Below are 72,089 nucleotides of genomic sequence, written 5' to 3'. Positions count from 1 at the left end.
ATGATCCACCCATACTAGACGTAGGAAATATTATTTCTGTGCGTGTATGTCACGCTGATTCATGCTCTGACTTTGACTTTGTGAAGCTCGCCCTTGCCCTTTTGCCTCACGGTGCAGTGAAAACCTCAGGCAAACAGCTGGTGTGACGCGAAAGTGCAACTGTCACATCGACGCTGCACCTGCACTATTTGAAGGCTCCAATTATGCACAACAGTAATTAAACTGTTGGTACAAATTACTAATTACCAATGCAGAATTATTGGCATGATGGCTTTTTAAAACAAAATGTATGAACCCACGATGCCTGTTTGACTGAAAGTGAACTTCCTGTCATCTTTGCATGAGGAATTTATTTCAAACTGTAGAGCACAACTTTTAGATATAAAAGTTTTTGACATTCAAATCACTGTCAAAGCTCCACATAACTTTCTCAGTATAGTCGTGTTTAGATTTTAGCGTTGCAGTTCTGACCTGTGATGCAGCTGTATACTCACTGGTCTGATAAAAATTGATTGGCAGAGCGCATTTTCAGATGAAGTCGACAGCATACAAATAATGTCACAATCATTTCTGCCCATGAAATTACTTTACTTCCAGTCCGTTCAGCTCAGGTTGAACGGTGAATCAAAGTACGAGAGTCAAGGCTGCTGGAGATGGTTTGGTCAAGTGCAGAGGAGAGCGATAGTGGACAAAGGATGTTGGAGATGGAGCTGATGGGCAGGGGTAAAAAAAGGAGGAAGACCAAAGAGAAGGTTCAGGAATGTTTTGAAGGGGGAGGCGAGGACAGTTGGTGAAGAGGAAGCAGGCAGATGCGCTCTGTTCATGACCAAACAAGGGCAGAATAACAACAAAAATCTGCAGAAATTACACACCATAGCATGGAGGGAAAAGAAATCAACACTTGATCAGGACATTTTTACGCAATTTGCCTGTAATACAATCACTGTGGCCAGTGTTAAGTCCACACTAATCAATCACCGCTTTCAACAATCTGACTAGCTGTGTATGGAAGTGCTTTGTAGAGTGTGTGGCCTTAAGCTGACTTCAACAATCAGCAGTCTTGCCGTTGCTGTGAATTCACATATTACACAATTGAATTGCCACGGAAGGGGTCACACACAGAGGAGTCTCTCTCTAATCGTCTATACTTGAAGAGTTCACGAGCGGACCACATGCCAATCTAGGGCTTTTGTTAGTGCGTCACAAAACCTCTCAATGACTGAGTTGTGTGGCATGAATTAGGCTTTAACTCTGCCTCAATTAAAAACCCGATGACTCACTTAGATCGCCATGAAAGCGAGGTGTACAAGCACGAGAGGAAAAAGTGGAAAAGCTGTAACCTGTGAAACCTCATCAGACTTTTCAGTCATCCTCACTTGCAACCTTGATCAAGCCAATTACTGCGAAGAACAAATGAATTGCCAGTTTAAATGAGTTTGAACTTGACTTTGTGAGAGAGAGGGAGATTTAATCCAGCTCAAACAAAACCCTTTTCTTTGATGTGTTAGTTGACAAATCCACGTGTAATGAGGAAATTATTCTCTAAACTAGTGCCGCAGCAAACGCCTCTGTGACTGATCTGAAACCCCACATCAGTAGAGTTAGTTTATTTGACAGTGACTTATAAAACTACTAGTGGAAAAAATAAAACCACTTTCTCTTATGACAATAATTAAGATTAAGTTTTGCAAAAGGCTTGCGTAACCCACAAGAGTCAACTTTGATAGTGAACCAAGCAGGCTTATGGCATAAAGAAAAAAAATAATAAGTGCCACTGACTCCTGCCTCTCTCTTGGTATCAATATTGCAAGCTTGCGAGCGGGCGTATGCATGTCACCATCAGTGGTGCCTGGCAACAATGCCTTCAGGATCTCCTGCATTATTCAGAGGGCCCAACAAACACTAGGGCTCTGCCATTATCTATTTAAATCTGAGCAAAGCCATGTCCCACTGAAAACGTGTACTCGCACCACTACCTTCCTCGCTTACATGAGAGAGAGAGCTGTGGGGAGGAGGAGGAGGAGAGGGAGGAGGTACGGGACCGCTCGATGTAAAAGAGATGGGAAAACATGCAGAGGGAGAGTGATGGGGAGGCTGAGACGCTGCTGTTGGGTGTGGGTGAAGAAGGTCGCAAAGAGATGAGCGCAGAGGAGCGATGGAATGAGGCATGACAGCTATTACGGGGCAAAGCAGGAGAGTTAAACAAATGTAGTGAAATAAAGAATGGGAGACAATGTCCACAAAATGGAGGCAGTTTAATAAGAGGGCATTAGGGGAAATAGATGTGGAGAGTGTGAGGTAATGAGAGGAGAGGGGAGGATGAGGAAGGAAGGAGGAAACCGTGAAAGGGGAGGAATGAAAAGTAAGATTCGAAAGAGATGGGGAGGCAGGAAGGGAAGCAGAAAGGAAGAAGAGGATAACTGAAACTGTGTGGGGAGGCGTGAGGAAAAAGAAAAGAAATAGTGCACCTTCAGCCACCAGACTATGTAGCATTAACAACTACTCCTCTCTATCATTTTATACGTCCCTCCATCCCACCCTCTATTATCCATTCATCACAGGACTGCTATCCCTTCACCCCGAGTCATCGATACAATCACTCATCCACTCCATTAGGCCATCATATCACTGTCATTTATTCCTTCTCTCTCTCTCTCTCTCGCTCTCCCTCCCGCTCGTCAGTCTCTTGATTATCACGAGGTAGAACGCGTCTCTCGCGTGGGAGGAAAGCGCGACTTAAATCACGGAAAACATCCATTTGAAAGAAAATTCATTTCACTTGCATGACATCTTCTGATGTCGTTCCTCTTTACTTTCCACTGGTAAGAGATCATTAACGGACAACAATGTGCTTCCGTCGGTGATGTCGTCTGATTCGGTTGTGTGTGTTATCGCTGTCAAGTATGAGGTGCGCTGTGTTGCCCCCCCTCATTGTTTGCAGCAGCATTCAGTTTAAAAGCGCGGAGAGGTGAGCAGACTATACCAGAGGGTCAGTTTGAAGCTTTCAGGATGTGTGCTGGTGGCTGCTTTATTGAGCTGTGTGTGTGTGTGTGTGTGTGTGTGTGTGTGTGTGTGTGTGTGTGTGTGTGTGTGTGTGTGTGTGTGTGTGTGTACCAGAGTCAGTGCTTTACTCCATTCCCCGACTACCTTTCAGGGATTTTCCAATTAGCTTTTTTTGGCCACTGATCCCAATCAAAATCATTATGCTGTTGAGTATTTGCTGACGCCGAGTTCTAATCTGATGCTCGTATTTGCTTAGATAAGAGCAGCACAGTGCCACATCTTTAAATGGACGCTGTGAGTGAAATAAATAATATTCCTGACTGGAGTTGAAAGGGAAAGAAGAACAGAACAGACCCCTGCTGTGAGGCTGCAGGTAGAGAAGGAGGGCGAGAGAGAGAAAGAGGGGCTGGAGCTAATCTGTAGCTGTGCACAATCTTTAAAATGTGACAAAATGGTGACTTGATGCGATGTATGTTTGTTAAACAGGAGTGTTTTTCACTGCAAACCCGAGTTGCAGCGACACTGACCGCACCCAAGCGGATGAAAATGAGAATTCATACTGCAATAATATGTCCAATTACATCAAACACGTGTAGTATGAAATAAATGTCACTGAGTCTGCCCCAAATACAGCTGAGCTACATGAAGAACATGGTCACTGTTAATAATGTGTGGTGACTGAGGTGATTGCAGAGCTCCAGTCATTTCAATAAAAGCTCAGATTTTGCTCAGATTGGATACTTAGATACAAAACTCTACCAATAACTTATGAAATGAAAAAATGGAAATCTACTTACTGGAAAGAGAAATCTTTTTGTGTCACAAATTACAGTTCTCCCCGTCAGAGGTGAAACATCTGATGTGTGGGAGTCTGCACTATAGCTGCATATGACATTAAAAGGCTTTGGCTTCTAGCATGATACCATGCAAGTATAAAATAAAGAGGCGCTCCTTCACTAGCGATCACATGTCAATGCATGTGAAGTGCGTTCACATCTGTGCTGCTCAAAATCGGCTCGTCTTAGAGGCTGGTGTTGCTGCCAGGTATGAACAGAAGTTGACAGTCATTATGCTATGAACTTATGAATATGCAAAGACGCATTAAAGTCACATTATCAAGAAACTTTATGAGCACAACTTGGCAACACTGAAGAGATACAGTACGTCCATGAGCGTTTACTCATACATGTCTGTAATGTCATCGCGGCAAGAGGGAGCCAAATGCAGCAGATAACGTTCACGAAAATAAAGTTTGGTTCAAACTTCTTTCTGCTGCTATCCTCAGGTAGCATGCACATCATTCATGCAAGTTTCCGTTCTGTGTAAAAATCAAAGCCATAAAAGTTCCAAAGATTATATATTTTGTTGAGTGTTGCGATAGACGGAATCATTACATAATATGACATGCATGCATGACCTCTTCAGGCTGATATTCCTACTACAATATTATTCTACAATAAAACAAGTTTATAATGTGGTTTTATCAACACGGTCATGCAGAAAAATATACATCTTTTCACAGTCGGGTGCCCACTGCTTATATTATTTCTAGAGCACTCTATTGCCATGGGAACTGTGCAGAATGTGAGCATTTCTCTCGACAATTCCTATAGAATATATGGTGAGGATATGCAGTGCAAACAAACATCTCCCTGACAGCGTTATTTTTTAGAGCATATATAACATAACGCAGTAGGAACGGTGGCTGTTGGATTTATGCTATTGTGGTTTTTCATTGTGCAAGGCCTTATACGGGGAAAAAAAACCACACAGAAACACATTCACACGCATGAATGGAGTCGTAATTTTCATTTTATACGACGCTCTGAACTCGAATCATGCGACGGCTGGCCCCCAAATCACGGTCATCAATCATAAAATCCATCAATTCATCATTGATATCTGAATGAACGTATATGCTAATGCGTTCCCTTTCCAGAGGCACTTGAGCCTCAGTCATCAAATCCTCCTCTTTCGTATTTTTCTTTCTTTCCGTCTCGTTGATATTCCCGTGAAATACTCAGCGATGGTTCTGCCGCAGTTCCCCTCGCAGCCCCACGATCAACGCGGAAGCTCGCTCGCTTATTTTTTGTCAGTCGCGGAGAACTGGAGAGAGGGTCAGCTGAGACGCAACATCCGCCCAATCCTCCCCAATTCCATCACAAACACATCAACAAACAGGCAAACACGAGAGCGGCCAAAGGCAAACGGAAAACACAACAACAACAACAAAAAAACAACACGTGCAGAAAGGCCAACTCGTCTGGCAAAGGCCGGCCATCGGACTTAGGCTTGGGGCTTGCTAGGGTGGAAAGGGTTACAATTTCATGCCTAAGCGCATCAGAGGAAAAGTACACTGGGAACACGAGCAAACGTTTTTTTCCACACAGATAGGCCACAGCAATTATCCTCGCCTCTTTAACCTTGACGTTTGCCTGCGAGCTCTGTTGCAGGTCCTAACCACGAGACGATACAGACGCAAAGTTTGTATTGGAGGGCGCAGAGGGGGTTGACGGTGTATCTTTCTCTCCATTACATCACTCGGAACATGAGGAGGAGACTCTGGATCTATACTGTGAGTGTGCGCTGCAACAAAAAACAGGACATTGGGTTGACAATATACCAAAGGCAAGACGGTGTGGATTAAACAATCAGGTATGCTGAGTAATACATGTCGAGACATGGCATCGGCACTCCATGGTTCCATCATGGCAACATGTAGGTTTGAGCATGAATATGGATATGTGAGGGGGTGTGCTGAGGATTAAAATGCAAAATACATGTGGGGGGTGGGGGGGGGGGGGGGGGGGGGGGTAAAGTGTTTGTCTTGTCATCAACACTTACTTAAAAGGAGAGGAGAGTAAAGAAAGAGCCGTAGGGGAGCGGAACGGAGAGATGCAACTAATGATTATTTTCATAATCGTTTTGGAGAGTCCAGGACAAGTGTTTTTTTCAAACCTGGAAATTATGAAATGTATTGTTTTGTCCACAAACCAAAAACATCTTAATGATTTCTTTGTTAAATGGAGCACATTTAACAAATAATGAAAAAACAAAAACTCAAACCGAATAACCATCAGAACACAGAGCATTTAGGCTGTTTCCCCCCCCCCCCCATATATTTGTATTTTTTTTAATTTTCACTCAACATTCTTTTAAATTTTGAATTGAAATTTGTAAATATGTCACAGTTCAAAGTTCTCTTGGCTCGTTTTTATGAACGAAAATAAAAGAAAAACAGTCTCTTTTGTGTTATTATGGCTGCCCCCGTTCGTAAAATGATGAATAAAAATGCATTTTGTAAAGCCTGAAGACGTGACCTATAAACCCCAGGATGTCCATATAAGGAGTTGTGTATTATTCCCACAGCAATTTACCAAGAGTTCACCTGCAGCATTGATCTGTGCCACGTGAGCACTGAGGGTTAACCAATTAATAATCATTCAATCGAGTAATTGTTTCAGCGCTCATGTAATGACTTGAAACATAACACATTAAGTCATTAAGAAAACATGTCAAATGCACCCACAGCACTGTTTACATTCTAAGAGGTAAACAAAAAAAAGGTCTTAAACGTCTTCAATTTGCAGAAACCGTGGCAGTAATTTCTCCACATTTCGTCAAATTGCCCTTGAAATAATCAAAAACGCCCCCAAAACATATTTCACATGGACATGAAAAAAACAAATTAATTTCCTACCCTGGTGCACAAGATAACCTCAATGACATCACAGGAACACATCTTTAGGGCGATTTCTCTCAGACTCTCAGTGTAAGCTCCCCTCCACAGTTTTTACAGCCTGGTTAGCACCATGTTTATTTATGACTGTATTGACTTTCAAGTGTAAAATCTATGGCGTGACCTTTTAACTCTTCCCATACAGTGCATCATATGCAAATAAATTAATATCTTAGCATGCATTTGATTTGCTTGTCATAGTGGGAGAAAATTTATTACTCACTAAACGCAATTTTCTTTAATCTCGCATAATGACGTGACTCATGCGACTTGTATTACTGGGATAAGTATATGCGCACTGTGGGCATGACAAACGCTTGCCTACAACAAGCTCCACGACTGCAGGTTTGCCATTTACTGCAACATTTGAGCCAATACTGACTCTCAATCTGTTAGAAGAACCACAAACGTCTAATCATCGCATCTCTGTGTGTATTGTTAATTACTGCTGGGATATTAACATGGATCATTCATAGTATCCCCATCAGAAAGTGAGCTGAATATTTAAGGAGAATAAATTCTGCATCCTGATTGTTTAACTCTCCGCGCTCCACTTTGAACTCACTTCCTTTCTGTCACTGTTATGCTGTGATTTATCCGACTGTTTGCATTACCATAAACGGTTTAATGATGTGGCTGCAACGGAACTGCTCCCTTATACACATAAAGTCGAGTGGTTGATGTCTTCGCCGAGCAGACGGCAACTTTTAAACTAAACTGCAATCAGACAAACAGACGACGAAACACGGGCGTGCTTATATTGCGCTTGCTCGGCCACCACCGGATCTGCTGCTCGTGTCTGTGAGCGCCCAATAAACCCCCCAGCGCTAGAGTGGAATTCTCTTTATTGATGTGCAATATGTAAAATGGCTTCTTTATGGCTTAACACTCGGTGTCGTAAAAGTCATCGCTGAAAGGGGGGGGGACACGAGCTGAGAACGTGGAGACAGAGAAACAGAGGGAGATAGATGTCTGTGTGCCTAAGCAACCGTGTGCGAGTGTGTGTGCGCGCTCACTTATTCCTTATATTATTCTGAAATGCAGCACCCATTCATCTAGATTCAAAAACAAAAGCACTTTGTCACCACTTCTAAATAACAATGTCTCCTCCGCTCTGCGTCTTCATGCTGTGGTCTGCTTTCAACTTAAACTGCGACAACAACATGTTTAATATTTTAAAGGCGCTCCGCAAATTGCATTTCTCAGGCTACGCTCGCTGTGTTTTGTTGGGGGGGGGGGGAATCCAAAAAAAACGACCTTGTTTTTAGTCCAATTTGTTTACCCTTGAAGTGTGGAATTATCTAATGGGGTAAGAACGGTTGTTAAAAGTCATTTTCTGCCAACACTTTGGGGTTAGAAAGAGTCACCACTGTTTACTTTCTAGCTGAAAATACGGTTCCTGGAACAGTAATGATGGTCTCTTTGTCAGGTGGTCAACCGTTTTGAAACAGCTAACGTCTAAAAACGTACGAAAATGCCTGGAAGAAGACAAAAGGAGAACTTGAGGTTTTTTGTCTCTGTCACGTTCGAAAGAGGAAAAAAAAAACGTTTCCACACCTTCATCTGAACGATGGAGTTGAAAGTTCATTTCAGACGGAACAAAGGTCATTTTTTTGACCTTCTTTTTTTTCTGTATCAAAAGCCAACGCTGAACGAACTCGCTGCAGGTCAACGAGATGAGATGTTTTCACCTGAGGTGCCACGAGGACGTGCACAGAAAAGTGAACGGATGCTTGTCGCCAAAGCGTTGCCAAGACACCGTGTATGAACGATGCAAGTCTCTATTCCAATGTGATCAAATGTGTTTTCAGAATAAAACAAACAAACGGGGGAAGTCGACTCTCCAGCCTCTGCAGCTACCTTCCTGCTCACTCACACAATCTCTGTCACCCCTTTAAATGTCAATCAAACATTTTTGATACTTACAATTCAAAATCAGGGTGACTCAGATCCAGTCAGTGCCTTAAAGATTGCGTCTATGAACCCCCGTCATGCGTCAGGATTAATTAGCCAGATAATCTGTTCAGATTGGCCCCCACTCAGAACAGATAATCTGCCAGAGCCGTTTAATAAACCAGCTTTATTGGTTCTGTTAATTCCGTTGATCACATTTTCGACTAATACCTTTCCAGTGTTTGTCGTGTTTTCCCGTGTCTATTGCGAGCCGCCAAGGTGCTGCATCGTACATGGCGGGCAGGAACCTTAAACAGAGAGACCGAAGCGAACGCTTTTGTTTCATGCACGGCGGAAGATTGAGCATCATTACCGAGGCCTCTTATGTGGCGGTGAAAAGAAATAATGGGATTTATGCAAAGCATGTTGATGCACCAGAAGGAGCCTTGGCAAAGTCAACCCGTACACACACACACACTGCAAAAAAAAAAACGTCCATAAAAAGAATAATGAATGAATCATTTTTCTGTTGTTGAAACAGTTTTCAGGTTGAAATGAGACGGGTACCTGGCTTGGTTTTGGAAAAGGAGAGAGTTTGATTTGACGGACAACCAGAAATATTACATTCCTGCACAACTCTATCCTGGAATAACACGGAGCGACTTACAAATTACTTTTTGACGAATCGCAGTAGTGAGCGCAAGCATTTAAGGTGACATTATTTACCCCGGAGGTGGAAGGGTTGGCAGTGGCGCGTGACAAATCTTATTAATTTCAAAGTTTATGTCTGTAATGGGAGCGAAAATTGTTTGGGTTTGACTATTTTACACGGTTTTTAGGTTCATTAAAAATTGATTTAAAATATTGCAACATCTTCCCGCATAATGTATTGCGATGGAGAATATCAGTCGACCAACAAAGGGTGGAAATAAAAAAAAAACACTTTGTTCTACTCCACAGATTTCATTTTCACGTGTTGCAGTCGTCTTTTCAGTTTTATTCACACAACGGTTGTATGACAGAAGCTGCTGTTTCATCACACGTTCTCCCTTCACATTTGACAGACTCCAGACAGGAGAGTGCAATCGATTGAGAGAGAGTTTCCAATGGAAACCAGCTCTTACAACTCAGGCAACAGTGGGTGAGTGAGCAGGGCAGACTTGACATAAAAAAAACTAAGAGGGGTGGAGGGAGGGGGTTGATTATGACACATTTACTCACGCTGAAGTACAAATATCATCTTGTAGGTTGAATCGTTCCAGGGGAAGAAGTGTGTGTCTGTCTGTTTGGAGCCACTGTGCTATTTGCAAAGCTGTGCTTGCTGACGATTAGTGGTCAGCCGGTCGACACTCCACTGTAATGGCCAGTCATATTTGGTATGGTCGCTTTTAGAGACACATACGGTGCTTAGCTTATGTACACATCACAGCCACGGTATGTGATGCTGTGAAGTTGTTTTAACAAACATAATCAGCTCAGATATGAGCTATGATTTTACAACCTAGACACTGGCTTCACAGCCATGGTTACTACATGGCTTGAAGCACATGTTGCACAAATTAAGAAACAATGGCTATATTTGCACATTTCACGGCCACCAGGGCTCAGGGCTACATTTCACTGTGGGTTATAATATGAGTGTAACGATTCCTGTGACAAATAAAACTCTTGAACTCTTGAACTCAGTGTATGAGGGGATTTTTTTATAAACAGAGCCAATTCTCCGCGCCAAGAGAAGGAACTGTGAGTGTGTTACGCTCAAGTGCCGACACACAGACCACTGACCTGCTTCTTAGGTAAAACCAAACAGTAATGGCATTTTTTATATAAGACGTTAAGTGTATGTAGATAAAACTTTAACATCTTTGAACACAATCAACAATAAAGGAATTATTTACCATTTGTGACTAATCTCGTCTTACTCTCCTCCACCTTGAAATGTCAAAGGTTATCAAATGTTCTCACTGTAAATCACGACGTGAAGGGACGTTCATGTGCATTTTGCATGTCCAACTCGTATTTTACATCATTCCGATGAAGCACGTGAAGGCATCATAACACAAGGTGCACAACATGTTATGAGGTGCATTCAATGACCCCATTGGAAATTTGGACTAACCAAATGCCTGCTGATGATGCATTCAAGGAAACTCAGACTTCATGACTTCTGCAAACACACAGGCAGTCCACCAAACAAATGCTACCACCTGGTGGAAATAGATTCACTTCTAATTAGGTCATCATCCAATCCCCATCAACACAGTCACTCTCTTTTGTGTCTTTTTAATGTTGCCATGACTTTTGTTCTTGCAAATGCTGATTTCCTTTGGGAGAACGGGATCTAAGGGGGAAGCTCATGAATCCCCCATCATGTGTTTCATGCTTCAAACTACCATTACTCTACCAGTCGACTTCTACATTTAAAGCCACATTAAAAAAAAAAACACACACACAATCACTTGTACATCTATTTTCACATCACACATCACACAGGTGATTATCCAGTCACACCGGCCTAAAGTGGATGCGAACTAAACAAAAGAAGCATCTGCTTGTAGGGCCCCTGTGGCCACTACATAGCCCCAAAGAGCCCTCTAGTGGTCTTGTTCTTTTCTGTACTGAAACACAACAGTATGTTTAAAGGCTGGCTGCTAGGTTCTGCTGCCTCAGTCAGAGCAACACAGCAAAAATAATAAACCCGGATGACGGCTGTGTTAGATTTATGATCAAGCACTGGCAATGTCAACAGCATTTGGTGGTGCAGAGCAGAGTGGAGAGTGCCCCCACCCCCCGTCCCCCCTTCTATATGAAATTCTACTTGGGACCCCATAAAAGCTCGGGACGGACCTGAACTAATATATAAGGAGGTGATGTTGCAGCAGCGCAGCCGTGGGATACAGAGGGAGAAGACAGCGACGATTTATCATATAAAACTAGATATTAAAGGAGAATGGTCACCATCTTTCAACGCACGACGTTCACTCTGTGGTGCGTGCGTGCGTGCGTGTGCGCACACAGGTTTGGATTATGAATGTGCAGCATCCTGGGTCGGGGACGGTGGTCCACTCACTGGCATTCATCTCCTCGCTGCCCCCAAAGGGGCCACTCTCTCGTGTGATTAATTAAACTGTTGTGCACCTCTGCTTTGCAGTGTAAACGCAATTCTCCCGCAGCCGCCGCGAATTCCTCTCCGGGACACACACACACACACACACGCACACACATTCTAATACACAGCACAATCCCTGCACAAGCGCGCGTTCAGCGAACATTTACGCACGAATGGAACTCGATGATATCAAACATCTCCCAGTGGTTTCCATGTGTGTTTTGGATTGCCAACAAAATTCGGTGTGTGTGTGTGTGTGTGTGTGTGTGTGTGTGTGTGTGTGTGTGTGTGTGTGTGTGTGTGTGTGTGTGTGTGTGTGTGTGCTTATGTGTGTGTGTTGTGGGGAGGAGGGGGTTCGGGGTAGTCCTGCGTTCACCAATGGCGCAACTTCTCTTTTTTTTTCCTCCATCCTGCCAAGTTGACACAGCTGGGAGCCACGCAAACTGTAAAACCAGACCAGTCCCTGGTCTTCAATGGAAGACTGCACCAATAACACAGACCGGCATCTGTACAGTCGTGTCATCTTCACCACACACACACACACAGTCACAAGAGAAGAGCCACACGGGGACAACACGCAACACCTGCGCGCACACACACACACACACGAGTGTTCTTACCTTGTTGTGCAGGTTTTTTTTTTCTTCTTTCTCCGCGATGTTTTAACTGAACGTGATGTTGAGCTGGTGTAGTAACAGCAGCAGCAACAGCAGAAGCAGCAGCAGCAGCGGCAAACACGCCTATTCCGCAGCTCCCTGGTCTCTGTGTGTGAGGAGAACAGAGGATGGAGAAACAGCAGTGGATGGAAGCAAAGGGATGCAGCACTCACTCTCTCTCTCTCTCTCTCTGGTTCACAGGCAGGGCTCCCCCCCTCATTGAAACATTACCAGGAACCGATTGGTCCACGGGCTCCTCAAGGAGGGGCCAATACAAAAATCTCTTGGCTCCATATTTATCTACATTGAAATTCCAGCATACTGTAAGGTACATTACTATTGTTGGTCACTGGTGTTCTCTGCAGCAGTGCACCGCGAAATCACAAACGTCATTAATACATGCACCTCCAGGGTACATGCAGTATTAATGATGTGCCATGAAAGTTTGTCACATGTCAAATGACATCACACGTTTGCTCAAAATAACTTATTTATCCTATCCTTTATCCTTGTAAATGTGTTGTTTCTGTACATGTGACACATACTTGCACACGTGTCTCTTAGAAATAAGGGTTCCAAAAGGGTCCTTCTACAAGGGCCGAGGTTTTACCTGGAACCATATGCTTCTGAAAAACTCTCCCGAAGAAAGGGTTTTTCAAGGGTTCTTGGTAACACTAATGGTTCCAGTAAGAACCATTTCGATCCAGAGAACCCTTTAAAACCCCTTTCCTGAATAAAGGGTTTTAAAAGGGTTCTTGGTGGAACCCTTTTGGAACCTTCCAGCTGGAGCCAAAAAGGGTTCTCCGATGAGGACAAGCCGAAGAATCCTATATGGTTCTACTTAGCACTTTTATTTCTAAGAGTGTAGGAGAGGGATCCTCTTCTGTGGTTCTCCCAGAAGTTTCTCCCATGTCCCCCCTTTTTTGTGGAGTTTTTCCTCACTGGATGTGAGGGTCTAAGGACAGAGGATGTCACTTGCTGTACAGACTGTAAAGCCCTTTGTGGTAAATTATGTTTGTGATGTTGGGCTCTATAAATAGAATTTACTAGACTTGACTTTTCCTAAAATTCATGTTTAAAGCTGCTTAGTGCATACTTAGAAAATGTAGATGACTGCCATTGTCAAATGAGTTCATACCATGGCTGATTCAGGCGCTCGGCTCCACATGACTTTCTCGGTATCGTTGTGTATCGTTGAGGCCAAGTGGAAGCACAATAGCAGCAATAAAGCACTTGTGAAACAAGATGACTGCAAATGGATGGAGTTTGGCAAAAAACAACGGCAACAACAACAACAACAACAAGAGCCAAACAGACATTGATTCTACTGCTAAAAAACACACACCTGGATGTTGAGCTGGGTGAATTTGGCTGGTGGAGGAGTGCGGGGTGGTACAAGATCACCTGCTACCACAGAAGCACCACTGTGTTTTTGTAGTGACTCAGAATTTTTCATGGAAGCAGCAGAAGTAACAGTATGGAGATTTTAAGATAGTACATGATACATGATAGTAGGATAATGAAACTTCAAATAAATGCATTTTGCTGTGATACACAACACATTCAAGCCTGAGTAAGGACCACCCTTTAGCACATAGCATCACTTATGTGAGGCTACTTCTGCATCCGCCATCATATCAAGCACTTAACTTAGACCGAGCTACTGTAAAATGGGTCAGAGCAGAGAGAGAGAGAGAGCGAGTGAGAGAGAGAGAGAGCAAAACAGTGGCAGTTGTTTTCAATAGGCCTTTAGGCCATTTCATGATTGAAAGAGTGTTTTATTGCATGATTGAAAACTAGATTGGTCTATATGACCTAGATTTTCCCATTCCCTTGCTAGAGAGATTCATACAGTGAACACTGTACAGCATCGGTCAACTGCAACAGGACGTGAAGTGTATAATCACATCTCGATTCCCCTCAAAACAGCCGTATCAGCAGGTGATGTAAAGGACAGATGCATTTTTCTTATCCCAACAAGAACAAGACAAACAGCAACCCTCACAAGTCAGTGCATCAGTCCCCACACTATGACATTGTTTAACTTAGTATTTTTTGACAGCAACAGTTATAACTCTTATTGACACAAGAAGAAGGGGGAGCCACAGTTATTTGTTTCTCAGTTGTCAGTTGGGGTTTTGGCTGCAGTGCAGGGTTTATACTTTTAAAAAAACCTCAAATGCACTGCTGCTTCCTTCATATGAAACATAGACACTGCCCGCCCTTTTAGTACCAATAAATATGCATAGCTTGTTGTTTTTTTACCTACCGGCAAATTGCGAGTTTATTTCAATTATCAGCAGTTTTTATGTTTGTTTATTTGTAGCAGTGACAAATGTGGACCACTGAAAGCTTGGCTACATCGTGAGGTTTTAGTTTCAGCACCATGGCCAGAGACTCGGACATCAGCAACAGTATTGTGAAATCTCATCTGACTATTAGGATGGAAGTGGCTGTGTTATGTTTTTTATACATGCCTGCACACCTAAAACGATAAAAGAACATTTTAAGTTTTGACAAACAGGACGTTACTGACTCTCTCTTACAAGCAAAGCTCTGTCCCCCTTTTTCCTCAGCTGAGAGTATGGAAAAGCAGGCACTTTTAGGCATCGGGACTGACAAATGGGTGGCAGGCGATGGATTAATTTTGTTTCCAACTTTTACCTTAAGAATTATTAAATAAAACATGCATAAAATTCAGATGGGATATGAAGTATCTCTTGAAAATGACTAGTTAATTTGACATTTGGTGTTACAGAACAGAAATCACGCGTCCTCAGAGGTCAATTAAGGCTCTACGCAGACAAACAGAAGCACGCCTCCAGTTTGAGACCCTACACGTTGTCCAGTCCAGTTGGTGGCACGTTATTCTTTTCGTCAAAAGAGAGAACAAAGAAGAGGTAACCATGGAAACTTGCTTACAAGCAGTTATATGAGGAAGTCTGCTGGTACCGCCATGATGTAAAACTCTGTGCTCAAAGAATACAAGGGAATACAATAGGTCGGCAAACTACTGGTGAGAAATCATTGATACTGAAATGGAAAGTGAGATTGACTATTCATGCATGGGAAGCTGGACTGACATGGAGCCTTATTTCAGTATTTCAGTGTTAATGGAACTACAAGCCTGTACCTACGTGCAAAAAATGTGGCTCTCTGCAGACACGGAATGTGGCAGGTATGAACACAAAATTCCACTCACTGACTGCAACACCGGCTCTCATTGTCCCAAAATAAAGAATGAAACTGCAGAATGAGGCCATGTTGATTAAACATGCCAACCCGTGACATTTAAGTGCATCAACATGCAACACAGGGCCTCAAGCTTTGCTACGGGGCCTTTGCTATTTCACTCTTTTAGGGCGAGTTAATGCTCATGAGTAAAATAGGAAAACATCAGGCTTCAGTATATTAGCCTCATTATCTTGTTGCCACCCTCTTCGCTTCTCTGCTGCACTCCAGCTCAGCTACGGCGAACCATATTCTTACATAACAGCACCGCTGAGGTGCCTCTGCAGTCTCTCTCACGCATGATGGAGGGCAGCCTGATGAATATTTATGGGTTCACTGTGTCAAGGTGTAATATCCGCATTTTCAACATGACACAACATGCGCCCTCACCCCCTCATGTATGAGGCAGGGCATTCATCACCGGGGTGCAATCGTTTACAGCTGGCACATGGCCACCTGCTTCACATCCTGCCAGTAGATCTGTTTGTATCTTCATTAGTACTTGCCCAAGCTGCTCTGAGGCCAGACGTCAAGAAGGCTCTGACCCCAGCTCACCTCGGATCAAGGCAGCAACGCACCGGTCATAATTTGTTGTTGTTCTGGAGAAAATTACATTCATGCCCCGTGCAAATTTTCTACCTATACTACCTATCTTGAGACAGAAATCCACAAAGGCTGTGGTCAGAATATAAACTGGAGGTGCTATTTTCTGCCTCAAATAGATCAATGGATTTTTATATGGAAACCACCTCGTATGTAGCGCTAACAATGCATGTACTGTATTTCCAACAAGATGCATTCATGACAAACAAAAATCTGCGGCGAAAAAACAAATAATCTTACTCACTCCCAGGCTCTTTCAGATGCCTTCCTACACGATCCATCAAACAGCAAACCCACTCATGCATCACTGTGGACACAAAAAGCTGGTTCAAATAAGCAAAGTGATTTCACATTCAATAAAAAATGTTTGGGGTTTTTTCCCCACTACGTGATAAAGGCCACATTTAATCCATAAAGATCATAAGTCACTTAAAATCCTGCTATTTACAATATCACCTGAATCCTTACTGTAGATCCACACTGGACAAAACAAATTTAAAAAAAAACACCACTAAATTGAACACTCAAACAATAATGTGATGAGCTCTATCCACAGTTCACCCCCTTTGGGCGTTTTGTTGTGGGGAAACTTGCTGATCTGCCATGCCCTTCTTTTCCAATAAAGCTGTCATCAGCTGCCAATGAACACTTTTGTGGCATCGCTCCAAGCTGGCTGCGATCGATGGTGCCTGTCAGGGAGCGTTCCCTCGGCGTAATAAGGCTAAGGCGCATGGTAAGTAGACCAAAAGAGGGGACAAGCAACATTCTGATTGGATATGGACACTGATTTCAACAGGGGGACATGACACTTTATTTACACATGGGATGGGGGGGGGAGAGAATTGTTTTTTGAGATAGTCAAAAGGGAAACAAGGGAAAATGTGATATAGAGAATTTTTTTAAATGGTTATACAGTTGTTATATAGCTGTATATACACACACATACCCAAAATATCCCCATAGAGATAGATTTTTACATTCTCATAAAGATAAATACAAGTACACACACACACACACACACACAAACACACACACACACACACACACACACACACACAAACACACAGTATATGATCACAGTGGATCTGGAGCCTCTGCCAGTTTCATGCATATTGCATCAAAAAAGCATGCAATGCAAAGCTGTGAATTCCATATCTCATGTCTCTTTGACATCTTCACAAACCAGGCAACAACGATGAGACGACACTCTCTGTTTTGGAAATCTACTGTTAAAGTGCCCCAAAAAAAAATGTGATTGACGGGCAATTCTTTGCTGACCCAGTGCTACAAAATCCAGACACCAAGACCTGTATCACCTAATGTTACAACCAGGAGAGGATGAATATTTTTTTTTTTTTTTAACTCCTACACACATTCATTTTTAATGAAATGATATGTCACTAGAACGTTGCTGTTCCTCCTCAGAGACTCTCTGTGCAGACTCTCTGCAGCACAGTGATGTTCAGTGATGCTTCGGCACAGCCCATGTCTGATCCTTCATTTTCACATTAAAACGCAGTTCTCCCACGAAACGACGCCTAAAACGACCTTATTCCTCGTGGACACGATGAAGGCTGCTAATCACTGAGGCAAGCTTTAGTTTAGAAACTTTAATTACCTATTATTAAGACGCCACGCCATGCCATGCAGCCACGGAGTGACAGGCTAATGTCTGCTTGCATCCTCACAGTAACAATGTTAGCATCTCAAACAATGTTGACTATGTTTGTCCCTGAGCACCTGAGGCATATTGGAATTCTACTTGGTTCGTTGGTACTTTATTGCAGAATAACTGACATTTTGACCTATGATGGTTGAAGTTAAGTACAGGTATCAGTAAAGTTAGTGCAGTTTTGTTTCCTGATGTGTTTCCATATATATTAATATGGTAACTGAGATGGAAAGAGACAAAATGACTTCACTTGGAGGACATAATGTAGTGAAAGTGTAGGGAATAGAGCACCAAAGTTGTGACAAAACAGAGGAAATTTGACTTGTAGGTGGCACAAGAGAGGAGTTAAGGGAGTAAACAGATTCAGGGGGATTGATCCTCCGGGGGATATCATGAAGATCTGTGCAAATTTTTGGTGGCAATCCATCGAAAAATACGTGCAACATTTGACTTGGATATGTGAAAATCTGAACCGCTGCTGGTGCATCGGGAAAACTCGGGGGGATTTGCAAAAGTCATGACTGTTTATTCTGTGCACATCTGCACCAATTGCCATGGCAATGCAGCCCAAGATGCCATCACTAAAAACCATAAATGATTATGTTCAAGATGCTGAGCTACAGGAAAATTCAAGTCAGTAGATATCATGCTCTGGAGTGTTCAAAAGCCTGGACAAGATTCAGTGAGAATCCATCTGATAACTGCTGAGGTACTTCAGCACTGCACTCACAGAATGAATTGAGTAACCAGCCATTAGGTGGCTCCAAACATCGTTGTTGACACAGAATTATTTATTTCACCTCCTTGGGAGCATAGTATAGAGAGATTGAGTGAAGTGTTCTCGCTTGTTTTTTCCTCAGGTGACGGTTGCTGATGGTTTGTTTTGTCATTTTACAAAGCAAGAACATATTGATTTAAAAACGCCTCCAGCACTTATTGAAGAAATCACAAACATAAGTATGACATGTTGGCTGTAAGTATTTTTTTTTTTCTGCAGTCTGTCAGGTATATTGATCGTCATCTTGTCCGTTTTATCATGTTCGATTTTAACCCGCATAAGGACTAGTATACAATATTACTGCTTATCAGGATTAAACGCACTTACAGTAAGTTAATCGTGGTGAATTTCCATTATTGGGTTAATTAACATCCATATTTCCAGCATACAGTGCTAGTGATCTATTTCTTAATGTGCCAATGGGGAGCTGCATCTTTCCTCATGACTTGTTATTCATTCATTTAAATCTTCAATGTCTCTGACCTCCGTAAGAGTAGACAGAAGGTTGCACCGGTTTAAGAATAAGAAATTTATCATGACAAACTTTTAAAAAATGTCCCATGCCTAATAAGGACACGTCTGCCTTTATAATTTGTCTACCTTTCGGAAAAGTTCTGTCATCATCATCAAACTTGTAATTTCCGTGTTCCGACTCATCTTTTGAATGAAAGTTTCCCCGTTCCGCTTTCATAACGGCATAATCGAGTTATTTGATGTACACACACCGAACTAATTTTGTCATAAAATACAACGGCGCATATTAAAACGGGTCCTGCAGTGAGGGGCTGATTGAAGTTGAGGTTTGGCAATTAGGCTCATTGATAACTGGGAGAACACGCTGAACACAGGACGACATAACACACCTCATGAATGGAAACGGTTCCATTACTCTCTGTCGGCCGGAGCCTCACATCCCCGCTCCGCTGTTCATCTGTGGACGTAATGACCAAAGAAAAGAGCAAGAAGCTGATCTGTCAGGATGATTCACTATCAATTTAGCAGGCTTTATATAAAGCTTTGCTCTGTGCTGCGGCTGTGAAGACTAAACCTGGCCTCCTAAATCTTCTAATTATCTACATATTGACACACATAATGACGTCTGAGCTGGGAACGTCTGTGTCAAGATGACTTCTCTGCAAACACTTACAATTGACTGATGGTCGTGTCGGTAAATGATTATTATCGTGCCCAGTGGTAGCAGAATAGGACTATGTTATTATGAGAATGTGATAAGAAACCAACCAGCATTTAATTTGGGTTATCCTGCATTAAACATATTTGAATAGTGCTTTTTTTTTTTTTACAACCAATCCCAGCTTCTATTTCTCAGTGTAAATGCTTAAAGAATTGAGTTTAAGATATAAAATCTACACTTTCACTACTTTGCACCACTTATCTTAGTGACCTCTTATAAGTAAACGCAGATAATCTGAATTATAGCAGCATCATGTGGTTGGTCAGGTTCTCACTGTATGCACATGTCTGCAAACACAATCTGGTGATTATGGCTTGTTATAGAACTTCCTAATAAACTCCCAAAAAGATATGATTTTTGCCGCAAGAGTTTTCCGATTTTCGTTTTACAGTTCAGAGAGTTCATACAGTCGGCCCAACTGAGAGTAATAATACATCGCAACTACAATAAACTATGCAATGTTTAATTTAAGTGGAGCAGGCACTTCTCATATCAGTGACTTAAGTAGAAGTAACAAGGCCATACCTTAAAATAACTAACTGAGGAAAAGTAGTGGCGACAACATCTAGTGAAAAATATACTCATCATTAAAAGTCGCTCTGTCAGTGTGTGTTGTGTTGAATTTGTGTGATTAATGCATTAACCTCAAAGCACAGAAATATACCTTTAACAGCTTGTTATACAGCAGTGATTATACAATTTTAACTAAGTGTTATTGAATCGATGTAGGGATTTTAAATGAGTTAATTTATATTATTTAAAAAAACAAAGCATTAGAGAGTTTATCTTTTAGGCCTTGCCTTACGCTATGTATGTTATGTTGACATGTTTATGTGTAAATACATATCAAATTGAAAATAGACTATATATAGTCCAAATAATATATATAAATAAATACATAAATAACTCAAATATTGCTTAATCTCAGTCAATGTTGTCAATGCACTCGCTGTTCATTTAGCTCCATGATGTATATACAGCACATAGCCTACTATAATGAAAGAGGTTGCCACGGCAACAAGCTGCCATTTTGAACAAATCATTGTTGAGTGACTAATGGAAATAAACACTTTGACTGCACAAACTTCTCTTGAAGTCTTCATGAATCCATGATCTTAATACAGTATGAGCTCCTTTTGGAAATAAGGTGACTGGCGCCACTGCGTGGCAGCACGGGGAATTACACGAGTCACAGTGGTGTCATCATTATCTGATCATCGGATATAAGAGCACTGACTGAGTGAAGACAAAAATGCAGAATATTCATGACTGAAATTCATTTATTTAACCAGTCAGCGCCCACACTATGATTAAAAGTTATTAAATGTCATTTAAAAAAAAACAAAAAAAACATGACATTTCAACCCGCCTCTCTTTTCTCACTACACTAAAAGGTTCCTTCCATGATTATTCGCCCACTAACCTTTAAAGAACTGAACTACTCCACACAATTAATGCACAATTAACAGTGTCATTAAACAAAGTGAAGACCAAGTCAGCAGCCAACACTTTGACTTCATCCATCCCCTTTCCTGGCCCTGTTTCCTGAGGGGAGGGCCACTACAGCAGGCATGGGAAAGTTCGCCCCTATTTTTTTTTTTGTCCAACTGTAAACGATTCTTTTTAAAGAGGCTGTGCACACAGAGCACAGAGCTGTTAGAAAGAGAAAGAGCGACTCGGAGAAAAAGGAAAAGGGCCGAACAGCTGAGCTGATCCCAGAGAACCTGAGAGGAGACAACACAAGCTTTACGACAGAGAAAGGTGAGGAGTTTATTCAGTAATGAGGAAAGTTGATTGTTGAATTAATGTAAAATTAATACTTAAGTATATTTAATATTTAAGTTTAAGTCCAAGTTTTCCTTATTTACCAGTAAAGGAAATTGTAATGTAGCCACTTTAAATTGAAATAAAAAGTCTTATATCAGCATTGATTATTCATAGAGTAAAGGAAATACAGCTATTTATTTGCCTTCTCAATCACATATGAATTATTTAAAGCAATATAGTAATAGAAGGCATAAGAAGTAAACCTGTAATACTCATAACCAGATTAAAGTGATTTCAAAAAGTAGTAGAGCTTTCGCTAATTCTGTTAAAAATCTGTGGCTGTGACACTTTTTGTGTTCAGTGTAATTCATATATATATCGTGTTATGTCATTGTTATTTTGTGCTACTGTTTTGTGACTTCTGGGGGCCTCGGTTCACTGACATTTATTGTCTTAATCCTGTCAGTATTTTCATAATTGGGGAACGTTTGTGTGTGTGTTTTTTCTCTCCCGTAGAGGGGCGAAATAACAGAAAAACAGAAATAGTCTAAACAAACAGGCAAATGTCACAAAGCAGTGACACAACTCCCCCACACAGGATGTTTGTCCAGATGCACGACATCCACGTCAAACTTCCCCGATAACTGTGTCGATTCATCTTGACCCGTTTCCAAACCTCACCTCAATATATCACTATACAACAGTCTTACGAAACTTTGAAGGACTCACAACTCACTTTTTTGTTGTTTGACTTTGCTTTAATGCTTTTTTTTTTTTTAACCAATTCTTGTAAAAGTTTAAGCAGCCTCTTTGACACTTTTAACCCAGCCTGGCTGTAAAGAGTGTGTTTAATATGAGTGTTTCCACTCATATTAAGTACCTTTAACACCATGTGGTTTTGTTTTAGTTTGTTTTAATGTGTGCGTTTGGGGAGGGGCTTGTTTTCCACATTTTGCTGATGAGAAAGTTGGAGCCCTCCCGAAAACAACCGTGTGAGGTCATGGAAACTAATAGCGCCTACACCATTACAGTATAATGACGTATAATGATGTTCTATAAGCTGGAGCTCATTTGTTGCTTTTAGGAGAAATGGAACACTTTTGCGTTCGATGTGTGTTGATGAAAAACCCTTGTAGATTTTGCCAAGGAAGTAAAAAGTTCAGTTATATAAATGCAAAGGTGCCCTGTATAACAACTGCAACAGTGGACCCAGACCTGACGTTTTTTTTTTTTTTTTTTCACAAACAAATGCTTCATAAAATGTGAATTTCTACAATTAAGAAAAATCAAGTGATCATTCGATACACGGTTAGCTTGTTTTATTCTGCCTCAGGGTGAATATGCTGCTTTTATCAGTACAGAGCTCTAGTCACTGTTATAAATGTCAATGTTCTGCTTTAGTTCTGATTTAGTTCTTTTCAAAAATAGCACATTGTCGTACTTAGTATCTTAAGTTTTGTTGTTTGTTGTTTTTGACAAAATATCCGTTTATCATTATTCCAGTTCTTAAAGCTGCAGTGCATAACTTTTGGTTATTTTCATTGTTATTATTCTATTAACATTCTATTCTATTCTATTCTATTAGAATTATATTATTAAGATACACAAGGTAACATTAATTGTATGCCACATATTCATCTGAAAACTGGTTATGTCAAGCAACACTATCAGACCTGAATGAGGGAGCATTTGTGTGGTGGTTGAGGAGTATAATTCATAACTGAATCCTTCCATGGTCACTGTCTCGACATAAAATAAATCACTTCCTGTGTGCAGTACAGGAAAGTCTCTGGGCAACATGAGATCTAAACACTGCTATGTTGAGAAACATAGAAAGACTCATGTGGATAAAGAGACTAATCAGCAATTTGGTCAAGTGAATTCATTTAGTCAACTCGAAAATATATCTCACACATTCTCCGACTGTACCTCATAGGAGCAGAGGATGTCCAGAGCTGACTGGTCCTTCCTGGAGCACCTGCTGGAGGAGGGCCAAGAATATTCAACCGGCATTGGCCGCATCTGGCTCACCGTACTCTTCCTGTTTCGCATGCTGGTACTGGGAGCTGCTGCCGAATCTGCCTGGGACGACGAGCAACTGGGCTTTGTCTGCAACACAAAACAACCAGGCTGCACGTCCGTCTGCTATGACAAAGCCTTCCCCATCTCCCACTTTCGCTATTTTGTCCTCCAAGTCATCTTTGTGTCCACGCCAACCATCTTCTATTTTGGATATGTGGCCATAAGAGCCAGGAATGACACGGCAAAGGAGGAGAAGGAAGAAGTTGGAGGTAGAAGAGGAACAATTGTAATAGAGGGGGGCAAGAAGAATGCGACGAGAGACAATGCAGAGGGTAAGGAGAAAAAGGAGGATGTGGGGAAAGACAGAAGAGCTTTCAAGCTTCCCTCTGAGGCTCCTAAACTCAAGGGCAGGCTGCTGTGTGCATATACATTCAGCATCCTGTTAAAAGTCCTCCTAGAAGCTGGCTTCCTTGTTGGGCTTTGGATTCTTTATGGTGGCTTCTTTATGGCAGCAAAATTTGAGTGCACAAGGATCCCGTGTCCTTATACAGTGGACTGCTTTGTCTCTCGGCCCACAGAGAAGACAATCTTCACCATCTACACTCAGGCCATCGCTGCCTTATCCATGCTCCTCAACCTCGTCGAGCTTCTCCACCTCCTTCAGCTTGCCATTACCCACCATCTTGAGAAGCGATACAGCAGCCCACAGCAGGTCTACCTACCTCAGTCTGAGCAGGTACCAGCCGGGCAAAAGACTCCCGAAACTCAGACAGAGGGGTTGCAGGCTTACAACGCCAGGGGGCACGTTGCCCTCCAACTGCAGGGTGAAACTGCATGCTACTCCAACCCCTGCGAGAGCTATAGGGATCTACCAATCGAGGTGAACTGGGGACCAGAGGAAACTGGGAGTGACCTGCTTCCTAGTTATCTAAACTGCATGGGGGCAATGCGGACACACTCGCCAAGAACCCATTATAAAAAACAAAGCAATCACCTAAAAGAAAAGAGTAAGGGTCATAAAGGTCACTCGAAGCAGAAGCATTATGTTTGATGCGGTCAGATGGGGTGATGTATTCTTCCCGTCTATGAAAGCTTTTCTTATTTTGATTTTTTTTTTTTTTTTTTTTATAAATGCTACCCTGCATATGACACTTGAGTGTCAGGAGTGCAGGCCAAGGACTTGAATAAGGGAGAAAATGAACAACTATTGCACTGTGAACCCAATGCCTCAGAGGCAGGTAGACATCCAAAGATTGAGCAGATAAATGGGACCTATTCAAGACGGAACATTCTGAGAACACTCCCCACGGCAAAGAAAATGAGACTCCACTGTAAGAGATTACAGTCATAAGATGCCTTCATGTTGCATTTAATGACTTTCAGGGCTTAATGTGACAGTGGAAAAACACTGCAGTGGAGGGGGGGTCTGTGGAAACGATGCATGTGTGTATGAGAGGGAATTCAGTAGAACCAGATTGAAGCTTATTCCTCCGAGATTTGCACTGTAACCCATGGTGCCGTTTGAAGCCTCCTCTTCTCCCCACAGCTCCGCTCACGCTGCGGAATGTACTGGACTCAGGGTCTTGCTCCGCTCCCAAGAGGATCATGGCTGTGTGGATGCATGCACATACACATGTGATGTACTTTTCCCCCTTTTCACCCAGTGTGCTTTGGTCACTGGTGGAGTTGGGGGATAAGGACTGGGAAGGCAGGGGTGAAGAGAAGGGGGAGCTAAACCATGGGAATTGTGGGACTGTACACAACTTATCATTTCCCGTATACATAGTGATTTATTTATGAAGAAAGAGGGAGTGAGAGAACCACTGCGTACATCGTCACATGAGCTGAATAATGAAGTGAAGGAAAGCATCCAGGAAAAAAAAAAAAAAAAAGGCAAGCCTTAAGTGAGCTTGAGACTGTGAGACATAAAAAATGCATATGTTTATGCACAATGAATGGACTGTAAGAGGTACAGAAAATGTTATTGAATAGCACTATGTAAAAACCATATTTAATATTTCAGATATTGTGAAATAACCGTACTGTTCATATTTATTATATTGAATAAAATAACGTTTAAATGATGACACTGTCTGCTGTACTGTCCATATGATGAAGATTTTTGTTATAAATCCATAGACCATATGGTTTTATTCCTTTCCTTTCCTAATACTGGAATGAGATTTCCATAGGGAAAATATTTCCGCTATCCAAATACTGTCACAATAGGGAAGCAATAAATCACACGGGAGAGAGTGCTTTGGGAATAATAGAAAGGTCAAGATATGGAGAAGTGGGTGAGCTCTGCAGGTTAATATATACATTACCTCCTGAGGGGAAACGACGGTTGTCTTTAAACCCATAGCTCAGGTGGTATTAAAGGAAGCCATCAATTATACGACCCCTTAGAGTTCACACAGGGTTGAGCCGCTCCGTGTCGTCTGTACAGTGCTGACGCTGAGAGCAATTGATGAAATCCAGCACCTCCAACGACGGTGATCGCCCTCTCTCCGAATGAATGTAGCCATACGTCCTCGCAGAGACGAAGCCACAGCACTCATTCTCAGCAATTTGCTGAACTGTCTCCATGACGATAAGCAGTTATCTACAGCAGGAAAGAGGGTTTATGAGAAATGTAAGTGGGGCAGGTTCTCATAAAACACACAGCTTGAACGATTCCCGTAAAAAAAAAAAAAAAAGCAGCTTAAACATAGACATTTAAAAGAATGTGACTTTTGCTTCCTTTGCAGCACCTTTTTTTTTTTTTTTTTTCATCTAAATGTTTTATGATTTAACAATTGGAAGACTATGTATGTATTCCAAGTGGAATGTGTTTTTACTGCAGGTAGCCTTTGCCCGTGTTGAGGATAAATTGGCAGGTAGCGTTGAGAGAACAATCCAAAAGGAGTCAGCTGAAGCTGCCCAATTCAATGCCTTTTCACGAGAACTTGGCTGGCACTCCCATCTTGTAAACTCAGTCCAAGTGGGTGGGAGCTTGATGCTTGAGGGCTTGCGTGCATGTGTCCATGCGACTTGTCGTGCATGCAAAAAAAAAAAAAAAAAAGCCATGGGGTCACAGAACAGATTGCACACGATGACCCCCATATCAGCCCTCTGCTGCCGACCAAAGCCAGCAGTGGAGCAGTGGAGATGCCTTTTGCATCCATCTTCCTCAAAGCTGATCGAGCAGGAGAGGCCCTGAGCACTGTTCTATTCTCTGCACAGAGTAAACTATCACCTCCTGGTGCTTCAAGGGAAACAAATATAAACCTCCAGAATGCATGCACCAACAGTCATTTTTCCTCCTCTGTCCTTTCACAGAAAGTGCAAACAATAATTACAGTGCAGATGAAAGTGTGGTATTTGGCTAAATGTATAATAATCAAATGTTATTCCATTCATTAGTTCACATTTTTTGGACTATTTCACCGTTGGCACAATCGAATAAACGCTGCTTTTTAGACGATATTAAAAAAGGTAGATTGAGGAAATGCGTATTCAAAATCAAGCTGTGCTAATAAAATGAAAGGGAGTCAGCTGGGAAGATCCCAATCTGTGACACAGGTCACTCTGGCATCTGATGCCATTCTGACCTCGTTTCCTCACATTGTTGCCAGTGCTGATGCATTTCCTGGTGTGCTGATGACACACACACAGAGGGCACCCCCCAACAACATATGGCAAAGAAGGGAAAGCAATACCAACAGGCAACACATATGTTCCAATTGACATGGTCTGACAAGGGAGTAATAATATGTATCTTGTCGTGTTGACTCCCTTTGCTTCTCTCAAACACACACACACACAATACTCACACACAATTTCCACCGTATCCATTACAATGTCACGAACCAAGCAGCCGCTCCTACATTTGGGGATTTGAGTAACTCAACCAAACAACTAAATAAATCGCTTTGAGCAGCTCCTAAATTTAAACTCTGGACAGGAAGTAGGTCTAAATCTGTTTCCTTCTACAGTATTGTTTCTCCCCGGAGATTGGTCGCTGGCGATTGTTCACCCTCACAATGGGGCTGCAGTGGGCATTGTTGCATTGTTTTTTTTTTTTGTCTAGGCTCCGTTGTGTTTTGTAGTCTTAATGTCATGGCCGTCTCATCAGAGGCCAGTAAATGATGAGGGGAAATGGGCAAACAAGCGCCTGCTGAACGGCTGGAGTCATTTAAGAGTGCTGGCACCATTTATAGTATCGCAGAGAGTTCGGTGTGTGTGGAGTGGGATAACTGTGATAAGAGGGAGTAAAGGTCTGTTTATAATAAGAATATTTTAGTTTTTGGAGTGTTTTCCAAGTTACTCAAAGGCACTTTGGGTATGAAGTTTAAAACACAATAAAACCACAAGGAAGCCTGTGACATTTTAGAGAAAATCTTAGATGAATTTTGAATCACGGAGAATGAAATGAAGGAGAAGGCCCCGTCACCTAAGGTCAGGGATTTGGTCCTAATTGGTGGAAAGGAGACAGGTTAGTGTCAAGGTTAATTTAGCTTCAGGGTTCGACATGCTGCGCTTTCAAACACGGTCTTCGCACACATTGGTTGTAACATGTTTTTTTGTTACTGGAATTCCTAGAAAGGTTTGTACACGAGTCATGACAATTCAGTAAATCAGCAGGTTATGGAAATACATAGACCAACGCACCTGGCAACAACAACTCCGCTATGTTCAAAGTTACAAACACTACCTATTCTGATGCTTATGTCCAGTCTGTGTATAGGTTTGATAAGGTTCTGGATTCTGTTTACGAGTGCGCTGTTAAATAAAGGGAAGTGGTGCCCTTCCAAAAGGCAGACGGCTCTATTGTTCCTGCAGCAGAGCAAACACCGTCTCCGGCCTGTCCCGTCAGGATATACGATGGACCTCCTTAAAAAAAAAAAAAAAAAAGAACAGGCAGCATCACCCCACACCCATCATCCCCATCATCCAGCAAAAACAATGGAAGTCCTCGCAACTCCCTATTCTTTTCCCATGAGCCTTAGTGTTTGGTTCCCACAATCCTATCCAGTTCAAGGAGTGCGGGCCATTGTTAAGGCTCCTGATCTGTCCTATGATTGTTCCCAGAAGACACACATACACCCCCCCCCACACCTCCTCTTCCTCACTAGTCTCAAATGGAAACTTCCACCAGATTGAAGTAATCACCACTCTTCACATGCTCGACAGGGGTCACTGGAGTGGAGCGTGTCATTCCACTGATAGCAAAGTTTGAAAGGGGAGAGCCAGCTGATGATCGCTGATAGCCCAGCGGCATTTACCCGTCTGGTGCCAAGGTAAATCTGGGTCTCATAACGTTTCCCCATTTCACTGGCAGGCAAGGAAACGTAGCAGAACAGATCCTGGCATCCGGGAAAGCTTATCGTCTATTAGAAGAGCTCCGGACCTTTCTGTTTCATTATTAACAAAACAAAAATAGTTTTCATGCTTTCAGATTCAATATTGTACACAACGACAATAACTTATCAATCAACACTGACATAATCTAGAATGCAGGGTACTTCATGTTGAATGACAGTACTTCTCCACATATCCAAGCAAAACGGAATAGTTTTAATCACAAAGATATATTTCCACAGGTAAAATATCTATGAAAGACCAGTATAAATGTCTGTGACATCACCGATGAGATTGCGAGACGAGGGAGAAAGCTGCCCTTAAAAGGAGAAACAAAACATTAGCCACATGTTGTTCTACTGATGTGTTCAAAGGGAATGTTTTCATTCAGCTACGTTGCTGCGGGTATGACTTTTTGGCGGTGTCCAGCATTGCTGCTAATTTAGAGTGAGCCTTATACTACAAATATAGATCTACTAATCCAGACTAACGGTCTGAGTGAATGCAGTTATACTGAAAGTAATATTTTCATAATAAAGCAGATTTAGTCGCTAAGAAAACAAACATCCACTCTCACACCTATGGTCAATTTAGAGCATCCATTTGACCTAATTCCAATATTGCATGTTTTTGGGAGGAAGCCATAGAACCCAGAGTAAACCCACGCACACAGAGGGAGAGCATGCAAACTCCATGCAGAAAGGCCCTTGTTCTGACCACACCGCGAAACTGGGTTTGATTAGTTCAAGTTCAAGCAACAAATTATAATAGGTCATTTTTAGCCTTCTCTCATCGATTATCTTCATATCCTGAAGCAATAGTGGTTCAGAAGCAGGATAACATGCACTTTATTTGGAAAAATAATAAAATAAAAACACGTCAGGATTTGCCGTTTAATCTTAACCAGTAGGGACTTTACACCACATTAAAAAAAAAAATAATTGTCACAATCAAGTCAGTTCCAGTGTTTTTTATCTGATTTATTAATTATACTTTAGGACTTTCTGAATTTCCTCAGTTGAATGTGTGCCACAGGTCAAACTTCAAAAAGGTCAAAAGGTGAATGATTTGTCCATTCATCGCTGCTTTGTCTGCAGTGTTCCCTCAAAAGTAATTTCCGTCGCAAAATTGAATAAGCAGTCTTTATTTCCTTCCTTTGCATTTGATGTCACTTAATGTCCTTGAGAGCATTGTTTATGTTAACAAGGAGGATTAGATTCTTTATCGAGCCTGAACAATGCTCTTGAAACTATTTTCTCCAACTAAATGGTCAACAAGACACACAATTTAAGCAAAGTTAACAAATTTATTTCATCAACCACCTACGTCAAACACACAGACAATTAAAAATGTTGGTTTGCACAAAATTCCAGACAGCTAACATGAAAGTAATGTATAGATGGACTAAGCAGCTTAAACTTCCTGAGAGACCTCCCACACTGCTGGCTTGTTAGGTCACATTTACAATGAATAGGTTACAACAAAGCCCCATCGTTCTTCCTTCACTTTTATGTTCATAATCATATGTTCAGTCTCCAATAGAAAGAAAAGATTAAAGGAGAAACGCCAGTATGTGAGACAGCCCTGCAACATGAAAATCACTTGTATTTAAGACCCGGAATTTGTGTGATTAAGAAACAGAGTCACAATAAATTATGGCAAGGGCTAAAAAAAAGTGGACAATTGTCCTCCATGTTCTCAAGCTAGACAACACATGGACAACAGAGTCACAACTTGTAGTCAGTTTAAAGCCACCCAAAACGTACTGTATATGGTTTAAGGTGTTTTATTTACAGCAACTTTCTTAAATCATGGATCAGTGCACAAACGGGCATGTGCGACATCAAACGAAAAGGCCAGAGATTCCCATATAGCAAGTACATGGTATATTTGTCGTCTTGCTACATCCCCATTGTTCACGAAAGTGTCTGACATAACAGAGTCAAGCTGAAGATGTTTGATAGCCACCAGTGAGGGAAAACATGGCTGAGTTGGATTGGAACATTGTGTTTTTGCCCTGTGCCTCACCCATTTTTCTCCCAGTGCAACATCCTCCTGCTGAGAAAAGGGCAAACACGAGTCTTTACCCCAGCAAAGGTTAGCTTTTTTCGGGTCGGTTCCTGTCCAGAGCTGCTTTCGGTGTAAATTCAAGTTTATCTTTGAGGCTAAGCACCTTTGTGCTGTCCATACCGACTTGTTCCTGAAGCTTCCTTTCTTCCCTGAGCTCTAAAACGCTCTTCTCATCCTCCCCCCGATGTTTTGGGGTCCCCCTGATGAACCACTCCAGGTGGTAGCCCACGGCTCCGACTACAAGGGCAACAGGAAAGGTGACATAAGGAGCATAGGTCCGCATTGCGGTCCACACTATAGGCCACATGACTGCCCAGCACTTAAGAGTCCCAACTGCATCATTGAGGAAAACAGAATAAAAAAAAAATATTAATTTGAGCACAAAAAAAGCATCATTACAGTACTATTACAGACACCAGGTTACCTCACTAGTTCTGATTACAAATGTTGATTTCTTCTCTAATGGCTCCTCCTTGTGGTTTGAACCAGATTCTGACAGCCACACTAAATTGTGTTTGCTGTAACTAACATGAATGCAATTGAATTCAGTTGGTATTATAAAACTAATAAAAGGATGTGCCATTTACACCAGAAAAAGCTGAGGAAACAATTGGAAACGTTGTGCCCCACTGTTTATTGTGTGTGAACTGACAGTCTGTCCTTGTAATGCCCTTCACACAGCTCTGTCATAGGCATACAAATAAACAAATGGCGAAACAGAGTAAATAATGTCTAAATGCACAAAAAGTGAGACACTTTACGTAAAAGGGTAAAAGCATATGCTCGTGTTAGCATGCCTTTATGTAATGCCAACATTGAGTACTGCGTTGTCGTGGCACCAATAGTGTTTACCACGTACAAAAGTTGAAGCTTTGCGTAAAAGTTGCCGTTGTTCAGACGTAACATGTATGCCGAATTGAAAAACGTCAGTTCGAGATTGGCAAAAGCATGAGTTTGTGTTAGACAGCACATCGATTACTTCGTACGCGGGCAGGAAAAACTAAATCGTCGAAGTTCCTTATGAGGTTTGGCGTGGGGCAGTTTCAACCATTCACCTCACTAGGAAATTACGAGGTGCTGGACTTAAACGCATTTGATTCTTCATTCTTGAACCATAGGGTTATTGCTCAACACAATTATGTCTAAAAATATTTAATGTCACGGAGTTACAAAGTCATTCAATCACACTGCTAGTAACCGGCTGGCTAACTTAAGCTATATTAATGGCAACTGTCCGCTTTAAGAGCCGAACTGTCGCAGTCTAAAGTATCTGCTGCTTTTACTTTAAAAAAGGGTCCAAGTGTGTGTTTATGACTCCATTTGCTTAAATTAACATTAACTTGAATTTGTGTGATCTGTCTTTAACTCACCTCTAGCACGTTGATTTTCCAGCTGCGGCAGTGAGTGGAAGATACGCAACTTCCGGTCTTCCTGCTTTGTTTTCATTGGTTGTTGAGTCGTATGCTGTAACCAAGAGGGTTTCAGCTACGTTTCCCTCAGTGTTTCAGCGTCGCCTGCTGACTAAAAAGCTGTACTGCATGTTCTGTCTAACCAAACACTGTGTGAATAAACAACAAAGACTGCTATCATTGCTGGTGCTGACAGTGGATGGTGACAGAAAACCTGAACATCTTAGGAAGCTCCATTTTTTTAAATAAAACACAGTGATGTTTGTCCTACAGCAGTCATAAAAATATAATCTTTTTCCGTGTGGTGTTCAAACATTGAATAGTATTCGAGCACAAAATCCTCCCGTCCAGGAATTCTCCTGAAAGTCTGACAGAATTGTGTAATGTGTTGACAAGGCATGAGCTACGCTTTATGGACGACAAAGCCCTCAACTGTCGGGATGACATTCTCTTTTTTTTTTAGTTTAAAAGCAGAGTTTGGCATTTAAAGACGGACCCTTTGACGACTTGGTTTACTCTAAAATTACAGGGGGTTTTTTTGGAAAGAGGCAGAGAGAACTGTGTTCATTTCAGTCACACAGCAGGCGATGACAGAAGATCGACTACAAGCGGGAGAAAATGTTCGACTGTAGTGTAAGTGTTCTTTGTAATGCTCTGTGTGATTGATGACGCTGGATTTTTCCACAAGGCTAGACTGGTGTAGGTACACAACCACCTTATCTACAAGCACTGGACGTAGCCCAGCATGCAGCGATGACCAGATCTGACTCATTGGTCTTTTGTGCAGGGGCAGAGCGTGAAAATAAGTGTAATTTCTGAATGTTTTTGTATGAAATTAGTGCTGAAATGTTTGCGATTAACAGAATTATGTTTGGGTGATTACGCCTCACGCACTTGGCGTCTGATCAGCCCTATCAGATAAAGTGAAATGTGTTCATCCCTGAAGGAGGAAAACATCATTACTAGTGCCAGTTCTGCTTTCCTACCAAACCTTAGCAGAGGCAGGATTATTTCGTCTGTCGCTGTTTATTAGTACATGAGATTTAGAGTAGCGCTAGACAAGATTTTCATGTAAAAGTGCAACCTTCTTATCAATCCAAATAACAAACTGAGGCTGACAGAGTGGATTGTCACATCCTCTCTAACTGAAGCCTCTGCAAGTTAATTACAGATGTCAAGCATGGTCAGTGGTGGAAGAATTCTTCATTACACAGGAAATGACAGTCAGAGCTAGGGTTTAGTCACCGCTGAATTATATACTGTAAGCCAGAAAAAGGCTGCTGCTGTGCCCTCTGTGGGCTCACAGCTTAAGGCATGGTTCACTTTTGGCCAACCCTTGAAGTCCTCAAACTCAAGTCTTTTGAAAGTGGCGCAGACTCTTCATCACATCTATGTTCAGGTGGTGTGAAGAAGGTACAGGGTGGGTGAGTGGTGGGGGAAATATGACTCGAAGTGTTCTTAAGGAGGTGGGGAAAGCTAAGTTTAGCTCCCGATTAAGATGGAAGGAGGGGAGTTGGGAGGAGATGGATGTGCGATATGACCAAAGAGGACGCACAAGAGGATTTGATAGATTGCCTGTGATTTGGAATGAAATGAGGAGAAGCAGGAGGACTCAGACACAGACTGTGATCAAGCAGAGTAACAGATGGTTAGGAAGGAACGCCAGATGTAGACAGGGAAGACAGAGACCCATTTGCTCTTTTGTGCAGCCAATCTGCCCCACAAAGAGAGAAAAGAGTAACCTATTTCTCAGGTCACAAGATGGGCTTGGAGTTGAACTAGCCATGACAGAACTGAAATAACAGTTTTGAAGTTATTTTTCCTCAACTTTTGAAGCATTATGAAGGCAACTTCCAAGTTGCCAATCAAATGCCATGCCTGTCATATTGACAGAAAATTGGTACTGGCCATTTTGACATGTTCAGTTCACTTAAGTCAGGACACTGCAACAATTAACCTGCATGCACCCCCAAAAAGCCAAATGGAATGTAGCCATCAATAATATGATTATTTGGACATGTGATCTTCCTACTGTAACCTGTCAAAATGGCGGCTGAGAAGGGGCTCATTGTTGTCGACAAGCAAAATATGATTGCATTAAAATGTGATGGGAATCTTTTATTTGTTTTTGGCATCAAGGAGCATTTTGGCAAATTCAGCAATTTCATAACGTTACAAATCGTTGGAGTGTATCATTCGTTTGAAAGTACTGGCCCCACAATCACTAAAATGAAGATGGCAAACATAACAACAGCATGATGGAAAACCCTGGTTTTTCAATTCCTCGGGTCGTTTATGAATATTTGTATCCTCCGAACCCTCCGGAAACATTTCCAAAAACTGTTTTTAATGGCACAGATAACGTTAAAGCCAAATGTGAGCAAATTCAAAGGATATGAATTTGACATTCAGCAAAAGTCATTGTCATACAAAGGTCATTGTCAGACAAAAGCATGTACTCTTTGTAGTAGGAGCAGAGACATATTTCATAGTAATTTCTTCTTATTCTCTCACAAGTGTGTTACCTCCTTTAGTTCATTGACACATGGATTAAATCCTGACAGAAATACGGTTAGTAGGGTTGCTGGGTTAACATTGAGGTGATCAAACACATATTAATAAAGTGCCCTCTCTGATCTCAATTCCACCATCCATAACTTAAATCTTATACTGGTTCTGGTAAAAAAAACAAAAACAAATGAGACTTGTTAACTGTTACCAAGGAATGCATGGTCAGATGAATGAAAGGATCTACAGTATAACGTTAATCCCTGGCTGAGTTTAAGATATGCAGGGACTGTCCTAGTCATTTTTTATTAGAGCTTCATGAGCTTTACCTATTTACAGCAACAAGGTATGGAATCATGCACACTGGCTGTTGTACTGCATACATACCAGCATGTGCGGGCACTTCTGTGAGAATACTGAAAAGAGAACATGGAATGATGCCGCGTATCCACAGTGCAGTGGGACTGTCAGTCACAGGGCGCTCACATTAGCCTGGTGACGGCACCAGAGAGGAAGTCCTCATAGTTGAGGCGGATATTGCCCGTCATGGTCGTGTCCCTCTCCCTGAAGACCTGTGTCATGCTCTGGAGCTGTGTGCACACCTGGATGAAGCGGTCGAGCTGGACGCCCGGTCGCCCACCTCGCAAGGTGAAGCGCTGCACCAGCGTCTCAGAAAACTGGGGACTGAGGTTGTAGCCCATCTGAGCCAGGGCTGAGAGGAAACAGGGACGGGGGAAAAAGAAGTAAGAGAAAGAGTGAACATGAATTATTTCTGCTCAGTCCTAAGATTTAGTGTTTTTGTTTTCACAGTCATAGACACATATCCCACACAGCAGCCTTGTTTCAGTTGCGTATTGCCAGTCTCTACGTTTAAGAAACAGACAAATAAGAGAAAAGAGAAAAATAAAATGTATACGAAAGATGAAAGAACAATAATTCCAGTGTTTGCCAGTCACGCACTAAACCTGAGGTTTGACAGCAGCAAAACAACAACATTCAGTCCATTATTTCACTTTAAGCAATTATTTGCATTTCAGTTGTCAAAAGTTGTGATCGGTACCAAAATATCTACATTATACCACTTTGTTTGACAAAAATGGCCACTTTTGGGAAAGTAATGGAAAAAACCCAACGAAAACAAAAAAAAGAGTGCATTGTGATGAGAATTCAAGGCATTTTGTGTTTCTTTTTCTTAAAAAATGTCAGCATGAATGATGTCATACCACGGTGAGTTAAACTAAACTGTCCTGCTTGGTGGAAACTTGGCTAAACTGCAGCACCATTGTCATACCTTGGTGTAGCTCTGTGCCACTGATGCTCCCAGAACGGTCTCTGTCAAATTGCTGAAAGAGCGCTCTCCACCTCTGCATGAATTCCCACAGTGCTGAGAAGCCAAACAGATCAATTCGACCAGTCCGGGTCTTGTCAAACATGTCTAACAGAAAACAAAAAAAAAAAGCAAAGAATGTTCAAGAAGACATGACTCAGACACTTTTCTTCACTAAAAAAAATGTGCATCATCATGATTTGTCTTCTTGTTTTATTCAAAGGTCACAAAGAAGTCACATTGTTCTCATTTCAGTAATGGTACATGTTAGTCACGGCCTTGCAAATGCAACTGGAATGTGGGGACACCAGCACAACCATCATGACTCAGTCATTTTTATGCTGACTCTTGGCAGCATCTCTCTTTTCAGCAACGTAAGTGATTTCAACTTGGGAAATTTTGGAGACTACCCACATCTAAATGCTTCCTTCTTCCCTTCATTTAATTGTTTTCCTTAATAACCGTCCCAACCTGTTTGCTCTTTCATTCAGCCTCAAGAAACACCGTCAAAACATTTCAAACCAATTCATCAACACAGATCTACCTCAGACACTCGCTGAACATTTCACTTCGCCGACCCTGTTTTACTTACTGATCATCATGAGGCAGGTCTCATCGTTAAAAGCAGACCAGTTGGAGTTGACAAGTGCCTGCTTCAGCTCCTTTAAGTTGATGAAACCGCTGCGGTCTGTGTCAACAGTGTGGAACCACTGATACGCCTCTTGGTTAACTCCAGGAGGAACGTTGCCTACAGAAAAATAATAAAAATAGAATTCCTAAAACTAAGTACATTTTAAACATGTAAGCAAAAGAAATAGGCTTAATTTGCTTGCTGGAAATGAGTCACAGGCAGCATAGCATATATAATAGCTATAGCATTGTCCTTCAATATATATAGTTAATCTAAGGAATAACAAATCTTCTAACAGTAGTTTCCAGTTAGCATTGTTGTGGTGTATTAAAACAGAGTTTGACATTTTCTTAACACACCATAGTCCAGTATCAAAAAAAACAATGTTCTATGAATGCAATGGTAGGATTTGGTTAAAAAAATCTATTGAAGTTGCATGTTGTAGCTGAATATCTCTCACCCCAACCTCAGTCAAAATGGGTTAATTTGTAAATTTGTCTGCAGATGAGAACCTAAAGTAAATACAAAGGGCTCATTCAATACAATATATCTTACACGATCTTACACACCGACCTCCCAATCCTTAGTTTTACAAGACAGACACAGTATAAACATGCAGGTTTAAAGGTTTAAAGGAAAAAAAGTGTTAGGAAATATGGTGCAAGGCTCGGGGTGGACTGAAGAGAGGGCTGGTTGTCAGAGAAATGAATGGGGAACGAAGGACAGGTGACACTTCAGGCCAGGCCCTGATGGATTCCGTCCCTGTGGAGAGTGATAGCTGTGTCTGCTATCAGATGCTGGCTCCCACTTAGCTGCTACAGGAAACAGTGTAATCACACATACACACACTCTTTCCCCATCTGTCTCTTACTCTGTTTAGCCCTCACTCAGTATTACTGGAGTCATCACTCCAGCTGTGTAATCCTGCTGAGGGGCACAAACTGAACCCTGTCTCTACATGACTGTCTGGGAACGCAAGTCATTTTCTATCCATCATCTCACCAAAAAGTGAGGGAGGATGAAAACAAAAAAGAGGCAATGACGAAGGGGCATGGGAGCATATCTGCAGCCTGCTCACGTCCAGACTCTGCCTGTTCAACCACCACAAAGGGGAGGGAGCTGAACATTCTTACACAGCTAGTCTCAAGCGACTGTATAATTACCTGCAGGAGCATGGTGTCCATAATGCCCGCCATGAGGCTGTCCACCGTAACCTCCATAATGTCCACTGGGGGCACCCGCTGGTATGTGTCCATATTGGCCTCCGTGAACTGGGGCTCCATAACCACCATAGGCAGCTCCTGGTTGACCTGGGGCACCTCCATAAGGAGCTGACGGGGGAGCACCATATGGACCACGTCCACCTCCATATGGAGCATTTGGTTGTGGGTTTCCCCCTCCTGTATAGCCCTATAATGAGTGAGAGACAACAGTTGTCATATGAATTCACACAATGTTGTGAATTAAGCCTGTCACTGGAATCTATCAGCCTTTTGCAGTATAATAATATATTAATTTAGTAAATCGATCAATCGAGTCATTGTTTCAGCAGTTCACACAAACACTCCCTCAGTCAGGGGTTATTTTTGTTGAAGAAGATGCAACAGAGGCAGAATAACTTCAAAGCTGAAAGTCAGGAGTTTCCAGGAAAGTTTTTTCCGTTGTGAGATGATTTCCATGACACATTTTGGTAATATTTTAGCATTTCATTTTCAATTCATATTTCAGGTTTCAGGCAATTTGTTGTTACACATTGTCTTTTCATAAAACTAAACCTAATAGTGCTGTTGCTATCAGAAAATGTGTAATAATAAGAACTCCATTCATCTAACTGTTCCTTTCCAATCACGGAAAGTATGGAATTGAAATATGTATTAACTGATTGTGCACTTTTGTGCACTATCATGAAAGGAATACATACATAAATAAATAAATAAATAAATAAATAAATTAATTAATGTGTATGGACGGAACTATTTTGGGTATAAATATATAATTGATTAACCATTTCAATTTAGTTACAGCCTCTAAAATGTGCTATATATCTATAGATATATAATATATATTATTAATTGTTTATCTTTGTCATGTCATATTTTTTACGTTTTTCATTTGTGGACTGATAAATGAATTCAACGTGATAATAGTAGTTTCAACAGCTGCCAATCTGACATAGGCAAAATAAGTTGATTAGCTGCCACATGTACACTTACATGCTGCTTCCAGGTGCATACAACTGTTTAATGTGACTAGGATAAAAACGGAAGGCCTGACTTCTATTGTGTTACTGTAATTTCACTGTGCTGACAGAAGTTCAGCACTGATAACAGTCGCGAACTTATTATGTCAAGTTGCGGTGAAACATCTTGACGTGGACGTGTTGTTGTCGTCCTCACTGAACCCAAATTACGTGGTTGACGTTTCCCAACACATTGCAAAACACGATGCTTCCCATGTTAACATTCATAACGACTGGAAAACAGTGTACCAACACCCTGTTAGCCACAGTAAACAAATGAATGGCTAACGTCACTCGTGCTTCTGAAGCCTAAACGTCGAACCAAGTCGCAAAAAAAACACCAACAATAAACAACAATATCACCGCACTACAATACTTCGAACACACAATAAGGACAAAAAGCAGTATTTCTGTACCTGTCCGTAGTGGAAACTCATGTTAGACTGACTTCACTTCCTCCAACAAGGCAGCTTTGAGGGAGGACACGGCAGCGTCCGGCTCTGGCTGACTATTGGTTCATTTCCGGGTCTGTCAACGCGTCACCAGCGTCTCTCGCCTCTGATTGGACAGCGGAGAGGAACAATGATGACGACAGAACAGACGAGGAACAATCACATTCTCCATGACGCTAATGTCCCCATTTACTCACTCACTCACTGTGTTTAACCCTGCTGTACGCCCTAAGACTGGCTTTATTTGTGCCTGTTGAATCCAATGTTGGTATTATATAATATCCAATTCTAATGCTTAATCATAGTTGTATTGTAATTCCTTGTATTTTCTATATTTTAAAGGCACAGTTCACATTTCTTGAAAAATGATTGTATGAGGTATAGATATATTATCAACATTGATTTTTTTTTCTCTTGGTTCGCTGGAATCCTCCTTCAGAATTTTAGGGATTAGCCAAATTGGACACTCTAAATTGACCATAGGTGTGAGTGTTGTTGTTGTTTGTCTCTATGTGGCCCTGTGATGGACTGGCGACCTTTGACCTTATTATTTATGTTCTCTTTTATTTTCTATTCTACTGGGAAATGCAGTATTATGTAAAGAAACACACAGTGAAAAATTTTTTTATGGTAAAATATCTTTATACAGCACATCAATCCACACGCAGTGTAAAATAGAATATATTATAGTAGACTCTTAATTCTCTCACAAAAGGAAATAAAAAACAATAAAAGTTAATTCATGGGTATAAAACATGTCTGTTTTCCTTTTTCATTGTATGTATAAGTGCACAAATGTATCATACATTCATTAAGTGATTCAGTTTAACTTAGTCTGTGTATTCAAAATGCTTACGAGGGGTCGTTTAATTCCTTAGTTATAATCCAAAAGAAGCTGCTCCGTGTACTTTGTCCTGTTGTGTTCATTAGGGGGTCAGTGTGCATGTTCACGTATACATGTGTATATACAGCATAAACACTGTGTAACTGCATTACATACTGTAACACACACACAAGAAATTCTCTAAACCTGTAACGTTCTCCGTTGAAAGAGTCAATTTGAATGCATCAGATGTTCATTCGCTGTTTCAGAAATCCCCGAGTTGATGGATATCTCAGCAGTTCTCCACGTGCTCTGGAACCCTGATTACCTCGCTCAGTTTTTTAAAACAGCGTAGCTTATGCTATTTTTTCTCGGGTTTCTCCTCAGCCTTGGTGTTACTGAGGTTCTGGATAGACACCGTAGGATCCACCCTGATTGATGACCTGGGCGCTGCCAGCGGCGTCATCTCATGAGTCTCTACGAACATCCTCCTCTCTACCTCGGCCTTCCGTCTGAGGAGCTTCTGGACCCGTTTGCAGATGAGATAAATCATCTCGCAGATGCACATGACGATGCAGAGCGCAGAGGAGACCACCATGAAGATGGTGAAGATCTTCTTCTCAGTGGGCCGAGATATGAAACAGTCTACAATGTTGGGGCAAGGCTCCAGGGAGCACTTGGACAGGCGGGGCATGTCATAACCGTCGTAGACGTAATAGAGGATGTAGAGGAAGCCGGCGTCGAAGCCTGCCTTGAAAATCAGACTCACCTGTGTGAAGATACACAAGTGTTAAAATGGGATACGCATTTCTCAGCAGGTCTAAAATAAAAACGACATAAAAGTCCTTCTGCTTCTCCCTCCAATAAACAATATATGAGTCACTGGAAGAGTTTGATGACAACTCGAGGGAAGATGAATTTTTGATCTGATTTTAGATTAATAATAAGAAGAGAATGTAATAAAAAAAAAAAACATTAGAGAATATAACTCATACAGATGGAAACTGTTACCGTTTGGGCCAAAAAGTACAAAAGCAACAGTCAAAAGAAATAATATATGACTATAATATGTCCTCTCATAAGCCCAAAGATATTGTTTTAGACCTTTCTGACAGAACTAAGTTCAGTTTGATCAAAACCAGTGAGCTGCTGATTGTGGTTTTACTCTCTTTCTGTGTGTAGCACCTCCAGCCAAGCAAGAAATAAATGATGTCACCCTTCTTTCTTACCAAGTATGTCCACCACAGCCCCCCTCGCTTCTTCCCAGGGTTGGCATAGAGATGGGCTCCCTTGTGGGAGGCGGTGTACTGCTGGTCCTTCTTCTCCCGATACTTGACATGCCCGACCACCATCAGCGACGGACAGGTGACGAAGATGAGCTGAAGGGCCCACAGGCGGATGTGGGAGATGGGGAAGATGTGGTCATAGCACACGTTGTTGCAGCCCGGCTGCGCCGTGTTGCAGACGAAGTCCTTGCTCTCGTCGCCCCACACCCGCTGGGCCGCCACCACGAACACCATCACCCTGAAGACAAAGACCATGGAGAGCCAGACGCGGCCGAAGACGGTGGAGTATTTGTTGACCCCGCTGATGAGGGCCTCCAGTGCAGACCAGTTCATGGCTGCTGTACTAGAGGCAGAGGAGGGAACGGAGGAAGCTGAGGGAGCTGGAGCTCTTCAGCTGTGTGGAATTGGTGAGCTTCTCGATGAGCTGACCTTGCGGAAGGAATAGTCATAAAGCGCATTAGACAAGAGAATCACATAAAGATGTAGTGCATAACTTTTTTATTGTTCTGCCTCACTTTGGTCTTCATGTACAGAAACTATGCAACATTATTTGTATGCTGTGTCCTTCATCTGAAAACATGCTCTGTCAACTAATACGATCAAACCTAACATGAGATACAGATCATTGCTATACTGAGAAATACAGAGAGACATATGGAGCTGATCGGCTTAATCTGCATCGTGTGAATTCACTTGACAACGAACAGAATCAAACAGACATGTTATATCTAAATGTCACGCATCCAGTTTTACACCTTTTTTATTAGATAAAAAGAGCAAAAATATAAATTATTTTATAAAGTAAGAACCAGGGTGTAAAGTAAATATCCCTGCAGCTGTTTTTTTTTTTTTCTCTGCACCTAAGTGAACTCGAGAAAGACAAATCAATGAAGCTGTTGAAATATTCTTGTCTTTGAATCCCTAAAATGGGTAAAGACATATAAATGCCGGATGCTGAGATTTGTAAGACAATCCTTGCCTGGTATCCAACACCATCAGTTATGTTTTCTGATCATCAGACATCATACAACTGTATGGTGGAGATAGATGGATGACAACTTCAAAGGTTAACACAATCACAATTGCAATCAAAATAAAGTTTTTTTTAATTAAAGGCGCCATATGTAAGAATGTGGCCAAAAACGGTTGCTACATTCAAATTCAAAATACAGAGGTCTTTTAGGTTTTCGTTTTCTGACGTAACTGGCAACCCGTGGTTGCTCGGCAGCTGAGACTCTACTGACTGCAATGATTGGTAGACGGCGGTAGGTGGCGCCACATGCCAAAACATGATTTCAAAACATAAACATGATTTGCAGTCTGCAAAATGTTTTTTTTAATGCAAATATTTTGGCTGTACTGTTGTTGTTGGTGAGTTCAGTTTGTTATATGAACATTATTCCTGAGTCTCTGTGACATATTAGGAGGATTTTGGGGTTTCCCCACCCCCCCCCCCCCCCGAGAGGAAACCAGACACCACTCACCCAAACATTCCCAGACATCGCTGGTTTCTGTTTACACAGAGCTATACCTTTTTCAGAAATTACTCATTACACATCAATGAGTGAGTCATCTTTCGGAGCCTCCCTTTGCAGGAAAGGACAAACCAATGCTCTGAGCTCTATCAGTCAGCAATTTGAACAGCGTCACGTCACCGTGATCCCCCTAATGCCTGTTGCCTGTCTTCAAAGGACTCTTTAAGGACAGTGTGCTGTATCACTGGCGAAGGGGAATTTAGTTCAAACACATTATCAGGTGGATTTAACTGTGGGATTCTCTACAAACTTTAAAGGTGGATACTCCAAGGAGGGCCTCTGCTATGTAGGGGTTAAGATTTGTCAAGGATGTTTTGTCCAATTTTACATCTGATTTTAATGAACGCTCTCGGCCTGACAGAGAATTGGTTGTATAACAGATCCACTGTTCCATTTTGCTTCTGCCTTGTCTAATCCCAAGTATTTGAATTCAGAAACACTATCCCTCAGTGTTTGGGCATCACTGTCGACACGCTGAGCTGTCAAATCAGTTGTTATGTTCTCTCTTTTCCCACAAAACTTTGTTTCAGCTGTTGTCGTGTTTAAATCGCTTTATAAATAAAGTTGGATTGGGTCGCATATTCCCAACTATTGCATTACACGGCATAGATTACTTGACTCAAAGGATGTCTTCACAGTCCCTGCAAAGGCAAATGAAAGACACTCTCGATCACCGCTGATTTTACCTCCACTTTATCTAAGTGTCTAATACAGCCAGTGATATTCATCTGTAAATGTGTCTCAGTCTTTGAGGCAAAGATGTTCCTGCAGTTCTTTTGTGTTTTTTTTTTTTTTGCATGAAATGGCCCTAAAGAGTAATTGCTTTAATCCCCAGGCATGTCGTTTTTCAAAAATGGCACCAAAGATAAATTCACAAATAGATGCAAACACACATCGTCTTACCGGGGAACATGTTCACAGTGTAATTACAGTGAGTTTTCTTTTAGAACATATCCACATACATACACAAACACAACACTGAGGTGATGTTCAGAAGGGAGCGAAAGAAACCCTCAGAGACGACAGTATATCATGTCGCGGGAAAGTGGCAAAGGTGGAGCACAATTTGTTGCCACATTTGCTCCAGATTGCAATTTTGCCATCCCCGCCAACAGCAGACAGCCTTGTCTGTCTCCTCGCAGAGTGTTTATTCTTTCTTTTTCTGCGGGGTGACAGATGAGACGTATCGATGTATCATGACGCTCAGCGGAGAATCCACGGGTTTACGTAATGTGTCTGATTCTTAACTACTCATTGTCATGCAGATGCGGCTCGAATCCATCACCCCTAGAGTCTTAGTCTTAGAGCGTGCAATGCAGGGATGCCACAATGTGCCAGCACAATTCTTCAAACATATATCACTTTACACTTGAACAGACTAGATATATAGTGCTTATTGTTTGAGAGTTGCCGGGATAACTGGAAAATATCCAAGCTGACACTGAATGAGAGGCACTGTCGACAGCATAAATGGATGTAGTGTTATTGTTTCCCCCGCTGGAGCCAATTTGAAAGTAAGAATATATAGATTAGCCACCAGGGGGCGGGAAATTTACATGATAATTTGATGGTTTTCAACCGCTACTTTCAGATGTTCTTTAATAGATTTGGAGAAAAATGGATGATAAAGTATGGCACATATGAGTGTGATTGACAGTCGGCATGATCAAATAGGAACCTTGTTTAAAGGTGTCATATGTAAGAATGTGGCCAAAAACGGTTACTACATTCAAATTCAAAATACAGAGGTCTTTCAGGTTTCGTTTTCTGATGTAACTGGCAACCCGTGGTTGCTTGGCAGCTGAGACTCTACTGACTGCAATGATTAATAGACGGCGGTAGGTGGCGCCACATGCCAAAACATGATTTGCAGTCTGTAAAAAAAATTTTTTAATGCAAATATCTTGGCTGTACTGTTGTTGTTGGTGAGTTCAGTTTGTTATATGAACATTATTCCTGAGTCTCTGTGACATATTAGGAGGATTTTATGGCCAGTTGCTTTAGATTTATTACATAATGCACCTTTAACATGATGCCTCTGAACTTCCGACTGGGAACCTCAACATGGGTGTGACAACTGGTTGCCAAGAGGTCGACAGCCTGTCATTTGGGCAACAATCCACAGTCTCCGATAAACCAATAGACTTGGCTTCTGTAAACAACAGTTTTGAATTGTGGGGGATGACAGTCGGAGAGAACATATAAACTCGTAGTGAGATCCTTCTTGCTTTGAGGCACTGGTGCTAATCACTCATCCACTGCACTACAATGATTTCATGCCCTTGATCCACCATCTTTAAACCTCCAGCTTTGTGTGTAGAGCCGCCTCTTGTGAGCGATAGGTGATATATCCTTGACTGTGACTCGCTCTACAGGTTTAACCAGTTGCAAATACTTCTATCCACCAACACTTTGCATGAGTCAGTGCATCTTATTACCAAAGGTGGGGTTGGAGCCTCTCTCCTTCTTCCCAACTCTGTTTTTCTTTTCTTCTCCTGTCATTCTGGCATTCGTACGTTTACGATTTCCCCTCCATTTATCAACATTTGAGCCAGAAAATCACACAAAAACACCAGCGATCCGTGTTTGTTTTGTTTTTGTTTTTTTTAAATTCTTATCGCTTCAAGTTATCTGTCATAACAAATCTCATTCCAGTGAATGGTGTTACAGTGCTACATAAAAAAATATTCCCTGGTTGTGTTGTAAAACAGGAAGATAATGAACAGTATCATTGCCTCTCCAGTGTCACACATTTCTGTCTTTTTTTTCCTCTTTTATTCCTATAATGCTCATCTGGAATTAAACAAAAACTCTACTTTTTTTTTTTTTTAAATTGTTCGAATAATCCATATAATTGAATTCATATCACAGAATAAAAGTATCTTACCTTCAACAAAGAGGCCAGGCAGGTGAGCTGTGTCCCAGGGGGCCTTGTGTCGATGCTCAGCAACTCCGTCTCACCTGCATTATTTTTAGGCGGATGGCTCTAAGGTGTGGACCAACTGGAAGAGCTGAGGAATGGGAGGGTGGGTGGAGCTTCACATACATACACACTTATGCTCTCGCGCAACAGCAGTTGCAACGTCGGACTCGTTCTGAAAGTGCAAACCGGCCTTGGGGTGGTTTTTTTTTTTTTTTTTAACGGGAAGTAGAGCAGTGACATGAAAGGAAAGTAAAAGAAAATACAAACGTGGGAAGTGGAAAGTGATGTGATGATGACAGTCAAAACATGTAGAAGAACAGGTATGAAGCAGGAAGGTGGACAGAGCTGTATAATGTTGTGTATAATGTTATGGAACAAACGCCAATTAGCATTAAAAGTCTGTGGGTGCGAGCGCATGAGTGCGCTGGGTTCTGACATTTCACCTTTGAATGACACGTTGTCTGTCAGCTTCCTCATCCCCCTTTACTGCCCTGCTACAACACAATGAGATGAGTAGAAATATATATACACCCATATGTATACACATAAACAAACAAACAAACAAAAAAAAACATAACATATCCCTGGCAGCCAGTCCCTGTAGGAGACAGTGTTGTCATGGCAAAACCAACGGCCACATTCCACAGGAGGGAGGGATCGGTGTCAACAGCTCCAGTCCTGTTTGTTTTGTTATTATTTGTTTGTTTTATTCTTTATTTTTCCCCCTTTATTTTTTTATTTTATCTGGCACACCCACAGTCTGGCTGCATATACCATACCATTGATAAACAATGCATACCGTCATACCGGAGTAATTTACTTGATGATGAAAACATAACTATAATGGGGGGAAAATGCTATTACTGTTAGATTCTATTCTTATATTCAACCCATGTGGATTTAATATAACAAGAAGTTCAGTTAGGGTGTGACATAGTATTCTCCACTTCATTTCAAGCCACAAAGCAGGTTTTCTCAGTTGGTTTCCACCAGTCACTTCTTTTTAAAAAAATAAAAATAAAAAAAAGATCCCACCTTGCTCCAAATAGTACAGTCTGTACAAGGCTGGTATCTGCAATAAATATTATACTGTCGTGCATTGAGAGGAGGCAGAAGAGGGGGCCGGGGTGGGGGAGAGGGGGGTTGGTGAGATCAGACAGAAAGATGAATGCCGTCCTATAAAGAATATGTTATGACCTCCATTGGCCTCTAGAGAATGCTGATGTTCCATCATTTTATTGCAGTTTCTTTCTTTTTTTTTCTGACATGCAAAGAGAGTGGAAGAGAGAGAAGAGGTGAGAGATGTTAAGCAGACAGAAAAAAAAAAACACACACAGGATCTTGTCTCTCCCTTTAAAGAATATCAGCCACAGCCTCTGTGAGAAAGAAAAGACGAGGGAGCGACCAAGAAAAGCCACGCGGTTTTTTGGTGTTTGTTTTCTAAACGCTGTAGTAAAATGATGTTTTTTAATCACCACCTGCCTATTGGTATGTGCAAGTCAAAGCTATGGGTGCATGAACGCTTGCAGCTCTTCATTATTGTACTTATTGCAGACAGACATGCTCAACCAATCATAATGATGAGCCAATTTATCTCATATGGCCCCACTGTAAATGAGGTGGGAGCGATGCCTGCATACATCCATTAAGTCTTAAGTAGCTTGAAATGAACATTACATGTGAACATGTGACATCTGCGCCATGGGACCTGAAGACCATTTTAAACCTGACATTTGTTTTCGACCGCATCTCTAATCCAGCCGGTCTGCTTTTGCAATGTGTTGTTTCTGTGCATAAATATTTCATCATCATTGTGCCGACGGTTGGTGACATGTTGGTTTTCACTGTGGCAAAAATGGGGTGTGTGTTTTTTTTTTCTGTGTTTTATTTTGAAATGTGAATGTCATCTTGAATGTCATTCTTATGTATCTTCATTAAGTTGGATCTGAACTGCTCATTAAACGGCATGGGTCATGAAAACCAGTACGTAACTGACCTGTTCCTCACTGGCAGAGGTGGAAAATAATGAAGTATGTTTACGCACGTTACTGTAACTGAGTAGGTTTTTTGTGTATTTGTATTTTCTAAAATATGTAGTCATTTTTAAAATATGTAATTTTACTTTTACGTCAGTTCGGTATGTTTCTTTGGAAGGAGTGTACTGTACGTTATATTTGAAATCACATTCGCTACTGAGCAAATAAATGTTGGCCAAAATTTAAATAAATGAATACATGTTTAAAAAAATTAAAAAAGAGGTGAATAACAAGGACATGATGAGGACGTGAATGATGAGGACATGATGAGGACAGGTGAATGATGAGGACATGATGAGGACAGGTGAATGATGAGGACAGGTGAATATCGAGGACAAGTGAATGATGAGGACATGATGAGGACAGATGAATATCGAAGACAGTCGAATGATAAGGGCATGATGAAGACAGGTGAATGATGGAGAAAGGACGAGGACAGTTGAATGATGAGGACATGATGAGGACAGTTGAATGACGAGGACAGGTGAATGATGGGGAAATGACAAGGACTGGTGAATGCAGAGGACAGGTGAATGGTGACGACAGGTGAATGATGAGGACATGATTAGGACAGGTGAATGACGAGGACATGATGAGGACCGGTGAACGTCCAGGACAGATGAATGATGAGGACATGTGAATGATGGGGACATGACAAGGACAGGTGAATGATGTGGACATGTGAATGATGGGGACATGACGAGGACAGGTGAATGATGAGGACAGATGAATGATGAGGACAGGTGAATGATGAGGACAGATGAATAATGAGGACATGTGAATGACGAGGACCGTGAATGTCGAGGACAGGTGAATGATGAGGACAGGTGAATTGGCGTAAATTAAGGTCCCTGAGTGAGTGAGAAAGTTAAAGCATTAGTGACCTTTGACCCATTTTGACTGACACATTATGTGCTTACATATTTTTTGTTGTCAGCACTTTTAATTTGTAAAGGTTTGCCTTTACCTAACAATTAATGTGAGATGTGTGTCCCCTATGGCTATTGATTAAATATTAATCATAGTCATTGCTGTGCACATACCACATGCCAGTGTGTTCAGTATGCTCGCTACATATGCCTTGCTTTTCTTTTAGTGTGGTAGAAGAAGAAGAAGATTGACCTTGAATGAACTCTTAGAAACAAAATCAGGTACCACACATTGCCAAGACTTTAAATTTCCTGAATGACTGCACTGCATATTCTCTGTCTGAATACAGAAAAGATCACATTTCCTCAATGAATTCTAAAAGTTTTGGAGGTGAGGTGCTGCCCCCCCGACAGGAGAAGTGAGTCAGATCCCTTTTTTTATTAGCAGATATCTGAAATAGACCGAAAGGTACCTTGTGAGTCAGGTGGTTCAGAATTAGAGCCAGCCATTCTAAAAGGGCCGACCTGATAATGTCGGTTCACAGAGAACATGAAGGACAAAAAATAGCTTGCACTGCGTGGTAGAAGAATATGTCACTAGATGTTTTCTTTAAAAAGAAAAAAACAACACCAGGTGTGAAAGCAGTTGAGGTGAAGGGCAAACATCAAGGTCTCACATGAGTCTCACATGAAAGTGCAGACGTTTAAAAAACAAAGCAAAATGAGCAAGTAGGAGTGGGTGAACTGTGTTTTTCTTAGCCATTCATCATTTTCAGACAACAATTTTCCATTTTCATTCAAGAACAAAACTTAAATCATCATAAGTCAGTGGATCAACACCTCTCCTCCTGCATTTGGAACACACCATTCATCAGTAACATGGTAAATTACCTGGATACTTTGGACCACATTTTGGTGGCTGTTGTCTGAGAGGCACTGAATCTTGTTGCATCTGTCTTCTTTTAAAGGGCAGAGCCCCAACAACATTAAAACAGGCTCAGAATGATTGGTTGAGCAGACTTACGCATATTGTGATGATGCCGAAGCTACTAAATGAGCGGCAAAGTCCCATTAATGTGGGAAATAAAACTAAGTGACAAGTTTATTATCTGCATGGGGAGTCAATGAAAATGGGATCTTAATACTTATGAATCACTCTTCCCCCACAAAAAAAAAAAAAAATATAATCACAAGCTTCTGTCTCTGACGACGGATTGCTAAAAAAGGGGTTTGTGGAAAATGTGGTGCTATTGTTTTATGTGAAATAATGTGGAAAACAAATATCCAAACAATGCTGATACAGTCATCCTGACTATTATCGCCCTGATCATCCTAAATAAAACACCCTCCCACCACTCATTCGTTCCACACCACACATCCCTTTACTGCGGTGACGGTCCAGAGATTGTGTCAGAGACGGTGACAGTGACCCAGCCGGCCTCCTCCTCGCCACACGTTCTGACAACATGGTGTCTTCACCGCCGCTGTGGATGATGTCGAGATGCTTCCTTAAGGAGGTCACTATTGTCTTTCTCTCTCTCTTTCTTTTTTCATTACACATATCTTGTCAAGTCGTCTGGAGATTTTTTTTCGGGTGGAAAAAAAACCCCCCAATGACTGTGTGTGAGCTGATTTATGCTGAGAAACTGATTGGTTGATGTACACACACACATGCTAATGAATGTGCGGCAAAGCTTCATTTGTGATGTGCGAAATAAAAACCAAGTGACAGGTTTACTGTCTGCACTGGAAATCAATTTACGGGAATCAAAGAAGATGTAAACTACCGATTTCCTTTTCCATCTGTCTCTGTCGATCAGACCGAGATGCGTGGTTTTTTCTCGAACTGTTGGGTGGACGTTTTTTCATTTTGTGGATAAAAACACAAAACTGTGAGCCGACTTATGCCCGAGAACCAGTGATTAGAACCAATCAAGCAACCGTTAATTGTAGTATACAGTACACTTTAATGTTCTCGTGTACCTAATATGTGATTTGTTGATTAACTCCACACTTACCTGACCTAACACATTCATGCCTTGGGCTAAGGTGAACATGCCATTTGCTCACACGCATAAACACACTTGTTTATGGAGCATCTTTCCTTGCATACAGGAGTTTTTTTCTATCTACAACAGGGGTGTCCAAACTTGTTCTAACGAGGGCCGAATTTGATAATGTAAAGATTTCTGGGGGCCAATAGTAGTCTATTTAACAGCCAAATTTACACACAAAGGCCATGTTTTATAATCATTTTTATTGTCCTTGAGTGAACAAACACTCTAGGACAATTCTGCATTTCTTTCACATCTGGAGTCAGATATCATAATAACATAATAAGGTAACAGGAAATGACATGCGATTGAGGCCGATTTTCTGCCCCAGTCCCTCCTGGGCCATAAATAATACAATATAGAACTGAAGCTGCGGGCCGTACAAAATCTGACCGAGGGCCGTGATTGGCCCCCGGGCCGGACTTTGGACATGCCTGATCTACAACCACTATCCCTATCAAATACCTTACTTCTTTGTCAAATCCTTGTTCCACAGTACAGTAAGAATAGTGTAATAACGTGGTAGCAATTTGCAATAGGGAAGTAATGCTACGGTAGTTCCATCTTATTTCCAGTATAGTAATCCTGCTGCTAAAACTGTTGCCATAATTTGCTGTCGTTATTATGAACAGCTTGACATTATCAGCCTGACCCAAGTTTATTTGATGTTTGTGGAAATAAACCAAAAGCGAGAGCTGATCCCATTAAAAAGCGGGACTCCGTAGAGATGTGAACTGGTGTAATCTGTCCTATTTAAAAAAATAAATAAAAAATCTGTGCTCTGGAAGTGCAGCATCTGCTACTTTGAGGAGGTCAGAATTTGCTATTCCGCGGAGCAACTGCTCAATTTTGGATGGCAGCTATTGTGGCGTTTGAAGGAGCAGTGAGCTGCCTGCCTGCAACGCTCTGCCACCATTGTTCTGTTCTCTGCTAGAGCAGAAAATGTGGCTTTTTGTAATCAAGCAGTCACCGATGTCTATTGTCTGCCAATAACTGGAGGATTAGTAATTGGACGTTCGCAAAAGCAATTGTTGACCTTGTTAATGCATGTGCCGCAAACCTCAATTGTCTCTGTGATTCATGTATAAGGGCCACGAAAAAAAACGAATTACACCTTGTATTTGAACATCTATCGTTATGTAACCTCTCGTGTCATAAATAATGCATGCTGATATTCATAAATGATCTTCAATTATCTCGCCTTCAGCCTCCGCCTGCATAACAATGCAGTGGAGGACGACGCCAAGCGAAGGGACTCGCATGCGCAACCAGTGGGATTATGGGATGATCTTGTGCAGATTGGTTTCTCCACACGTGAGACCTGTTCGTCATCTTTGTGCAAACATCCACTTATTGGTCACTTCCAGCTCCTTGTGAGATTAGAGGAGATTTTATATTAAAGAAAAGTGTCAAAGACAACACTAAAGCATATGAACGTCTTTGGAATATGTAAAGGTGACGGCCTGCAGGTTCTCCAGTTTCCTGGGGATTAAGCAAATTGGACACTCTAAACTGACTGTAAGTGTGAGTGTGAATGGCTGTTTGGACTGGCGACCTGTGGAGGATTCAGTGTGAATGGATTGATAGATGCATATAAGAGTACATGAATCACAGCACTGATGTACTTTTGCCGCTTATAACAAAGTTGTAGAATAAAATATTACAATAAAGTAATTAAAAAAATGTCTGCATAGGGTGACTACTCTTTCATTTTTGGGGACATAATTCCAACTAAGCACTTAGGCCAGAGCCAAGTTTTTCTCCTCAGATGAGTGTTAAAGTGCCTCAAATATCCGGGAGCTGACTAAGCTCTTCAAAATTTAAAATAACCTCTTGTTATGTTTTAGCGTCTTGAAACAATGAACGCTCCCTCCCTGACAAAGGACGTGATCAAAAATGGCACAGCAAAGGCGCAGAGGAGCTTAATAACTTACGTTTTTGTTCTGCTGCATCTTTTAAGATCAGAGCACAGCGTGGGACGTGAAGAATTAGCCGGGTCTTTATTCCAAACTGTGAATCACAGCCACGGGAAAAGCATTCACACACACACACACACACACACACATGCACATGCACGCTATACTGTTAATCAACTCCTAGAGCAAGGCCTTTTAAATACCATAGCAATTGTAATGCATGCTCAATGGAGTAAGGTGATTATACCGACTACAAAAGGTTGTAGCGCTAATGGCGTGCGAGGATGTGAGAGGGTGTACCGCGGCATGAATGTGAAACTGATTGGCGAGGGGGGGTCAAGCGACGTCGCGGTGCACAGTCGCCGACATGCACGGGGAGTAAATGAAGGGGAGAATTTGTCCACACATTTCTGTGCAAAGTTAAAAGAACGGCCGAGAGTTTTCCGAAACAGATAGCATGACTCACTGCCGTCTGTTCGGAGGACTATTAAACGTGTCAGTGATTTGAGTCATGATATTGACCTTTTTAATGTTTTGACTGAGATGGATGTGGCCAAGAAGAGGAAGCTTGACATATCTATTAATCAAGAGAGGATGTTAAAACTGATGTCTGATTCTTCGCCAGGGATATATTTAACTTGGACGGCAACACATTCCTGTACACTTTGGTGCTCCTATTACCACAGATTTTAAAGCGAACCTAGACCCGGAAGTTCCAATTAACGCTGTTTTTTGGTGTGTATCTGCGTCATTACCTCGTTTACGAAGCCCTGAAGTTTCGAAAACAAACAGTTCAACCATTGCTGAGAACGCTGTGTTTTATTGTAATCTCGGGCTCAGCGAGATCTCCCTTCTGGTTACGTAAACATCGGTTCTCCTGAACAGCAGATCGTCCTGCTCCGGGCACTAGTCCGGGCACATCCGGTTGCATACTTTTAACTGCAGAAGAAGAAGAACGTCCGTTGTGGAGGTGTTTCACGAGCGAGTGCAGTGCATCCTCCATTCCAGAGGGGGGAGCTGCGCTTCTGAGAGCTGGTGTGCTGAATATGTCACTTCCGGGTACTGGCCAATCACAAGACAGTTGGGACGGCTCTACGCTGGCTGGCCAATCACAACACACTCTGTCTTCTGGGTGTGAGATTTCAGTCTGAAACCACGGCTGAGGACAGCATCAGTAAGGAGAGATTTCTATTGGCTCATTCACAGCAACTAGGAGGTTTTTGACCATAAAAACAAGTTAATGTATGTAAGTACATATAACACATAACATATATGTGCAACAGGACCACTCTATGTGAGCTTTAAGATGACATGATGAGAAGTCTTATGGCTTTTATTTGAGTGAATGTTGGTCACGCAGGAGTTATGAATAAATTCAGTAATAAATTCCCAAAAACCTTGCATTGACTCCTGAAACTTTGTGCTAATGAACACAGCCGCAGCCTTCATATCTTTTGTTAGCCTCTCTTTTTATATATCCGACTGTTGGGCTATAAATAGTAATGAGCAAGATGCCATGTGTGCACCGAAGCGACATGGAGGCAACATAGTTGGGAGAAGAAATAAACAAAGGGCTGAGGCTTTTAAGCCACAGAAATTCATGATAGACAAATACTGTTGGGAGGATTGGTTCCAAATAAACACACAGACAAAAGGGAAGCAGGGAATTTCACTGTTTTGCTTTTATTTTCGTTTTTTTTTTTTAAATAATGTTTGCTCAGAGCGCGACTCTAATCGCACTGTAGATCGGACAGCTGCTTCATCAGTCTTTTAACAAATTCAACACAGAAGCTACTGCAGAACAATTAAAGCATCACCCAGATAGATAGATACGACAACTTGGAAATCTCATGACATCAATTATTTTCTTGGTGACGGAAAATAAACGGTCTTAGTGGGGCTCTAAAAGCCAATGTGTACTTCTATTCAAAAAAGTCCAGTTTCTTTGTTCCAAAACATTTATTGCAAAAACTGTCTTCAAATACAAGACAGAAAACAAAACAAAACAGATAAAATAAATTAAAGATGGACGAAAATGACTCCACTGCCTGTTTGGACCAATCCAGGGAGCATCTGTGGAGCAGAGCCATCAAACACCATTTGTTTAAATAAATGGTTTAATTATGACGAGAGTGTCCCTGACTGAAGACATTATTCAACGCAATTATTGCTCATTAAGAATTGTCGCACTCCTTCAATTATACACTTGCATTCACGTCTAATGCATTTTTGATTTACGATACAATCTCTAAAAGTGTTACCATGTCCACTGGTAATATCTGGCCTGTTTCTGCAGATTGAGAGATGAAGAGTTTATTTTAACATGTATTAAATTGTGAATAACCAGCGAGATATTGGAAGTTATTCTGGTAAAATGGACAAAAACGCTCACTGGACATTCTCTGGTCCAGCCAGACATTTTGAGGCTTAGGTGTTAAAAGGGTCGATGTCCACTTGTGACGAGTATGTTTATATTAATGATGAAGGGTGTAGCTTGTGTGTGCCTCCTCTGTGGTTGATAGAGCGCCGCTCTTATGTCATCAGCATCAGCCTCTAGGAGACGTCTCACCAATAATTGCTGCTATTTTGTCATGTGTGGCTGACACTGAAGTGGTACTCTGTACCCCTCCTGTTGTGCTGACATCCTTTCTCTTTTCTGCGGTTGTGTGTGTGTGTGTGGGGGGGGGGGGGGGGGGGATTTTCTGAATCACTTTTTACATCAACAAGGTTGTTTTTATTCTCACCTGTGCCCCCCCGAGTCTTATTTCAGGTAACAAAGTGATCACAGCATTTGTCTCCTGTGAACATCCGAGTCAGAGGATCCTCTTTTAACGGCAGCTCACTGTGACGTCCGTCCCTTATTTCTTTTTTGTCTGTCTGTCGTTACCAAAATAGAGAGAATGCTGTTGAACCATGTACTTGCATTGTAATTGTTCAAAGGTAGAATACGGTCTTTTGTAAAGTCCTTTTAACCCTTTTATTCACCAATTTATTACAGACTAATTGAAAATTACAAATTAATAAGGGACGAAACTATGTGTGTGTGGAGTTCATTCACAAACTGACTATTGAAGGGTAGTTAAAATTGCAGAATATGTCTTGTAGAATTGTTCCAGTTGGTGATTTGGTGCGCCAGATTGTTGCGCTAGTAAAATTTATTGCGCCAGGAGATCCAGCCATCGTGAAATGTGTTTATTCCCTGCTTTTCCAGTTAATCAGTATTGTTTTCTTGGCACTAGTTGTCGGGGCTACAAGTAGGTTTTGATTTGATTTGTGTTGAGCGTGTGTTGAGTATGTCCAGGTCACTGAGTCTGCATCGGGAAACAGACAGTGGAAAGATATAGAGCCAATGAATCCGGACAGTGTGTTGGTCACTTGTTCCCAGACATGTTGTTATGTGGACACAGCGAGAGTGCATGAGTAATTTGTGTTGTGTTTTGGTTTCATGTTGTATTAGTCTTATATTATATAGTTATAGTATACAGTGGTTTCTTTGATTTTGCAATTATTGGATGTTTGTGATGCTTTATCAGCCGCTGTAATGAGAGAATGGTATTTTGTTTCAAAGATGTGACGATAAACCGGGACTAGTTTGCTCATGAGTGCCCTTTTTCCTTTACGCCTGCAGTATTTTGATATGTTTGCATGTTCTGGAAAGTTTGCCAGCTTACTGACTTTAGATCAAACTTCAAATCAAGTGGCATCTTCCTCCTGCATTTGGGTCCTATGACTCTAGGATTGTGACAAAATAGCTGTCTAAGTGACAGAGCCAAGGTATTAACTCTTGGGGGTGGTTCAAATCCCCAACCAGTGCATCCCTCATCCACCTTAATCCATCTCACCAGTACCTTTCAGCAGACTCTTTGTGCTAAGTAAGTGCTCATGCCTTTCACACTCCTCACCCAGTTTGTGTATGCCAAAAATGTGTGATTATTTTTTTCGGTCCATGTCTAACCAGTTCGGCCTCTCTGCATGGAGTTTGTGTTTTCTCTCTGGTTTCTCCAGTTTCCACCCACTGTCCAAAAAACATGCAGATTTGGGGATTGGGCAATTTGGACACAAAAATTGGCCGTGAGTGTGAGAATGGATGGTTGTTTGTCTCTATGAGTCCCTAGATGTGATGGACTAGTGTGTGGGATTGGCACCAATGCCCCCCCTCCCCCTTGTGGAGGGTATAAGTGGTAGAAGATGGATAGATGTCAAAGAATGACGACATAACCATGATATGACATCAGTAGATATCACTTTTGTCTCCATCACAGCTGTCACTGAGCATGAGTGCGAGGTGACTTGCAAAGTACAGAGGAACACTCCTCATAGTCGTAAACACGCACATAAATGCGTCCGCAACAAAAGTGATTTCCAAGGGTGCAAGTGATAGAGAGAATAAGTGTCTTGTCTCGGTTCCAACATCTTTCCCGGGCAAACAATCAATGATGACCCAGCAACAATTGAGTTACGCTCATTTAGTGTTTTCCGGGGCCGGCCTCTGATGCTGTCTAGTTCCAGGTGTGGCTTGATGGGATGGGTAGGGAACTGAATTAACTAAAGCCACAGGGAGAGAACGGCACCTGAGAGCTTCCCTTATTCAATACATCACCATTCATTCACTGGTTTTATTCCCTTACTTCTCCTCCTCCTATTTTAACACACTTTCCGTGGCATGTATTAAAAGCCTGGCATCCAGGAGACAAGCGAGAGAGGCGCGTGTTTGCTTTTGTTGTCTGAAAAGAACGAAATGGATGGATGGTGAATTATTCAAAGTCTTTAAAACATTACATGTTAATTTCCCTCTGTGTAAAAACAGCTTTAATTTGCTTTGCTTTGTCAACAACACTTTGACGGAACTACTTCTCTACTTGAACAGACAAAAACTTTCTGCAGCTTATTTGAGCCTGACTAAAAATGGAAAGACAATACTGTAGCATTCTAACATTTCAGATCTGAAATTTCCTTAATTTCTTCCATGCACTTCATCTGCAAATTGATTCCAGAATGAAACCACGAGGGGATCTGAATCATGTGTCTTTTGAGCAGAGCTCTTATAGATTTGCTGTTATGACAAGAATAACGGCAAAACAAATTTTGCCCATGGGAGTGCATATTGGAGATAACAAGGGCAATTGGACATTAATCCTTGGCTGAGATTTAAACAGTTTGCCGACTCCAGAGGGTACTGCTCCAAAGACTTTCACATAATCCCCAGGTGTTACAAGGATATTATATTTTGACAGAAACCTCTCATAAGTGAGGGGAAGGCCATCCATATTTAATAACCACTAACCACCGACACAATACTGTTGTGGTTCACGGTAAATGTAACAGGGGATTCATGTTCAAATGTCCTTGTATATTATATAAAATTATAATGAGGGGAGAAATTGTGTTTGTGGACGGGAGGAGGCTGCGGGAATTTCATCAGTGTCACGCGGAGAAAAAAAAGGCTTCAGTCATGTTTAATTAGTGATGTGGTGATTTAATAAAAAAAAACAAAAAGGCCACCAATTTAATTAGTTTTCTTTTAATAATCCATCATATCAACTCAATGTATTAGGTCAAGAAATCCTGCTGAAGGCCAAACTGAGCATCAGAATGAGGACAAAATGTAATTTTAATCAATATGGCATAGTTGTTGGTACCTGTAGTATTTCTGAGTCGTTCAAAAATACTACTGTTCGTTTGGGATTTTCACCATGTTTTGGGTTGGTCCAAAATTTTGTTGAAGCCCAAGGTCAGAGGAGAAGGAGCAGCCTGGCTCAAATAACAAAGGTTTCCAGAAGACGATCTCTGAATGCACAACATGTCAAACCTCCAAGCAGATGTTCTATAGCAGCAGGAGACCACTTTATAGGTGTCCTGTGTACCTGATAAAGTGGCCAGTGATTGTATATAACAGCGTGATATATGGATTGTAAGATACAGAGCAGTAGAGTGGACAAACAATGTTGACGGACACAATGCGAGAGAGACGGGATCTAAAAGAGCAACAAGAGCTGGAGCAGAGGAGACGACGAGGCCACGAGGATGGATGTTATCGAGAGGAGACAGCACAGGATCCACTGATTACACTGCAGTAACTAATAAAGGTCAATAGAGTGCGGATTGATCATGTGCCGCTTCACTGAATGCCGGCCTCTAGCTGGCATTCGATAGCGTTGTGAGGGAATAATTATTTAGCGGATTAAAGATTTGCTTTTGTGTGAGATGATTGGTTGCCGTGATCAAATAATCGGCGGATGGAGTCAATGTTTTAATCTTTAAAAATTGTGACCTGAAAGAAAGTTGGGGCGTCCTTTTTTTTGATAGAAGAGGGAACTGGAGGAGAGGGAATATCAGACAGAAAAATATGCTTTAGTTTAGAACGAGAAATGTCGCACAATAGAAGCAGAAGCTATAAAACGAGGGTTGGTGTAGGCAACATATTCGTCGACATAGAGTCGAACACATGACTCATCATCAACATCAAACTCTGATCACTTTTAAGGGTTTTACTCTGCTACTACTTAAAATTTGAAACAAACCTTGGGTGTCTTTTTGCCTTCTTTCTCTACCACTTTGTCAGGTAGGTAACAGGTTGGCATCCATTTTGCATTGTTCTGGATTTTAGTTCTCGCCATTTGGAAAAAAGCCGATCCGATCCAATCCGCGTGGCCCCTCGCTCGTTTCCTCGCTTCCTCCCTTGCAATTCATAGTTCTCAGCCTGATCTTGCAAGGATGGTTTTCTGCTCAAACATGTTAGACGGAGTGGAGACAACCCCCCCCCCCCAAAATCTCCCCGCAACAAGAAATTTAACCATCACAATGACTCCAAAGCTGTTAAATTAGGGTAAGAATACGGCATAGTTCCACTTTAAAGTAAAACCGTTAAAGCAGACAGCTTACAGAAACTTCTGTGCCTCTCAAATAACTTGCAAATGGTGCAATTACAGTATGAGGTGAGGAATATAAAGATTTCCGAGGTTGGGCATCGGGGCTTTAAAGATTCTGTGTGCAACATGAAGCAGCTACAAGAATCCTACGCTTTGACCTTTCATCTCATATCTTGATGGATGGGTGGATACTTCGCGGCGATGGTATGGGAAGGAGATTACTCAGAGTACGGACGGACTAATGAGAGGAAGAACAATGCACGGGGTAATATTTCTTTAACTTGATGCAGTCACAGTCATCGGCTATTACAGTGTGAAATGATCCGAGCACAAAATTCATCAGCTCACAGATGCTTTCAAGTTATAGATGGCTCCACGTCCAACACGCTCTATTAGCGACACGTTATCAAGATGTTATAAAATGATATCGAGGCTTATGTAACTTAATTTCCCGAGCATTGCAGTGTCTGCAGTGAATGATGATTCATATGTGAACTTTTACAGCAACAGAAGAAGCATATAGACCCACACGGTTGAACTATACCAACCACCAAACAGGAGTAATAATCGTTTGGCGTTGAGCTGTGCCAGGTTCAATTCAACCCTATGTAATGTGATTCTAATTATTTCAGAGATAAAATGTTATCGGCAGTTTGTGGATGGTTAAATGTCAAGTTTTTGTAGCGTAACAAGAGGTTCAAAATGTGTGGGTGAATAGACCGTGATTGGTTTTTTTTTGTGTGTTTGGTTTGTTGATGTTTTTTTTCTTTCCTTTTCATTTGTTTCTCCTAACGGCTTTGCAGTTAATTGAACAACAGATCAGTCATTAATTGTATATAACAAAAACACGTCGACTACAAGTTTAATTTCATTTTGCGATTACGTTGGTGTAATTAGCGTATGTGGGTTTTTATGTTAACAGCACACTTAACTGTTGTTTACTCGCTATTGCTGTAATACGAGTATGAACATAAACGTGATTCTCATTCTGCTCAACGTTGCTAATTGGAGACACACTGCGTGGCACATTGAAGAGAAACTGCAGCTATGATCTCAGTGAAGGTGGCCTGTGGAAACAGATGTGTGAGGTTTTAAACCGTTTCCCTTTGCATCATGTGGGGTGTGTACAGCAGGATCCACTTTTCAAGACTTTAAAAGTAAAAGTAAAATTACTGGGGGGGCGGGAGAAGAAGTGCAATACTAAATTACTAAAGTACCCTTTTAAAAGCAGAGTTTGCAGTAGTCATAAATCAAATGTGCCATCATTCTGAGTAAAAAAAAAATGCATTCTTGACCTCAAAACAGCAGCTGACCAAACAAACTCACCTCAAGGTTTCGTTTAATTTCCTGTTTTGGACCTTTGGACCAAAAAGACGTCGGATCTGCATCCTGCAAACTTCCTGCGAACGTTTCGCTTGACTGACTTCATGTTCCCTTTAAAATGTTTCATTTGCCTGTAAAGGTGAGCGGCTGTGTATTCGCCACCGCGACAGCAACCTAAACAAGGTCAGAAAAATAACTGCCACTGTACAGTCTGTGTGTGCAACGGACGTGTGTGGTATGTGTTCCCGTGTGTATGGGCCACTGCATCCAGCCTCTTCTTGCTTGCACTCCAGTCTGCGGAGGTAATGAAGATCAATGAGGGGAAAGGTGGGGGTCGGCTGAGATCCAGGTACTGTCTCCCTGTTTCAAGCCAAAGCTCTATCGATCCCTCTGTGCTCCACTCAGCCAGAATCTGATAAAGGGGCCTCTGTACACACAAACGCTGTCTTTCTCTCTCACACACACACACACACACACACACACACATGCGTGTGCACACACACACACACAAACAGTAGCACACATACAGTATACACAAAATAGACTCAGTCATGTGCACTAGCAAGGAAACTCAGACAGTTGCCAGGCTTATGCTCCCTAATGCTGGGGAAGGAGTTGAGCCTCCATCACCCTTTTTTTTTACAGTTTTTTGCACAGTGTCTGAAACACCTGAAGGAAAATGTAAGGCTCACATTTCATCATTGTCAAATAATGCTGGCTGAGTATAGCTTTTTTTTTCGCACAGCAAATTGCCTTGTGGTGGTGCTGTCTTAAAGTCCAAAGTCAGAGGATGAAAACACGAGCACTGTGTATAATACACACACGTGTGGAAATAATGAGTGACTGACTCGCACAACAACAGTCGGTTCTTTCATGTTATAGAGTCAATTCTTCACAAACACTTTTTACACTGATATATGTGAATGCACAACATTAAAAAAAACAAAAAACGGCACAATTCAGTGACCAAACATGGAGAATCCTGCAGTGTTTCCCAAACCTTTTATAATGGGACACTCTATAACTATCACCACTCACCACACAACTCATAACATGAAGGAAAGGAAAAGGAAATGATTTTTATTGTCATTATACAACCAAAACTTGCAAGGTCAGATGGAAAGTTTGCTGCCACAAGGCGCCAAAAGCAAATGTATGCATCATTTAACATTTTTGTATTTATAATGCCACATTACTCCGATACTTTGTGTTATTTTGACTAGATAAAGCAGTCATTTCCAAGATATATATATATTTGAAAACTAAAACAAACTCAAAAAGTCAAAAAACATGCAGCACAAATGCATAAATCTCGACCCAAAAAAATAAATACTATAAGTCATTATTTCTGAGTTGCCGACCAACCTTTAAACATAAGTTCTGGGCAACTCGGGGCAAATGTTATGCTTTTAAGCATTTTACAAATTTGTAGACTTTGGTGCAGTGAAGCCAGCATGTCAAATGAAAGTGTTCGAGAAGGTTTTGATCCACTGCCAAAACAATTGACAGACTGGCATAGAGGCAAAAAAATATATATAATAAAGTAAACATCAGGTTGCAATTCAGCTTTTCTGGCACATATAGGTTTGTCCATTATCTAAAAAAAAAACATAGTTTCAAGAGCTTCTACATGGCCATTACAATAGCCGTGTAATGATATTCAGACTGGAACAAACTGTTAAGTCCCAGAATGAAAGGATGCGGCCATTGTTATCTCCTTTTTCAGATCCTGGGGGAGCATCCCGCTATCTCTAACATGCAGTGCCAAGTTCCGACTCAAAATCCTCAAATGAGTACATCATCCCCAAAAGCCTTTGGATAAATGTACTGTACCCAGTATATTCTGAAAGGTACTAATTGTCTTGGCTTTCACAGCGATGCATTTCCAAGCAAAATATTTCAAAAGAGATTAGATAAGTGTACTTTTCAGGCAAATAGCACTTTTCCACGCTTCATAGTGTTTTGAGCAATTAAGAGAGTCTGCCAGAGCCTGGCTCACTAACACTATTTCATTGAAAAAGAGCGAGCCAGAGCGGTATTTCCCTGAAATGTGTGCACTTTGGCCAGTTTTGCATTTGCAGTCGCTCTCTGCTGGGAAAGGTAAAAGGCCACGCTGGAGACAGATCCATGTGAACCGCCATGTATCTGCACATCAGAGGGGAAATTGCTCCTCCGTGATGCCAAACATGCATGGAATTAATTGACCTAATTATCTTATATGACAAAAAGCAGATTCTGTGTGCAGCAAAAACAGAGCAGGCTTGTCTTCTGCATGGTGGTATGCTGCTACCTATTCACATCGCATTAGCGAGTAATGTGTTTTCAAACGCTCGTGCGTCTGTGAGGCGGAAAACACAGAAAAAGTTCAATCCAGCAGGCTTTAGCTCTGGGCGAATGTTTGCCGAACACACACCCGTGTGTTTGGATCTCCCTTTGCCAGAGTCTATTTCTCTGTCACTGTAGACATTTCACTTTTCTGCCTCCTCTTTGTGAACAAATAAGACAAGGAACTTGAAAATACGTGGGCATCTTCTGGCTGAAAAAGATGCACATAGACACCTCGTCTCTCTCTCTCCCCCCATCTCTGCCTCCCTGTCGATCTCTCCATCTTCTTATCACATCTACTTCCCCGTCCCCTCAGGCGACGCTTAGGGAGGCAGTGCTCTCGGATGAATTCATTGAGGAATGGTGGGTGGACAGACAGGCAACACTTGTCACCCATTACAACAGAGGAGAATCACATTATATGAGTCGTGATGCATTTTTTTTCCCCCCAAAGGGGGCCCGATATGCCCGTCACAAAGCTCGATCCACTTAGTGATGACGAGTGGCCACTTGTCACATTCGCGTCGACGTGCGGCGAGATAAATCCGACGGCAAAACAGGCAAACGTGCAGACGACAGCGGGTGTGAAAGAGCGTTCGGCTGCTTAAATGCATGCATGCACGTTCACGGCTCACGTGGCTCTTCTCTCCTGCTCTTTAAGGTTATAAATAAGGCAATTAAATGAACTCTTTGGACGAGTGTAAATTCAAAGAGCAGCGAGCATGGCAGCACTGAGGTGCATCCTGAGACGGTTACCTCCATAGCTCTAAATGACTCTATCTGCTCTGCTACACATTAGATAAAGATAAACACATTTCTTCTGCTTTACCATGGGGCTCTAACTTCTCATTTATGGACTCTGTTAGGACCTTATCACTGTATAATGGTTACAAAAGGTGCATTTAAATGTAAGGGCGCTTTCACACCAACAGCAGTTGGTGCGCACCAAACGATCCATTCGAACCAAAAACTCTAGTTCGTTTCGTTTTCGTTGGTGTGAAAGCATCGATCGCACTCGAGTCCGCACCAAATCAAGCAGACCAAGACCGCCAAAAAGAGGTGGTCTCGGTCCGCTTGACTCCGCACCAAATGTCAGACCTCTGGTGAGAATGCGAACTCGGGTCCAAACCATATTCTGCAGTAAATGCCATGGACATAGCCTACCTTGTAGGTCTTTGGAGCAATTTTCGTCACATTCATGAATATAGCGCGTCTCCTCTGCCTGAAATGACGCGATATACGTCTTCGCCGACTCCAGCGCATCAGCTGATTGTTCTCCAGACGCAGCCGCGTCTCATTCTCAAATTGGATATTTTGCCAAAAATGGCCAATACAGAGAATGTAATAAACGAAGATCAGAGCAAGTAGCAATGTGCGAACGTGTTGCTCCATAGTGAGTCAAAATTGGGGCTTTTCTACTGGAAGATATATACACATTGATGAAACGTCAATCGGGCCAATTTTGGTTCGTTTGCTGGTGTGAAAGCGGACCACACTGGAGTCATATGTTACATGATGCGGATCAAATAATCGAACTAGTGGTGTGAAAGCGCCCTAAGACACTTCAAACTGTCAAATCTGATCTTCAACAAACCACATTTGAGCCACATTTTGGAACTATTGGGATGTTATAATCATGGTACTGTTCGGTAAGGTTTGCAACTGTAAAGCCCTCAGTCAGGCTGAGAACAGTATACTTTACATGGTAGGCGGGGTGCTTCCGTTGCCCAATCAGCTGACTGTCATGAGTCTAGCTCTACCCATACCATACTGCACCATTACTCTGGTACCCTAAGGGAAGGGTGCCTAAAATTGAAAGTTGAACGGTTATTTTAGTACTATTCCTTAGGGAAATTTCAAAAAAATATGTACCGTACCGCACTTCAAACACGCCATATGTGGCTGGGAATCTGATCATAGTCTTACATCCAAATTGATGTGACATCCCGTTGATAGACGCGAGCACACCTACAGTTCTTGTTTTGGTCAAAGGGGACAAAGGAGAAGCTGTAAATTACACAGGTGCAAGTCAACACTCAAACAAAACAAGGACAGACAAAAGGGCGGCAAACTCTTGAAATAATGAAATATAAGGTCATGTACACATTCTTGAAACGCCAGACTGATGCAGGCCCTTGTTCAGTGTGAATGGAACCGTGGGCTTGTGTACACTAAGGTAGAGGTGAGATTGCTCTCTGTGGACTAGTTTTACTTTGTGAAAATATAACAAAGCCCTAATAAATCAGATTTGCACTGGAAGTAGCGTGTGCTAACGTGCATGTAATGTCCGTTGGAGACGCCTATTTACATACGCAGGCATAGGTAGGTCATCCCTGTTGTCATGCACCGCCACTCGGTGCGGTGATGGTGTTATGCATTTTTATATCGGGCCGAGGCCTCTCTCTAAATAGGGGTGTCATGGACGCAAGGTTCAGTAACCTTGTGCTTTATTGTCTCGGGGCTGGAAAATGGGTTTTATTCCAGGCCGAAGATGAGATAAGGCTCTGTCAGGAATCCTGGTCTCTGTGCCTCTTACCCTCACTGCTGGAGGCTCATTGCAGCCGAGAGGACTAACATTCCATCTCTCCCTCACTCCGTCGTCTATAGATTTTCACATACGCCCCCCCCCCCACACCACCACCACCACCTCCTTCATTACATTTGGCCCTATTGTTCCTGCTTTGACTTTCATGTTTTCTAACTTTTCCCCCTCGCACCCACAATTTCACCCGTCTTCATTACGCTGTCGTTAAACCAGTTCTGATTTCATAGCAATCATTTATCATTCGGCGGTGTGGATTCATTATCGACATCTTTTATTGCTTGTTCTCTGCCACTTCTTGTCTTTTTCCCTCCTCAGTCTGACCCAGCAATGAGATGGACACAGATCGCAACAAAGAAAGAATGTGCTTTATTTTTCAAACGCCACACATTTGTCCTCTACCCCCCCCTCCCCTCTCTTGCATACGGTGCTTCTACCACTTTCTCTGTTACATTCATCCCCCCCCCTTGTGCCGTCTCCTTGCTGTCTTCACCAGCTGAGGCCACATCCCATGGGGTCACATCTGTTGACAGGCCACCCTCGACATAAATTGCTGCTGCTGGATAAATATGTGTGCAGCTGTTAACCAGTGCTGACACTTTCCCTCTAAATGCCCCCTCTTGCCCAGGGTTGGCTGGACATAAATTGTCCCATGCAGGCAAGGAGGAAAAAAAGGGATGCTGAGACTGTGTGACACTTCTCAGTGTTTTAATGGATGCCCTCCTCTGTTAACTGCAGCAGTGTAAAGACAAAAAAAAAAAAAAAAGTGCTCGCTTTTGTTAAGGTCTTCTAAAGAAAATGTATCATATCCTATTATACGTGCATTGCATAATGATGCATTAAAGCAAAGTCTTCAAACTGTGCTCACATCAGCTAGAAGGGAAGGGTTTGCAGGGATCTTGTGAGTCAAATATACTTACGTGGCAAAAAAAACCCCCACAAAATGCATTATAAGTAGTCACCGCAACATGTATTTTACAACGTTTACCAAATGCGGGAGCAACCGGAGAGCAAATCTGACATTGAACATTTTTAACTGTTCTCATCTAATTGAGATTTCAGCCACATTTGCGATCAACTTTGGCTCAGAAATGAAAGAGCAGCGGCACTAAAAACCCTAGCGGAAACCATGACATTAGATTGATGTAACACACACACACACACACACACACACACACACACACACACACACACACACACACACACACACACACACACACACACACACACACACACACACACACACACACACACACAGCTGCTCAGGGAGCAACAGGTGGATTAACCAACTACAGTCTGATTTAAATCAGGTGTGAGAAAACAGGGTCGACTTGTCACCTGTCCAAGGGTTCTCAGACCACCTGAGCTCATCAGTGACATCAGCCAGTCCCCCTGGGTTGCCAGGTCATGGAAACAGGCTTTTTCGAGTGTTGCCACTTATCTATTTATAGTCATTGGGATGCATATTTTAAGTGGGATTAACTGTTTTACATTATAACAAGGACCAAAACAATAAAATCAGCTGCCTTTATATTCATCATCATTTAGGCCATTATTATTATTATTATTTTTTTAACAGCTTTTATGCTGGCACACCAAGCATATGTATTGTTTGGTTACCACACATTTGAATTAAATTAGTGTCATAGGGACATTGAAATCAGCTTGGCTACAGATACATTTTTGTGTTCTGAGTATTCCGTTTTTGAGCTGGCGTTGTTATTGTTGGGCAGCTTTTGAATCAGAGTTCTATTTTGGCTGGTTTTGTCACGCAGACCTGGCAACCCACACAGCCCCTCGTTTGTGTTCGTGCTATGCTACACCTGGAAGAACAGAAGGACGCTGGATGCTAAATTAGAAGAAAAGTGCGTTGAAAAACGAAATTGGACAGCTTCACTATGTTAACTGACGTGATGTTATTACTTTTACAAACTTTAATACGCTTTACTGCGTGTGGAGAAGTGAATTGTTTGCTAGCAGACTGCGGTTGACTTCGTGACATTGGAGTTGGATTACTTCCGTTTTACGTCGGAAACGGCCATGACGAAACACTCGTGATTGTGGACCTGCTTGTGGAAGAAAGGACACTAAATTATTGAGGGACGGACAGACGTGAACGTGAGGTAAGGACTCTGAATCACCACTTTGTTTGCTATTTGTGTGCCTGGCTCCATTAGCTATAGCAGTTGACTTAAGGGTCAAGTTTGTTCGTTTCGTTTGTCTATTCACAAAGGGTCTACGCAGATGTTTTTGCGTCATGTTTATCATTTGAAGGCTTTGTGTCACTCTATATTCTGACCTTCTTAAAGCCAGAATGAATCAAGGCACTGTGCTGCTTTGGCCATTGTTTTATCCGGGTGTACCTAATTAACTGACTTTGATGGCTGAGTCGCCTCGTAAATTGCTTTTTATAAACGTATGGGACTCTTTATTGGGCATTTTGCATCATCACAGCAGTAAATTTTATGTTTATAATATGAAGTGTAAACACAGAAGCAACATTTTCACCATTTTGGTTTAAGTTTAAAGACATACAGTACTGTACACAAACAGAGCGCTGGTTCAGCTACAGTTCTGCTCGCCCCCCCCCCCCCCTCTTCCTCTGTCAGTGGTACCTGCTGAGTCTGCTCCTCTCTTTCTTCTTCTGTACTTTTATTTTCTCATCTGAAGGAATTTTAAATAAAGCGGAAGAGCTTTTTTTTGCATGTTTTTGCATCCAGGGAAGACCCATTTATAGCAAACCAAACGCAGAAGTGTAGGAGCATGTGCAGTTACTCATGGGTGTAAACTGTACACTCAGTTTTTATAACGTTGCAGTGTTTGAGGATGAATGATGTCACTATGGTGCATCATTAAAGTATATTTCAGACACTGGAGAGAAACCGTTTTCGGGCTTCTCTTTCTCCACAGTTGTATTTTCTAATATTCTGTATATAATGCTTAATTGGAGGGAATGACAGGGTACCGTCACAACATAGAAAACAACCACCATTCCCCACCATTATCCATATTAAACTCCCTCTTCTCCTCCACCCAAGTTTGCCTCATTCATTTGAGTAAGGAGATATCTCGTAGCGACACCAGGCATGTGAAACTGGCAGACACTGTTTGTTAGGGTGTATCATTTGCCCAACTTTTTGAAAATTTTTGAAAATCACATGGACATTACGCATACTTTAGTACCAGTCTCTATCATCATTATTTTCTGAGATATGGCAAAAACTCACAATATCAGGTATTGTTGTATCCACCTAAAACTTGATATGTGAGACCACAGACCTACCCTGAACCTGTCTGCAAAATGTGACCTCCCAACAGGAAGTGGACCGCACTAAGAGACATAAAACTGGTACTAAATGATGCGTAATGTCCATGTTTATATTCAACTTCAATTATATATAGATAATACAGGGCTAAATTCATTATTTTTTATGTTATTGAAGAAAAACTGATTTTTCAGCCCAGATTCAAGGCCCCTTCAGAGGCTCGGTGGACCCAGTAGATACTATTCAATCATAGTAATAATAATATGACACAGATTTTCTTTTATTTGCTATTGTCACATTTTAAAATTGGGTACAAGTTGAATTTTTGACATTGGAGCAAACGAGGCACCCTACTGTTTGTCCTGGTGTATCATGGATAATTTGAACCACCCACTGATGCTTAAAAAGGGACGAGTCTCTGCATTTGTTTATCACTGACTGTATCTGTTTTTTTTTTGTCTTTTTGCTCATACACAAGGTTGCTGAAGCTGTGGTTGTTTTGTTTTTCGCTTGCTCTCTGGAGCTTTTCCTTGGTCACGATGTAACTAAGTTCTGCCACCAAGCAGTGCATTTTTTTTCCTTTGGTGGTTGTTTGCCACATGCATTGTGCTTTCATCTCGCTAATTTATGTAGAATTGCTAAAATGAATATTCATGCCTGTGTATTAATGAGGACATATTTCCAAGTTCCTTCAGGTTGTTGTGGTTGTTTTAGCCGTGCCCTATTGGCTTCATGCCTCTGACTGGAGGGTTGGTAATATGACATGTATCCAGCTCATTCTTACTTTATTTCCTCAGTATATTGGCCTAACAGGATAGCAAAAAATGGCTTTACATCAAACAGACGAAGGTTTTTCGCTTAATTCATATTCAGCTATCTTCAGTCGGTGATAAGCATTAGAGGAATATTACAACAAGACGGTGTGCTTCTTATCCTGTATTTCATCATGTGCAACAGTTTTCCACTTCATCTCGAAACTGCTGAGCTGCTCTTTTACTCTTTAAATGGCCGCCGCTCTCCTTGCCAATGCAACTCAACACTCTACAAGAAGAGACTGTCAGCTGGCTCCAAGCCATAAAAATTTGTGTCAAATATGCTTATTTTTTTTGCTGCATAACTGATGTGCCTTAGCCACTGTGCATGGAGTGGACTGCTGGGTTTGTGACTTGTTGATCTCAATTTCCTAGACGGCACGACGTGTAACTTTCAGTGGTTGGAGGTATGTTTTTGTATGTGATCAGCTCAGAACGTTAACTTTGGATTTCCTATGTAAATTCTCTGTAGACTTTTGGCTTGGAGGGCCAATTTTTGCTGTTTTTGATAATTGTCATTGTTGGATCATTTCATTAGTTGGCCGATTGTTTCTTGGTGATGCATATTTTTGTTCTCCAAACTTGCTGCAGTGCACAAACTTTTATTTTGACTTTTTTTTAATGCATGAATTCAATATTTATATGCAGATGGATGAACTATAATTGTTAGAGAAAATGTGCAATTCTGTACATCGTCAAACAATTGGATCAGGCACAATATCAGCCATCAAGAAAAAACTCCTATATGCATAAATGCATCTTTGGCATTAGTGCTAATAATTCTCAAGGGAACTCAACACATTTATATGTGGGTTTGGTTGTTGTGAGTAAACATTAGATCCTGCCACTATCTCATACTAACAGAATCTGTAATCTTTAATTCTGCTAAATACACAGCTCTTTGCCATGAAGCAAAACAACAAACTTCAGTCATCGATCTGATTTGCTGGCACATTTGCTGGCTCTATTATTGTGTGTTTTTTAATATGCCTGACATTGACATCAGAGGTGGTGTAATTTCTTGCCAAATAAAACAACACAACGCAGTTAAACACAAGGTGTGAGGCGATGTCCTTAACCTGAGTAATGTAGGGGTGTAATATAAACATATCTATAAGGCCAGAGGAAAACACTGTCCCTGTTTTAAATTTGTGCCATCACCCCTTTTGGATGTACATTATGTGCATGTTTGAAGAGTGAGAGATATTCACTCGAGGACCCACAGTTTTAAAGGCCAGTTTATCTTTGGATTCTTGTTACACTTGGGTTATTGTCTCTGCTTGTGGTCGTCACTGGTGGCTTAGCTCAAGGGTGCATAAGTGATTAGGGCAGCGCAGTAAATCATCACACTCGCCGCAAACCAAACATAACCAGAACGCCAACTTTCATCCCCTTAGTGGAAAGAGAAGAGATTAATTGGTTGGACAGCGCTGCAGTTTAGCCTGGCTGTTTGATCTCAGAAGAACAAAAGTCTTAAATGTCCCGGGGGAACCAAAGAAGTGAAGGCTCGGCTGCTTTATAACTGACAGTAGCTCCAACTTTATTTTTCAGACTGCTGTTGAGTTTATACAGCAGTGTAAAGAAAATGTTCTTTGTCTGTCAAATCACAGTGGATCTCACCTCGAGCAGATTTGGTGTAGGTCTTATTAAGGTGCGACTACATGAAGCATGTGTGACATTATCATAAATGGATGAGTCAGAGTTGGAGGTTGTTAGCTCGGATTTTCTATTTTCTGATTGGGAGCTCCTTCATAGAAAAATCCACCTGAGCCCTGTGTGTCCCATCCCTCCTAGTGAATGTAAGTCAGGGGTCATTATCAGCCAGTGAATAATGTACCTGGAGGATGCTTGGGGGACAAGCTA

At 41.7% G+C, this 72,089-nt stretch overlaps 4 protein-coding genes across 4 annotated transcripts; 1 reads left to right on the top strand and 3 right to left on the bottom strand.

The window, feature by feature from the left end:
- The first annotated feature begins 21,546 nt into the window (after positions 1 to 21,546).
- On the top strand, positions 21,547 to 25,674 carry gja4 (gap junction protein alpha 4). The gene is made up of 2 exons (XM_083899339.1): positions 21,547 to 21,640; positions 23,583 to 25,674. Exon 2 carries the CDS (start codon positions 23,592 to 23,594, stop codon positions 24,717 to 24,719), a length of 1,128 nt encoding a protein of 375 aa, XP_083755465.1. The 5' UTR covers positions 21,547 to 21,640; positions 23,583 to 23,591; the 3' UTR covers positions 24,720 to 25,674.
- Positions 25,675 to 30,769: 5,095 nt separating this feature from the next.
- smim12 (small integral membrane protein 12) lies at positions 30,770 to 31,388 on the bottom strand (the record flags this gene model as incomplete). The annotated part of the gene is made up of 1 exon (XM_083900002.1): positions 30,770 to 31,388. One exon carries the CDS (start codon positions 31,386 to 31,388, stop codon positions 31,110 to 31,112), a length of 279 nt encoding a protein of 92 aa, XP_083756128.1. The 3' UTR covers positions 30,770 to 31,109.
- Positions 31,389 to 34,686: 3,298 nt separating this feature from the next.
- pef1 (penta-EF-hand domain containing 1) lies at positions 34,687 to 39,632 on the bottom strand (the record flags this gene model as incomplete). The annotated part of the gene is made up of 5 exons (XM_083899538.1): positions 34,687 to 35,710; positions 36,290 to 36,433; positions 36,918 to 37,073; positions 38,120 to 38,366; positions 39,612 to 39,632. 5 exons carry the CDS (start codon positions 39,630 to 39,632, stop codon positions 35,481 to 35,483), a joined length of 798 nt encoding a protein of 265 aa, XP_083755664.1. The 3' UTR covers positions 34,687 to 35,480.
- A 1,199-nt stretch (positions 39,633 to 40,831) lies between these two features.
- gjb9b (gap junction protein beta 9b) lies at positions 40,832 to 42,089 on the bottom strand (the record flags this gene model as incomplete). The annotated part of the gene is made up of 2 exons (XM_083899757.1): positions 40,832 to 41,239; positions 41,700 to 42,089. The coding sequence occupies 2 exons, from the start codon at positions 42,087 to 42,089 to the stop codon at positions 40,832 to 40,834; spliced, it is 798 nt and encodes a 265-aa protein (XP_083755883.1).
- Positions 42,090 to 72,089: the final 30,000 nt, after the last annotated feature.

This window comes from Microchirus variegatus (genome assembly GCF_963457635.1).
Source record: "Microchirus variegatus genome assembly, chromosome: 13".
Classification (NCBI taxonomy): Eukaryota; Metazoa; Chordata; class Actinopteri; order Pleuronectiformes; family Soleidae; genus Microchirus; species Microchirus variegatus.
The sequence above is the reverse complement of the archived record's forward strand: the minus strand, read 5'-3'. Positions and strand labels throughout refer to the sequence as shown.

What these genes read in the sequence shown, in the direction of transcription:
- gja4 (XM_083899339.1), top strand. Translation starts at nt 23,592, where the DNA reads ATGTCCAGAGCTGACTGGTCCTTCCTGGAGCACCTGCTGGAGGAGGGC.